Below are 72,089 nucleotides of genomic sequence, written 5' to 3' on the forward strand. Positions count from 1 at the left end.
CAATGACCAATGGGAAACACACGTTATGAAAAAACACAGAAATTGTCTTTACTGCAATATTTTTGTGGAAGAATAACAGACAGTAACAATATATATTCAGGTAATCAACTAGAGAGCAAAAACTGAGATTTAAGCGCAATATAGCTTTCAATCCTAGATTCAAGCTGCTCTCAGGGGATTCCAAACCGGAGAATGTCCCCAAGAGCAGAGGCACACTTAAATGGTTAATAAAGCACAGTATAACACTTTATATCAGATTTGTTGCCTTTACTCAGATTGGCTCTATGATTCCAGGCAGGAGGAGAGCAGAGGAATGACTCCCTTTATGTCAGGCCTCTCTCTTCTCTCCCCTGACACCACAGGCCCAACTTTAAACACTTATTCAAGTCAACAAGTAATGGCTTAACTTTCTAGATGAACTGCCATGGATATGTCTGTGTGGATCCGTATGGCACTATTAGCTTCAGTCCTTTTGAAGAAAAGATAAGGTTTGGTGTCTTCAGCTATCCACTTTTTCGTTGGTGCACTTAAACTCCTGGATAGTAGGCTCAAACAACACAACTGGCCCAGCTTAATCAATTGAAACCAGCAGGATCCTCCTCATTAGGGTGAGAGGACAATGATGTCTGTATACAGTGTCCCAGAAATGGATAGCCTTATCCCTTATCCCTGTGGTACTACAAGTGTCAGCAAGATGACTACCAGCAACGATGTCTGTATACAGTGTTCATATGCCTTCTATGGTGCAGTGTCTTTGTTTCCTGCAGATGGGCAAAATGCCCTCTCACCAAATGCTGTGGTCAAAGCCCAAATGAACATCCTGAAACAGCAGGCTTTCCTGGTAACCCGACTAGTCACCTCACGCTGGAATGCTTCACTGTCGGTGCAGGTGCACCTCGATATGCACCTGGAATCCCCCTCTCTTAGGTTGGATGTCCCGACTGGCAGAGGCCTTAATTGCGCAAGGAGATCATCTGAGAGACAGTATCTCTCCTTCAAGTCTGATCTCTTTCACTGCCTCATGGTCACTGAGAATCTCCCTCTCTCAGGCTGGAAAGCCTGTGTACATTGCAGTGGCTAGCTTGGGGGGGTCGCAAGAGAACCAAGACACCAGCTACATAAATAATAAATAACCTCAAGCTATTTTTGTTCTCATTTTAATTTGCTATATGAAGACGTTCTTGTATTCGTAATTTTGCAGAGCATTCTGGATTTTCCAAAGGAAGAGCACAGAAGTAACGTCTTGCTTTTTGCGTGTCTCTCTCCAATTGAAACTCCATACAGAGCAGGGAGGCAGGCTGATGTGTCACACCTCTGACTCCTGCAGCTGTCTGTAATTTGTGCTTCAGCTATTGAACTCTGTAAAAAAAAAGTAATTTCAACAAAGTGGTAAAGGGTTACACTGCTTTTTTTTTTTACAGCATATACTTACCTTGCTTTGAATCACTGCATTCGGCCATAGAACCTGAAGAAAGAACGTTCCAAACTGGCTTGCAGGAGTTCCCACAAGGCTGGAATAAAGTTCCAAACTGGCTTGCTGGAGTTCCCACAAGGCAGGAAAGAAAGTTCCAAACCAGCTTGCCGGAGTTTCCACAGCGCTATACCCTCCCTGGCTCTATGTAAAAGCACTGGGCTAATAATGAGGCACCAATCCAATCGCATATGTTCACCCATAATGATTCTGTACACAATACAGTGCAGAACATTCATCAAAACCAATAGTTTGTGCACACCTGACCATCACAGCTTGTTGGACATCCTATTACAAAATCATAGTTACATAGTTAGTCAGGTTGAAAAAAGACATCTTGTTCAACCCAAAAATAAAAAATAATAATAATAATACATTACGAAAAACCCCAGCTAAGCACGCTACAGCAGGGGAAAAAATTCCTTCTGATCCCCCGAGTGGCAATTGGATTTTCCCCGGATCAACTTTACCTATAAATGTCATTACCCAGTTATATTGTGTACATTTAGGAAAGAATCCAGGCCTTTTTTTAAAGCAATCTACTGAGCTTGCCAGAACCACCTCTGGAGGGAGTCTATTCCACATTTTCACAGCTCTTACTTTGAAGAAACTTTTCCATATTTGGAAATTAAATCTTTTTTCTTCTAGAGGTAAAGAGTGCCCCCTTGTCCTCTGTGATGACCTTAAAGGGAATAACACAACACCAAGTTCCCTATATGGACCACTTATGTTTTTGTACATGTTGATCATATCCCCCCTTAATCGCCTCTTCTCAAGAGCGAATAGATTCAGCTCCTCTAATCTTTCCTCATAGCTGAGCTCCTCCATGCCTCTTATCAGTTTGGTTGCCCTTCTCTGCACTTTCTCCAGATCCCCAATATCCTCTTTGAGAACTGGTGCCCCAAACTGAACTGCATATTCCAGATGAGGTCTTACTAATGATTTGTACAGGGACAAAATTACATCTCTCTCTCTGGAGTCCATACCTCTTAGTACAAGAAAGGACTTTGCTCGCTTTGGAAACTGCAGCTTGGCATTGCATGCTATTATTGAGCTTATGATCTACCAAAACCCCCAGATCCTTCTCCACCATTGATTCCCCCAGTTGTACTCCCCCTAGTATGTATGATGCATGCATGTTCTTAGCCTCCAAGTGCATAACTTTACATTTATCAACATTAAACCTCATTTGCCACTTAGTTGCCCAATTAGACAGAGCATTGAGGTCAGCTTATAAATTGAAGACATCCTGTAAGGACGAAAATCATGGACATTAATATGAAGTTGGTCTCCGTTGTGGCTACAACAGTTTCCGGTATTCTGGGAAGGCTTTCCACGAATATTTGGAGTGTGTCTGTCGAAATTTGTGCCCATTCAGCCAAAAGAGCATTTGTAACGTTAGATACTGATTTTGGATGAGAAGATGACTCACAATTTGGCATTCCAACTCATTCTAAATGTGTTCAATATGGTTGCGGTCCAGGCTCTTTGCAGGACACCTGAGTTCCTCCACACCAAACTCCCAAAACCATGAATATATAGTTGCTTTCAAAAGTTTTTTGCATTTGTGGGAATTTGTGTCCATTCAGCCAAAAGAACATGTATAAGGTCAGGTACTGAGGTTGGATAAGAAGATGACGCCCAATTTGACATTACAACTCATTCTAAATATTTTTTATATGGTTGTAGACCACTTGAGTTCCTCCACACCAAACTGCGCAAACTATGTCTTCATTGAGTCGGCTTTAAAAGGTTTTTGGAGTTTGTGGGAATTTGTGCCCATTCAGCCAAAAAAACATGTGTAAGGTACCGAGGTTGGATGAGAAGATCTGATTCCCAATTGGTCTTTCAATTCATCCCAAGGATGCTCAACAGAGCTGAGGTCCAGACTCTTCAGTTCCTCCACATCAAACTTCTCAGATCATATCTTTATGGAGTTGGCTTTGTGTGCAGGGTGATGGTCTGGTGTTCACAAACGCTTAGGCATATCTGGAACCGCCAGTATTACTGCAAACCTCCTCAAATCACTCCCTGTTCCCAAAGATATCAGTGATTTTATAGGTTTAAACACCCCACCCACCCATGGATGCAGGCTTGGTTCAACCAACTACTCACTAACGGGCTCCTTCAACAAAAGTCAATAGAACAATTGACTTTTTCTAAATGGAGCTGTGATGGCAAGGCCATACACTGCAAGCAGGAGTTGGCTGAAATTCAAGCCGCTATATTCCACCTATATCCCTACCTTGGGGTGTTTCAGTAGGTTTAATAGTACTTAGAAAAGTTTGCAACAGCGTAGGTGGTGAACGCTTGCAACTTATGGCACATAGCATCATAATAAATGTATGCAATTTTTCTCAGGTTCTCTTTAAGATTACACTTGATAGGGGCAATCTGATCACTCAATACATTGTAAATAACCTCTTGTAGGCAGTCACCTCATTTGCAACACAGTTATTTCAATGGTCTGCAAATGAGCCATTTGTCACCATGGAGTTAGTCTAAAGCTACTGAGTGATTGTAACTCCTTCCATCCATAGAATCCCTTCTTATAGGTCCCTTTTTATTTTTCTTTCTTTTTTTTTTTTTCCTTTTTTCTAGATCAGTCATGAAAGCAGATAGTAAGTAGCGGTGGTCTCTCTATTCCCTGGCACTAACATGCAGAGAATGAAAATGTCTGTCTAAACATCAATTTAATTGGAAAAGCCTTGTCCGTAACCCGGCATATTGACCCAGCGTGCACGGGAGAGATGGAGAAAAAAAAACGAGTGACGGGGATGGTCTAAAAGAGACAGAGAGTGTTAGACATCGTTTTGAGAAGGATTATGTAGCCAGTACCTGTTTACAAGCCCGTTCAAAGGAGGACTACGCGAAATCCACTTTAATGCGCATTCCTAATGGGGCGTCCAGATCAGAAATCCCCCCCTGGTGACGGTCTGGGGACATGATGGAAAGGTTGCTGCCATAATTTAAAAAAAATGAGTCAATCTTTAAAAAAAAAAAAATCTGATGCCAAGCTGAAAGCATTACTTGATTTAGGAACATAAAAGTGATGATGTTTAAAAAAAAAAAAAAAAAAAAAAATTATTAAATAAAGGAAAAAATAGTCGGACAAAATCTCACTGGGAGGGGTATAAGGTTTTGTCTCGGTGGTAACCAATAAATATTTTGAATGCATAATTTAAAGGGTGGAAGTATATAAAAAAAAAAAGGAATAGAGGGTGAGAGGTGCGAGTTTGTAAATAGGAAGGAGGGGGGGGGGGTGTAACTTGTACGTGAGAAAAACACAGAGGGATGTACAGAGACCAAGAGACAGACAGACAGTAGGAGAGTGTCTGATGGGAGGAGAGAAAAAGGGAGGGAGATAGAAGGTCAGATAGAGAGAGGATGAAAAAGACACAAGGAGAAGGAGAGCGAGAGGCATAGTTGAGGAAGGGGTTGGGGGGGGATTTGTAGACCCTGTGATAGAGAGAGCCACAGACCTGGCGAGAGAGGGATGCTCGAGAGAAGAAAAAAAAAAGCGAGGGAACAAGCAGAAGAGGGATGAGCCAATGAGAGCAGGAGAAGAGGAGAAAGGTGTGTGACGGGCAAAGGAAGAAGAGGAGCAGGTGGAGCACGGAGAGACGGCAGGGACAAGCGAGGCAGGGAGCAAGTGGAGAAGACCAGCTTAAGGATACACTGCCAAGAGAAAGAAGGCAACAAAAATAAATAAAGTGTAGAGTCAAGAGCGGCAAGAGTGATGATAAAGGGATAAAAAGAGGCTGAGACTGGAAATAGAGAAAGAGGAGGGGACCGGGGCCACCTATGTAGGGCGAGAAAGAACAGAGAAGTGCGAGAGACTGAAGAGGGGGGGAATTAGTGAGGTGGTCAGGCTGCGTGTGTATATCTAGCTGTGGTCTTCACAGCATACACATGGATGCTCAACGCAGGTGAGTGTACGCTACAAGACTCAGCCGCTGAGCAAAATGCAGCTGACACAATGCTGTTTTATATTCCTCGTCCAAGGCAGCATCTATCTGGTAAGTACTGGATCTGAAATATCTCTATTTACCCCCCCCCGTCTGTCTGTCTGTCTGTCTCTTTATATCAATGCCAATCTCGAGCCCCCCTCTTGATCTGACCCCCCCCCCCCCCCTCCTTATCTAACCCCCTCCCTTTGGCAGGCTGTCACACCTGCTGCTCTCCAACGTATGATATATTGCCTTGTGTATTATGTGTAAGCCTTCTCTTTGCACATCCTATAGAGTGTATACGGTCACATTGCAAGCCCAAGCTTTTCCGTAACAAGGGGGGATATAAATCCTTAGCTTACGTTAAACAATCCCCTACCTGTTGCTTGTTTCCAGCCAGCTAATGTAATAGTATATGTGCATTTAGCAATATATAGGGGGCGTGTGGGTAATGGGGATACCAGATGTCTTTTTTAAAGGTCTGACATTGCAAGGGTAAGTAAGGGGGGGTAAGCATAGTATAATAAGGAGCCAACCTGGAAGAGGTTATCTGTATTTTTGGTATTTTTTGTATGCAGCTCTTTGGAAATTTGCACTATAAAGGGTTGTGTGATCCAGAGGGAACTAAGATCAGTGGCATGATTCATAGGTTTACTAGTCAGTCACATGTATGAGCGGAGAGATCTACCGTCTGGGGGTTGTCTAATAGGTTAAACAAGCTATTTACAAGCAGAGAAAATAATAGAGAGGGGGTTGTTGGGGTTTAAGGGGTTAGTCCAAGAAGCACTAACAGTTCCAAAGGATCCTTCCAGTTAAAAAACTGGCATGAATAGGTTTGGAGCGGGTTAAGCAGATTGTTTCAGGTAGGATCTCAAGAAACCTGAACCTTCTATAGGTTCTACCTTGATACAGATCTGAGCAGATACTAAAAGTGCTAAATGATTCTGAAAATTGGAAGTCTGGTTTTAGAGAGAGATTCTGAGTTTGGATAGGTATTGGAAGAGTTAAGTAACCAGTTCTTGACATTCTAAGAGTGATCTGATGATGGTTGTGCATTTAACGGTATAGTGCCTCAACCCAAATCAAACCTCAAATTTTATACTGGAAATCTTCAAACTTAGAAGAGATAACTAGGAAAAATTCTCAAATAAATAGGGAAAAAAAGTATTTAATGGGTTAATCATTTTGCCTTGTTTTTTTCCAGAGATTAATGGGTGCATTTACGTGTAATGTAAGGAAGACAGTATGGAAATACCTGGAGAGATGTAATGACAGCCCTGTAATTATTGGGTTAATACGGCTTTGGAATTATATTCCAGAGGTCTTTAGACCTAGAAATATAAGAGTTTGTAGAATTAGGAGATCAGATGACAGGTGTATTTAAAGGATTATGTCATATTTAAAATGCATTCAAAGAGTTAAACAGACAGTCCTGCACATGAAGAAAGAACCAATAACATTTGTGAATTTATTTGTTTAATACCCACTATGTCATTTGATTGTAGAAATGTTCAGATCTAAAAAGTCACATAGACAGCCCTGAATATCTAATGATCTAATCATAGCCTTGTTAATCCACCATATCATTTTATTCCACAGATTTTTATCAAATGATCTGATCATAGCCCTTGTTAGACCACCATATCATTTGATTCCAGAGATTTTTATCAAATGATCTGATCATAGCCCTTTGTTAGACCACCCCACCATATCGTTTTATTCCTGAGATTTTTTTAGATCTGGATTTGTATGTTAGGAGTCAAGTGCAAGGAGCAAGGAGTCAATCCTGGGAATTATCATAGGGATTCTTGAACTTGGATAAGTATATGTATGAGCCCACACAGTGCTAAATGTTTTAATAAATTGGTAACACATGAATATTTAATAAATCAAGGTCTTCCATGTTCGTTTATTCCAGCGATCTCTAACCTTGGACGTGTATTTTAAGAGTTAAATAGTCCCAAAATGACAGTTATGCCTTTATCAATTACTTTTTTCCAAATACCTTCAGATCCTACATTCTGAAAGCTAAACAGGCACATCCAAATATTAAAAGAGGAAATAACTGATATTTGGGGATTTCATGAGTTAATACTGCCATGTAATTTAATTTCAGAGGTCTTTAGACACATGCAGCTGGAGACCATTACTAAGATATAAGAGAGATCCAATGATAGCTTATGGTTCAAGGTGTCTCTACAGTTGCATTCCAGAGATCCTAAAATATTGGAAGGGTTAAATGACCAATCATGACCATTGTAAGAAATGGCAGTTGTGAGAAAATAAGGTAATAAGGGTTAAATAGTCAGCCATGTCCATTGTAAGAACTGGCAGTTGTGAAAAGATAAGGTAATAAGGGTTAAATGGTCAGCCATGACCATTGTAAGAACTGGCAGTTGTGAGAAAATAAGGTAATAAGGGTTAAATGGTCAGCCATGACCACTGTAAGAACTGGCAGTTGTGAGAAAATAAGGTAATAAGGGTTAAATAATCAGCCATGACCACTGTAAGAAATGGCAGTTGTGTGAAAATAAGGAAATAAGGGTTAAATAGTCAGTTATGACCATTGTAAGGACTGGCAGTTGTGAGAAAATAAGGTAATAAGGGTTAAATAGTCAGCCATGACCATTGTAAGAACTGGCAGTTGTGTAAAAATAAGGTAATAACGGTTAAATAGTCAGCCATGCCCATTGTTAGAACTGGCAGCTGTGAGAAAATAAGATAATAAGGGTTAAATAGTCAGCCATGACCATTGTTAGAACCGGCACCTATGAGAAAATAAGGTAAGAAGGGTTAAATAGTCAGCCATGACCATTGTAAGAACTGGGAGTTGTAACAAAACAAGGTAAGCCCTCTATGTCAATTTCTTCCACAGATCTTAAGACCTGAGCCATGTATTTGAAGAGATAAATAGATGGTTCTGACTCTGAGAGATACCTGAGAAATATAATAACAGTTGTGCAGTTCTTCTATATCATTTAATCCAGCAATATTAAGAACTGATTGTGTATTTGAAGAGTTAAATAAATAAATGTGGCCTTGGTTCATCTGATGAAAGCTGTGTGCTGAATAGATTAACCATTCTATCTAGTGTAGCATCGGATGTCTACAGACGTGTACATGTTTTTGGAATCCCCACCTAAGATCAGAAAAGAGGAGTTAAAAGAACATATTTAAAGGGTCAGTCTACAGTACATGCATGGATTGACGGACTTGCCAGGAGCTTGACTTTTACAGGCAACCTTAGGTATGATCAGACAGAAGAGATGACAGCCAGTCAAAGAGTTTAAAGGTCTCTCTTGTATAGGTGCTAAGATCTACAGCTCTGTTAGTGGTTCGATTGGGGTAGATATTGAGCACCAAGTGAGATCAGAGAGAGAGATTATGCAGGGGTTTAATGTCCAATCTGCTATGAGACCCACCAACCTGAATATCTATGTGAAAAGATGAAGGGGAAACTACCTTAAGATTAAAGGCAGGTTAAAGGTTTAGCAGTGGATATATAGGGAGCTTGACATGTTTCGTCTAGTCAGATGGATTGCATGCTAGGCACGTTTGATGGGTTAAAGATCAGTCAAATATGAACTGAGATCTATGGGTAGGAGCCCATTTCATTAGCTAAACAAAGTGTGTCATACAGGAGCAAAAATAACCTAATTACAATAGAATGCTTAATGACTTAAAGGCATAGTCCCTTATTTGAAAGCTTGCAGCTTTGTGGAAAGCGAAGTCTATGGAAAAGATGAAATTAAATAGACTAAATCAGCCTAGCCCAGATAACATAATGTGTAAAATTATTGGTTGCTTGCTCTCTCTGAGGGACAAATGTCTACAAATTAGAGGAGACGAAATTGTATTACCCTAAGCAGCCAATCAGATTGTGGCAGTTATTTTTCTCTGCAGTTTGAGATGAAGGCTGAAGCTTGATTGGTTGACATTTTGCTTTCTTCAGCCTATAATAAATCTGTCTAGATCTAAAAACCGTGAGATGCTTGATACATGCTTGATACATGAAGCTCCTTGTACAGCCAGTGTAACATTGACCTGCCTTATCTATAACTGTCACAACTAACTGGGCACTTAGGCTCATCCTCTACATAGAGGAGTGTAGCCTTTGCTACTAGGTTGTGCAAACTGTCAGTCTCAGTGGATTGTCAAATGACCTATTGACATTGACATGTTCGATAGGTTAAAAGGCCTGTCCCACTAGGGAGCCTAGTGGTGTAATGAGAGACATATTTAAAGTTCAGACAATGCCAGCTAGTTATCTAATAAGGGTTGGCCATTGATTTCAGAGAGTTTCAAGATGATGCTGGGAAAGATTTGTAAGTACATTTACTTGAGATTATCAGGGCTTTATAGGCTTGTTATAGGAAGATATACTTAATAACAGTCTATTGATTGATGGTATTTAAGATGGGTTGAAGAGGTCATCTGTAATAGGCAATAGTTTATAAAGGGCTGAGTTGTTAAGTGACCTTATTTGTTCAGTTTCAAATGTAGGTTATTAGGTCAAGTAGTGTATTGCTGAACTAAAGGGGCATACCCTCTTATTTAGCATGTAGGCTAACTTCATCTTACCATCAGGTGACACCTTCTAAAGGATAGCATCAGACATATTTGCCAACTTGATCTACTTATACTTCCGTGATTAGTGCCCAATTTTAATGTATGGTAGACATCTAGATATAAAAACAGAGCTGCATGCAATCCGGTCTAAGAAATGAGGACACAGTTATCTTGTAGCTTCTTTTTGGATGCCTCCCCTTCCTCAGTTATGGTAGACAGGAGTAGTGCTTAGAGCAACCCAACCAAAAATCTCAAATTTGAGTGTAGACGGACATGGCTGAGCTTAGTCAGAGACCTAAATAAATTCTACATCTATTCCTAGAGAGTACTTTCTAATGTCCACTAGAGGGATCAGATCAAAGAGATGCTTATCACTCATCTTTTAACAGATTCTCCATAAAAACATTTAGAGTTGGTTACAGTAAGAGCTCAGCTGAAAAATCTGAGCTTGCCCTGCCAAGATGATAGTGGAGGAAAGTAGTTCTATGTTGATTTCCAGTCTGCAGTGAACTCTGCCCAACATCACTCAATTTTGGGTGTAGTCCAGCTTTTAGATGGAGTCCTATTTCCAGGTGAAAAGATGATAAAAGGGTCACAAAGATCCATTAAACGTGCTTAACTCAAAATTGTCAATTACACTTTGATGCATATACAAGGAGCTCAGGCTACTTTAGTACTTCAGCTTTGCTGTGGTGGACCATTTCAACTCAACTCCTTTTGTTATTCATTAGTCTGATGATCCTGGAAGACACCTGCTTGTGTTGTTGAAACACCTTTCAGGCTCCTTGCTGCCTCTCTGTCAGGGCTGGGTTCAGCCATTCCTTCCTCTGAACTGGCCGATCAGTTGTTGGCTAATTTCCAGCTCCTATCTCTCCACAGTGACTCACCTGTTGATATCCTGCTTGTCAGTCCTGCCTACTTAAGCCGTCCAACCCAGATGATCTCTGCCTTTGCCTTGGTCAACATTACAGAGACTATCTCCTGCGTTCCTATTAAACACATGCTTGGCTGACGTTCCTTCTGGCTCCAGATCCTGCTTGCTGTTCCCCTGCGCTGATCTCTGGCTTCCTGACTTTTTGGCTTGTCTGACTATCTGTTCCGGTTACCGAACGTTGGCTATGTTTTGACTACATTTGTTCAATTTACTTTTATTATTAAACAAGTGTGATTTAACGGCACCTCTGTTTCGGTCTGATTCATGGTTTCTGACAGTAGGCGAGGGCCATGAATTCAGAAGATGCAGTCAATTCACTTGTTGGTAATATTTTTTCCAGATTGGATGAGCAGGATCACCCCATGGATCAGTTTTCCATGGCGTTACAAACACTCCTGAGTCGCACCGCTCACCTTGAATCTCCCACTGTGGTTGCTCCAGTACAACCTATATTGCAGGGCATCCCTGCTGCTGCTCCAGTCTCTGTGCAGACACCCACATTGAGTATTACCTCTATAAGAGGTATGTCTGATTCTGCTTCACTTCCCCAGTGATTTGGGGGTGATCCAGTCCAATGCAGAGGGTTTCTCAACCAGGTTGAGATATACTTTGAGATGCTGCCCCTGGCGTTTCCCACAGACAGAAGCAACGTAGGTTTTGTGATATCTTTGCTTTCTGAAAGAGCCTTGGCCTGGGCAAACCCTCTATGGGAGACACAAAAATCTGTTGTCTTGAGTTACCCTGAGTTTGTGGCTTCTTTTTAACGGGTATTTGACATTCCCGCACGCTCTGTTTCTGCTGCCAAGTGCCTCATGTCCATCAAACTGAGTATGTGAACTGTTCCCGATTACGCCATTGAATTCCGTACTCTGGCAGCAGAGGTTGCTTGGAACAATGTGGACCTGGTGGCTGTTTTTTCTCATGGTCTCTCGGATACCATCAAGGATGAGATAGCAGCCCGAGATATACCCACTGAGCTGGAGAAGTTGATCACGTTTGCCATCCTCATTGACTCCAGACTCAGAGAAAGACTCCCTTTTAAGGAGTGCTTGTGGAAGCCTCCTGCACATTTGACTCTGAGCTTTGCAGTCGCACCCTCACCTCCATGCCTCCTGGTACAAAGTTGGTTAGTGAAGGTGAACCCATGCACTTGAGCTTCAGGCGTCTCTCTGCAGATGAAAGAACCCTTAAGAGGAGGGAGAGATTGTGCCTTTATTGTGGCCAGGCAGGTCACTTTTTGAAGTCGTGTCCTAACTTTGAGGGCATGTCACGGACAGACCTTAGGTGGCATTGTTTCATCCCCAGTTATCCAGAAGGATAAGTCCCTGGTTTTGATTACCCTTTCTTGAGCTGAGTCATCCGTCGAGATACAGGCTCTAATCAACTCTGAGTCTGCAGGCCTATTCATTGATGCTGCCTTTCTATCAAAGCACTTGATTCCGCTGCAGCTGCGTGACACTCCACTTGCCATTGAGGCTCTTGACAGGAGACCTCTACAGCCTGCCCATGTGACTCATGGGACTGTTCCTTTGTCCATGGCCGTAGGGGCTCTTCCCCATGAGATAATCCAATTCCAAGTTATTTCCTCACCTAAGTTTCCTCTGGATATCCTTGGTTACAGAAGCACAACCCATCTCTTGATTGGCTCCGTGCTGAGGTTCTCTCCTGGTCACCACAATGCAGTAAGACATGCTTCCAGAAGGTAGCCAAGGTCCTGTGCACCTCCTCACTCTCCTCCCTGCCAGAGGAGTACTGCGATTTTAGTGATGTCTTTGACAAAGGTCAAGCTGGTAGTTTTCCTCCACACCGGTCATATGATTGCACAATTGACCTTTAACCTGGTGCCATTCCCCCTCATGGCCAGGGTTAACCCTTTGTCGGTCTTGGAGGATAAGGCCATGGAGGAGTATGTTGCAAGCGCACGTTCTCGAGGTTTCATCCGCAAATCCTCATCTCCTTATAGTGATGGTTTCTTCTTTGTGAAAAGAAGAGTGGTGAACTGAGATTATAGGGGGTCTCAATCGTTTCACAATTAAGAATGCCTATCCAATTCTGTTGATTACGGAGTTATTTGACTGCCTCAAGGGAACAATGGTTTTCTCAAAGCTTGATTTGAGAGGGGCATAGAATTTCGTGAGGGTTAAAGAGGGCGATGAGTGGAAAACTGCATTTAATACCAGAACAGGCCATTATGAGTACCTCGTAATGCCTTTTTGGCCTTTGTAATGCCCTGGCAGTTTTCCAGGAATTTATTAACGGTGTCCTCCAAGATTTGTTGAAGTTATGTGTGGTGGTTTATCTCGACAATATCCTCATATTTTCCAAGTCCCTGGAGAGCCACCACACAGATGTCAGTGGTGTGCTTCAAAAACTAAGAGAGAACAATCTCTATTGTAAATTGAAGAAGTACGAATTCTATCGTGAACAGGTTAAATTCCTGGGTTATGTCATTTCCACTGCTGGTTTTTCGATGGACCCAGAGAGACTTTCCGCAGTCCTACAGTGGCCCCAACCCGTGGGTTTGCATCCTTTGCATCTTTTTCTTGGCTTTGCCAAATATTATTGGAAGTTTATTCATAACTTCTCGTGTTTGGTCAAGCCCCTGACTGATATGACCACAAAGGATGGGGTCCCACAGAGTTGGTCTCCGGAGTCCATTAAGGCCTTTAAGAGTCTCAAGACTGGCCTTGTTTCTGCTCCTGTGTTGGCACATCCTGATCCTACATTACCTTTTATCCTTGAGGTTGATGCTTCTGAGACTGGAGTTGGTGCCCTTCTGTCTCAACGTCCTACCTCTGAGAGCGCTATGCATCTTTGTGGCTACTTTTCCAAGAAATTGTCACCTGCGGAGTGCAATTATGAGATTGGTGACAGAGAGCTGTTAGCGATAATTTTAGCCCTGAAAGAATGGAGACATCTCCTCGAAGGTACCACTGTGCCGGTTCTCATTCTTACTGACCATAAGAATCTCACATTCTTGTCTGAGGCTAAACACCTCTCTCCCAGAAGGGTGCGATAGGCTCTTTTCTTGTCAAGTTTCAATTATATTGTCTCATTCTTACCCGATACTAAGAATGTAGGGCTGATATTTTCTCACAACAATTTTCCTCCACTTCCAAGATGGAGTCGGTTCCAGTTCCTATGATTCCTTCTGATCATATTCTGGCTACAGTTCGCACCAGCTTTACTTCAACTTTGGGTAACAAAATTCTTGCTGCTCAAGTTGATGCTCCTCTTGAGAAACCTTTGTCCCAGAGAGTGTCCATACTGCTGTGCTCAAGACTTACCATTTTCCCAGGGCTGCTGGCCACTCTGGGAAGAATCAACTCTTTTGGGCCATTTCCCAACAATTCTGGTGGCCTAGTCTATGTGCTGATGTAACCGCCTCCATAGCTGCCTATTCCGCGTGTGCTCAGAGTAAGACTCCACAACACCTTCCAGTGGGCCTCCTACAACCCATACCTAATGGAGAGAGGCCCTGGACCCACCTGTCTATGGATTTCATTTTGGAGTTACCCAACTCCCAGGGCAACACAGTTATCTTTATTGACCGGTTCGCAAAAATGTCTCATTGTATTCCACTTAAGAAGTTGCCCACTTCTAAGGAACTGGCTTCCATTTTTGCTCGGGAGAGCTTGCGCTTACATGGGCTACCCAAGGTGATTGTATCCCGGTTCTGGCGAGCCTTTTGTGCACAGGGGATTCAGCTTGTTTTCTCCTCTACGTATCACCTGCAGTCTAATGGGGCCACAGAACGAGCCAATCAGTCCTTGGAGCAATTCCTATGTTGCTATATTTCTGACCATTATAACAACTGGTCAGACCTCTTACCGTGGGCAGAGTTTGCTCACAATAGTACCTTGAATTCTGCTTCCCGATTGTCCCCATTTATGGCGAACTATGGTTTCCAATCTTCCATGTTGCCTGACTCATTTGTTCCACAGAGTATTCCCGCGTTAGAGGAGCATCTCCATGGTGTTCGTTCCACTTAGGCACAAGTCCAGGAGGTGTTGCAACATGCTAATAATAGGTACAGACTCCACGCTGACCGCAGACGTCTGCCTGCTCCTTTCTACCAGGTTGGGGACAGGGCCTGGCTGTCATCTCGCAACCTCTGACTTCGTGTTACCTCTCTAAAGTTCGCACCTCGGGTTATAGGGCCTTTCCGTATTCTTTGCAGGATTAACCCAGTGGCTTATGCATTAGATCTTCCTTCTAATGTGCGTATCTCTAATATATTTCATGTCTCCTTAATTAAACCTTTGGTCTGCAAATGCTTTACCACCTCAGTGCCACGTCCTCACCCTGTAAAGGTTGAGAACTATTAGGAGTATGAAGTGCAGTCCATTGTTAACTCCTGTAGGTCCTGTGGGCGCATACAGTACTCGGTGCATTGCAAAGGGTGCAGTCCGGAGGAACGCTCCTGGGTCTCATCCTCAGATGTACATGCCCCTGTCCTCCTCCGTGAGTTCCATAGACATTTTTCCTTCAAGCCTGGTGGTCCTCTGAGGGGGAGGGGTCGTTGAGGAGGGGGTACTGTCAAGGCTGGATTTAGCCCTTCTTTCCTCTGAGCTGGCCGCTCAGCTGTTGGCTAATTGCCAGCTCCTATTTCTCCACAGTGACTCACCAGTTGATGATATCTTGCTCGTCAGTACTGCCAACTTAAGCTGTCCAGCCAAGATCATCTCTGCCTTGGTCAACATCACAGAGACTATCTCCTGCGTTCATGTTAAAGACTTGCTTGGCTGACATTCCTTCTGGCTCTAGATCCTACTTGCTGTTTCACTACACTGATCTCTGGCTTCCTGACTTTCTGGCTTGTCTGACTATCCATCCCAGTTACCGAACTTTGGCTATGTTTTGACTGTTTGTTCTATTTACTTTTATTATTAAACAAGTGTGATTTAACTGTACTTCTGTTTCGGTCTGATTCATAGTTTCTGACACTCTCACACTACTAAGATGTTTCTGACAACTACCAATCAGAGTCAAACCTTCAGTTTTTCACCCGAGCTTTGCTGTGGTGGACCACTTCCTCACAACTCCTTTTGTTAGTCATTAGTCTGATGATCCTGGAAAATGCCTGCTTGTGTTGTTGAAGGCACCTTACTGCCTCTCACACTACTAAGATGTTTCTGACAGCCACCAATAAGATTCAAACCTTCAGTCTTTTACCTCAGAGTTGCTGTGGTGGACCAATTCACTTCAACTCCTTATGTTAGTCGTTAATCTGATGATCTTGGAAAATGCCTGCTTGTGTTGTTGAAACACCCTTCAGGCTCCTTGCTGCCTCTCACATTACCAAGATGTTTCTCATAGCCATCAATCAGATTCAAACCTTCCATTTTTGAGGTGAGCTTTGCTGTGGTGGACCACTTCCCTACAACTTCTTTTGTTAGTCATTAGTCTGATAATCCTGGAAAACAACTGCTTGTGTTGTTGAAACACCATTCAGGCTCCTTCTGCCTCTCACACTACTAAGATGTTTCTCCCAGCCACCAATCAGATTTAACCCTGCTTTGGAAGTCAAAATGTCATTGATGATCCCATAAGCAGAATGGAAGAGGAAGTTACATAGCACAAGCTGCAGGAAGTACACTCCCACCCTTTATGGACCAAAGTGTGCTTATGGGGTTTTATCAGATTGAGATGAATTGAGTGAACTTTCTGCCTTTTTTAGCACAGCTGCAGCATTTTTTGGATAGCATTAGTTCTTCACCAGTTGCATTTATGGATTGCCCAGAGTTGCTCTTCAATCAATAAGACACAGGGCATAGCACCAAAGCACTGGCGTGTCCCTAATGTGTTCAGCTTACACAGAACCCAAGGGGGGGGGGGCAGAGTGCACTCACTGAGCACATTTGATTCAAGGATTACTTCTAACCATGACCCATAGCATGAGCTGCAGCCAGTTCTATCACTTGTTTCTGCAGCTCAAAGGAGGTATGTATGCTCTAAAGAACTAAGGAATCACAGTCAAGGTGTTAATCTGCCCCCTGGATTCAGTTTATTTCCAGGGTAACCTAGAAAGCCAATAAGCTGGGGTGATGTGTTATACAAAATTCAACAAGACCGTGGGAATTCCAACTTCAGCCTTCCTTCTTCCTTCCCTGCATCCCCCTATTACTCTTTAAATGAGATGGGTGACATCATTAGCCAATACAGGACTGTGCTGTACCACATACAGGACCGGTGCTCTTCCTCATATAGGACTGGTGCTGTGCCCCATACAGGATAGGTGCTCTTCTTCATACAGGACTGGTGCTGTGCCCCATACAGGACCAGTGTTCTGCCTCATACAGGATTGGTACTGTGCCCCATACAGGACCAAGGCTCTGCCTCATACAGGACTGATGCCCTACATCATACAGGGCCAGTGCTGTAGCCCATACAGAACTGCTCTTCCCAATGCAGGACTGGTGCCCGGTCCCATATAGGACAGATGCCCTAACCCATACAGGACCAGTGCTCTGTCCCCTACAGGACTGATGCTGTTCCCCGTACAGGAGCTGTGCTCTGCCCCATACAGGATCAGTGGTCTGCCTCATACAGGATCAGTGGTCTGCCTGATACGGGGCCAGTGGTCTTCCCCATACTGGACCAGTGCTCTGTCCTATATAGGACCGGTGCTCTGCCCCATACCAGATTTACACCCTACCCCACATAGGACCAGTGCTCTGCCCCATACAGGATTGGTGTTCTTCCTCATAATGAACTGATTCCCTTCCCCATACAGGACTGGTGCTCTTCCCCATACAAGACCAGTGCTCTGCCCCATAGTGGATTGGCACCCTTCCCTATGCAGGATCAGTGCTCTGCCCCATACAATATTGGTGCCCTTCCCCGTACAGGAGCAGTGCTCTGACCCATACAGGATCAATGCAGTGCTCCACACAGCACCGGAATTCTGCCCCATAAAGAACAGGTGCTCTTTCCAATACGGACCAATGCAATACAGGACAGGTAATCTTCTTCATATAAGACCAATGCCCTGTACCATATAGGAGGGTACCCTAACCTATAGAGAACCGGTGCTCTTCCCCATACAGGACTGTTGCTTTTCCTCATATAGTATTGGTGCCCTATGCCAGATAGAAAGGGTGCCCTAACCCATACAGAACTATGGCCCCATACGGGACCAATGCTCTTTCGCAGACAAAACCGGTGCTGTGCTCCATACAGGACCAATGTTCTGTTCCATACAAGACCAGCGCTCTACCCTATACAAGGCCAGTGCTCTACCCTATGCAGGAATGGTGCTCTGCACTATACATGACTGGGTCTCTTCTCCATACCAAACCAGTGTCCTGCCTCATACAGGGCCAGATCACTACTTCTGACTGATCAAATCCATTTCATTATGTAGCTCTTGTATAAAATGTCAGCGTCTCTGTGGATTTGCGGGCTCATTTAACAGATGCTACCCTCTACTGAAACTGCCATTTTGTAACTGTGTGTTCTTTGAGCAGCCTTCCATCATGAAGCTGTATAATTTTTCCTGTTATCACTGTAGGCTACTACTGTACATCTTTTCTGCATGATGTACATTGTCATGCCTGCTTTTTTTCTGTATAAGGCACAAAAAAGAACTATTAAACAGCTATTGTCATGGGCTGTGCCTTTTAACAGGAGACTATATTGTTAGGCTTATTTAAAGCCAAAATTCCACCTTTTTTTTATTAAAATAGCCCCTTAGCATGTGTTAAAACTAAATGGCTCACAGTGTTAATTTTACATTTTTTGCTGCCCCCTGCAGTCCTTTTTTGCTCCACAAGATGTCCTCAGTTTTCTGGGCTGAGTGGCCCTTAATGTCACTCCACCTGGAAGATTGAGGAGATATTGTAAGTGCAGGGCATCCTAGTCAAAGCCCCTCAGGGGGCATTAGCATAGCAACCTTCATTGACATGGATGCAATCACATTAGCACAGCTCTCTACATCATTCAAGCCCATCCAGAAAAGCAAAAACATACAGTGGGATTGCACTGGGGGCCCAGAATTGGGCTTTAAAAAGGAAAATAGTTTAAGCAAGCTGGTCAGGTACTTTAAATAAGCTCTGATTAAACAGAGTAGAAAAATCTGATTGCTTTTGATGAAATTGCCATTGCTTTTAAATTATTACTAAACTTCAATTTCCATTCAATTCAATATTTAAAATCAGTATTTTAGGCTGTCAGTTTAATGCCTGGTTCGTACTTCACAATCGAGTGAACTTTAGTGGTCAATCAAGTTCACGAGTGATAGTTTGCTTGATTTCTGGTGACTCTTCAGTAAGGTATCTTAGTAGATCAAAAGTAGTTTAGATACACTCACAGTGACCCTGTGAGGTGCACTCTGAATCCTGACTACAATGGATTATAGAGAACTAAGCAGTACTATAAGGCTCCAGGAGACTTCAGTGGTCTGATTACATCATGAAGGGGGGGTGGCAACAAAAATAGTCAGTTGCAGTCTCAAAATTTAACAATGGGTCACTGGTCTGCACTCCCAACAGAAGCACCAACAGAAACACCAGTGAGGGATTTTTTGGAATTTTTGGGGTTTTTTTTTGCTTTTAATTGGTGAAAGGGTGAGGGATGGCAGGAGAGGAAGTTGACTTTAAATGTTTTTTTTTTTTTAATTTAGAACACTTGCAGTGTTTGTTGTATAGTGCTAGTATTGACTGGGTTCACTTGTTGCTTCACATTACTCATTTAGTTGTAAAGGGCAGTAATCAACTTCAACCAATCAGAATGACAGTTATCTACAGTGGGGAAAATAATTATTTGATCCCCTGCAGATAAAGAAATGAAGGGTCTGTAATTTTTATCATAGGTGTATTTTAAATGATAGAGACAGAATATCAACCAAAAGTCCAAAAAAAAAAACATATAATACAAATATTATAAATCGAGTTGCTGTTCAGTGAGTAAAATAAGTATTTGATCTATGATTGGGTGGGAGGCTAGCCTATCATCAAAAAAAATGGCATAATCCCCTACAATAAATGAAGTATATTGAAAGGGGATCCCCACAAATCCCTAAAAAGGGAGATTGTGGGAAGGAAAAGGGGGATTTTTAAATGCCAAATACAGTATCAGCTATTACGATATACATTTAAAAAGATTCATCTAAATTGTATTTTCTACAAAGCTGAAAAAACATATATGATATCATAAATGCACATTACATCAACAGGTAATAGTAGTTGATACTGTACCCATGAAATTGTCCTGCAAGACATTTAGGAACTGGCGAGCCTTATGCCACGTACACACGAGCGTACTTTTGAACATCCAAAGTCCGACGGAATGATTCCGTCAGACTATTCGATCGTGTGTGGGCTGCAACGGACTTTTGATTCGCAAAAGTCTGACGGACTTTAGAATATGGAACATGCTTCAAATTTTTCAGACGGAACTCCGCCGGACCCGGTCCCTCCGAAAAATTCGCTCGTGTGTATGCTATTCCGACGGACTAAAACCGACGCTAGGGCAGCTATTGGCTACTGGCTATGAACTTCCTTATTCGAGTCCAGTCGTACGTCATCACGTTCGAATCCATCGGAGTTTAGTGTGATTGTGTGTGGCCAAGTCCGCTCAGTCGAAAAGTCCGTCAGAACTCTGTCGGAACTCCGGCAGAACTCCGGCAGAACTCCTTCGGAAGTCTGTCGGACATAAGTTCTCTCGTGTGTACGGGGCTTTACACAAATGCACCGTTCCTTCCGCCCAGTCTATGTCTAGACAATTAAAATCCCCCATTATGATGACACCTCCCATGCTTGCCGCTAATCCAGTTTGTGATAGGAGGTCCGTCTCCCCCTCCTCCTTCGGGTTAGGGGGCCTATAGCATACTTCCAGTATTACGTTCCCCTTAGTTTTATCTCTTTGGAGCTGTATTGCATTCCCCTTAGTTTCATCCCTTTGGAGCTCTACCCATGGTTTGTTTGGTGACTGTGGTCCCAACTCCCTTGAGATCATCACAAGTTCCTCCTGTGTAGTTCTGGGCTGATCCCTCACTTTTATCATGATCATCCTTACCCCATGAGGTGAAATCTTGCATGGAGCTCCAGACCAAGAATGATTGATGGTTATTTTGTATTTCTTCCATTTGTGAATAATCGTTACAATAGTTGTCTCCTTCTCACCAAGCTTCTTGCTGATGGTCTGGTAGCCCATTCCAGCCTTGTGCAGATCTACAATCTTGTCCCTAATGTCCTTTGACGACTCTTTGATCTTGCCCATGATGGTGAGGTTGGTGATGGTGAGGTTTGAATGGAAGAAAGAGATTCTGTGGACAGGTGTCTTTTACACACATAATGAGTTGTCGTTAGGAGCACCTTCTTAAATTGACAGGACTAATCTGTGTACATCATGAGCACATATTGTCTGTGAGAGACAGAATTATTGTTGGTTGATAGGGGATCATATACTTATTTTACTCACGGAACTGCAACTCAATTTAAATTTGTATCATTGTTTTTTTCTGGATTTTTGGTTGATATTCTCTCAGTATACTGTCATATACAGTGCCTTGAAAAAGTATTCATACCCCTTGAAATTTTCCACATTTTGTCATGTTTTAACCAAAAACGTAAATGCATTTTATTGGGATTTTATGTGGTAGACCAACACAAAGTGCCACATAATTGTGATATGTAAGGAAAATGATAACAGGTTTTCAATTTTTTTTACAAATAAATATGTGAAAAGTGTGGTGTACATTTGTATCCAGCCCCCCTGAGTCAATACTTTGTAGAACCACCTTTCGCTTCAATTACAGCTGCAAGTCTTTTTGGGGATGTCTCTACCAGCTTTGCACATCTAGAGAGTGACATTTTTGCCCATTCTCCTTTGCAAAATAATTCAAGTTCTGTTAGATTGGATGGAGAGCGTCTGTGAACAGCCATTTTCAATTCTTGCCACAAATTTTCAATTGGATTTAGGTCTGGACTTTGACTGGGCCATTCTAACACATGAATATTGTTTGATCTAAACCATTCCATTGTAATTCTGGCTGTATGTTTTCCCTATTCATGCATCCAGCCCCTTTGAAAACGCCAGACCATAGGCTCTAATAGGCTTCAAAATAGGTGGTCTCGTGGCCCAGAGCATTGTGCTGGGAGCCCATCCAGGTGTGATAGAAAAGCAAATTAATATTCACTTTTCTAATACTGTCCGCCAATCAGGAAACTCTGATCAGGAAGGTCTGATACCCGTTTCCCGATTGGCTGAAAGTTCAAACAATCCTATTGGATGCTTAGGAGGAGGGGGATGTATGGCGGAAGCTGCTGTGATCCACACAACAGGAGAAGAAAGAAAGCTGCCGGACACTCTGCCCGCCCACTTCCTAGATGGGGTAAGTGTGGGGCTTTGATGATCTGGCTGTTTGCAGCCCCCCCCCCCCAAAGAAAAGAAGAAAAAAACAGCCGCCATTGATGGAAAGAGTATTGCACGACTGCAAACCTACCAAGACACGGCCATCCACCTAAACTGACAGACATAGCAAGGAGAGCGTTAATCAGAGAAGCAGCCAAGAGGCCCATGAATCTATCTATTAATCACATAGGGGGTGGCGTGGATAGAAGGGGCGGAGCCTTGCGCCCTTAATGGACAGGCCACCCCTGCTTTACATTTTTGGATGATGGATTGAACAGTGCTCCGTGAGATGTTCAAAGCTTGGAATATATTTTTATAACCTAACTCTGCTTTAAATTTCTCCACAACCTTATCCCCGACCTGTCTCGTGTGTTCCTTGGCCTTCATGATGTTGTTTGTTCACTAAGATTCTCTAACAAACCTTTGAGTGCTTCACAGAACAGCTGCATTTATACTGAGATTAAATTACACAGGTGAACTCTTATTTACTAATTAGGTGACTTCTGAAGGCAATTGGTTCCACTAGATTTTAGTTAGAGGTATCAGAGTAAAGGGAGCTGAATACAAATGCACACCACACTTTTCAGATATTTATTTGTAAAAAATCTTGAAAACCATTTATCATTTTCCTTCCACTTCACTATTATGTACCAATTTGTGTTGGTCTATCACATAAAATCCCAATAAAATACATTTACGTTTTTGGTTGTAGCATGACAAAATGTGGAAAATTGCAAGGGGTATGAATCAGTGGCGTAACTAGAACCTTCAGGGCCCCGATGCAAGAAACCATGAAGGGCCCCCCTGAACCCCAGCCAGGGCCCTTCCCTCTGAGTCCGCCTGTGGAACTCCAGGGCGTGGTCACAGGTATGACCTTTGTGAGCCCTGTAGTTCCACCACTGGCATCAGTAGTTTTTTTTATTATTTATTTTTTTCTCTGGCTGGGGAGAACAGACATCGGACTGAGCGGCAATGCATGGAGAAGGGTACTCTGAGTATCCGGGTAGTCACCCTCCACCTCCAGCCACCCGTGTGCATGGTGCACTGGTACCCCTAGCTGCCTATGCTGCTGCCAGCCATATGTAGAGGGGGCTGCATGGGCCCCCTGCAGCACAGGGCCCAGTTGCGGTTGCAACTGCTGCACCCCCTATAGTTACGCCCCTGGTATGAATACTTTTACAAGGAACTGTAAAATACACCTGAGATAACAATTATAGACCCTTCATTTTTTGCAAGTGGGCAAGCTTACAAAATCTGCAGGGGTTCAAATAATTATTTTTGCCACTATACAGCCCAGAGCTATAATATGCAGCCAAGAAAAAAATTATATATATATATATATATATAGATAGATAGATAGATAGATAGATAGATAGATAGATAGATAGATAGATAGATAGATAGATAGATAGATAGATAGATAAAAATGAATAGCTTGTCGAAAGGTAAAATAACAAAACTAGCTTTTGTTGCAAAATCCAAAAAGTTTCTTGTGTAGTGCCTTTTTTCTGCCACTAGATGTCTTCAGTTTGATGGCTAGCATCATTTTACCCACTTTTTCAGAGCCCAAACTTTACTGGACCCACCTCAGCCTGAGAATGGACCTTGCAAGGAGAAGTAGCTAGGTGATGAGCTCATCTCTCTATCACTCTGTTCTCTTCTTCTATCTGCATGTTTTCTTCTAAGCACATGAACTGATTGTCTCCATGTGCTGCTTCCTCATCTCACATTGCAGCTCTGCTGTACAAGGAATGCAAGAGGCTGATACCAGGTCAAATTCAGGTACCTATACTGCCTGCATCTTTTATATTTCCTGAGAATTCTGATCTCTAACAATCATCTTGTCTGTGAAGAGAACAGGAAAACCTCCCCCACACCAAAAGAAAAGTGATTTTTGTTGGCCTTTAAATTGCTTTTCATAGGTGCAATATTGACCCCCTCCACCTTTACTGGGGCTTCTATGACCAACTTAAGATTCTGCACCTGCTTGGTGCCTATGGGATATTGCACTTTACATTCATTACCACCCTCTGCGCTACCTAATTTTAATAAGCAGTCATGTAATGCTATTTATTTTATGATTTTATTATATTATTTATGGTAACGCCATTAAATAAGCAGCTTAGTCTTATTATTTGATATAGTGCATTTTACCGTTTTATTACATTTTATTTCTTCACCTGCTATTAAACAACTTAAAAGTAGCAGCCCAGAAAACAGAATATTTATTACACTTTAAATACGTACAATTAAATAGATGAGCACTTTTGTTACTTTACATTAATCTCCAGTCTTGGTTCCGAGTCAAATGTTATTTTAGGTTTTATGCTTTTTTTTTTTCCGCCATTTACTCACAGTACCGAGCTGCCATTTGATGCGCCAATTTATGGCGTTATTAGAATTTATAGGTTATGATCATGTGCTGTGTTGAGCTCATGCATGTATTTTCTATATTATAAATTCATATGCTAGGTTGTACATCTGTATTATATTGTGACTGTGCATTAATGTGAGCCGGGCTGCCTCCGTTGGCTCATCTGTCTGTCTTCATTCCAGAATGGCTATCATAGCTTATTACTATCTTGTATGTTGTTGTCAGTGGTGCTTTATCAGTCTGAACTGCTCTTCGGTGTAATGTGTTTTATATGCAGTGCATTGTTGATTGCCGAATTACCTTGTAGCATCGTTGTATAGCCATGTGTTGTTCTCACTCAACCCAAGTCCCAATGGGCCCAGATCATTCACCAGCTGCCCCCTTGTATCTGTCTCCATGGTTATTTCCCCCCCCCCTTCTTTGTTTAAAATTAACCCCTTTTAGCTCTCAGACCAATAATAGCCTGTCTTGCACATCCAAGCCCACAGAGCTTACGCTTTTTACATTCACAAGAGCACTAGGTACAAGCCAAAATGAGAAGCTTGACTATTTAGAACCATGCCTTTTGTTGTTAAAAAAAATGGATAAGTGGTTTTAGAATTGATGAGTCTGTTCTACACCTACTATACAGCACAGCAAAAAAAGGGAGCGATCATTAATCTTTTATAATGTAATTTTCTCATGTTGCTAGTTAGAATAAAGATATATGGATACAGGGAAACATGAAAATGAGGTGGCCCCCGAAAATCGTTTGTACTGTAAAACTGCTCACTGCTCTTCTTTAAACACCCATGGCTGTAAACATTTGGGATCCTGAACCTTAAAGTGTATCCAAAGCCAAAGTTTTATTTTAAATTTGGGTAGAAGGGCAAGGGGTTAGAACCCCAGCCGGGTTTGTATTGCAGTCTGTGTCCCTATTGGGAATTGTTCTCCTTCTGCCTATTTGTCCAATGAGACCATTATTACCAAGGCATAAAGTGAGGAGAACCCCAAATTTTTTAATCGCCACTGGAACAGAAAGGGGGGAAGTCTCCAATGGGAACACTTGTTCTGGTGACAACTATCTACCAGGATATTTTCCTCACTGCAGAGATTCCGTTTACTTCCTGTTGTGTCTACAGAACAGAAAGTGAAATATCTCCAATGGACACATATTGGGAAAAAGAAAAAAGAAAACGATAGGGGTATTACTCATTTCATACTGTGATATTGGGGGATTGTTAGCTCAGTAGAAACAATTTTAGTGAGTCCATGCCAGTCCAAGCTGTGGTTTGGGGCCTGTTGGTTCCCTTTTATTAAAAAGACTCAAAAAGAAAGACCGTTCAAATAAAAAGAGTTGCCCACACAAGGGATTCTCACTATCATAGCAATTAATGTAAAATACTGAGCCAACTCGTTCTCTCTTCAGCAGCACCGTTATTTATGCCTTAACCTTAACTTTTGGCTGGACCTTCTTACACAGTACCTCTGTGTTCAATCAATTTTCCCAGCTTTCCTGGCTCTCTCAGGCTTTTTCGGTTGCAACAAGGGCCCACTCCCTGCCCTCTCTCGATAAGGGTTCTCCTGACACCCCGGGCTCTCTTGCTCTTTTGAGGCCTCCAGATTATCTAAGTCCCCTGGGCTCATGGGCTCACCTAGTTATCTTGGCTCTCTCAGTCTTCCAGACCCACTTAACCATGTTGACTCTAGTCCTATGGACAAGGAATCTCTCCTCCAGCATGGAGTGCTATCTCTTGGGTGGAGTACATCTGTCTCCTGATGGGAGTTGCACTATGACCTGATCCTTTTTTATAAGGCCTGTGTGCACCTGCACTCTCGGCCTGTCAGTCTTCTATAAGACCCGGACACTTCCATCCTAAATCTCCTTGGAATCTTCAAACCCCAGAAGCCAATCTGGTGAATATCAAAACCCTGGAGAGAGTTGAAAATCACTTTTCAAATGTAACCTTGGTGGAGCCAGGTATATGCTAGGTAGTACTTAGTGCCAGAATGCCTAGCTAAAATGTACCTGGATACTTCATCCTCTTGCTTCCGGGTTGTGACCAAATGGGGACCGACCTCCACACATAGTGGACCTGTCCCAAAGTCAGGTGCTTTTGGACATGGGTCCATTCCTTAATACACTCCATGACCATGGTCAACATTACTAAATATGCTCAGATAGAGTTATTAAATGAGCCAGTGGAAAATATCCAGAGACACACTCAAACTCTGATATAACTTTATGTTTTTGGTAGCCAAAATCGCAATAGCTACTGCATGGAAAAGTCCAGTGTTAGACTTGGCCTAGATGAAGTGTAAATAGACCTGGAATAGGCTTAATGAGAGGACTGTGAGTGTCCTACGGAAAAAAAAATCATTATTTGACAAGATATGGAACCTCTGGCTTTCTTACTTACAGGTGACGGATAACTAGAGGTGATCTCTTGGTGAGATGGTGATGGATTCCTGGACGGGCACACCCCTGATTCCCCATTCCCCCTTGTCTTACTTTCTTCCCTTTCTCTCTCTTCCTTTTGTCATTCTTTTTTTACTCAAGTGCTTAAGAAATGGTTGTCGGGACATACACCCCGACTCTTTCTTGTTTGACTTTCATATGTGATACAATGCAGTATGGAAAATGTTTACGTTCAAGCACCATTGAGGTGACTGCACTGGAATTGGTGTCTAGGGATCAATCGCCAGTTTGTTATTTATCCTTAAGTCAGGATTGTCCCCCAATGCATCTGCAGACTATCCTTTGTTTACCTTGCTGCTATTATCCATGCTGGACTATGACGTTAGACTGTATTATTGTCCATTTGATCTTGATATTATTGTTGGTTTCCATTGCCTCCTGACAGCTCAGCATTTTACAAGCAAATTGTTTTGTGTTACTTTTTTCATTGAAAATTAATCAAAATGATTGAAACAGAAAAAACACCTTTCTCTGTTCAGAATCAATATTCCTGAGCCCTTGGCATACCTTTAAACCCTGTGTCACTTATATTACCATTTTCACAGTGGCAGGGCCTTACATTGTCACAATAGTCTTTTCAAAATATAGAGCGAAAGGGTAAAATAATGAGAAAAAAAGTTTTGCTAGGATGCCTTGAAGAGATGTTAGATACTGGGGAAATGGAAAAAAAAACAAAATAAAACTGAGATACTTTCTTTTTTTTTTTTTTCATGATACTTCTGGACTAAATTGCTTCTTTAGGAGCCAGAGAGGAGTGAAAGGAGGCTGAAAATTAAGCATTGAGCAGGAAGGCTTATCTTTCCATTCTGAGTAGATGTAAGAGAAATATTTTGAAATATTTTAAACTAAAATTATTGCTTTACTGCCTACTATACTACATAGTCCTTTGAAGAACATGTTGACTGTTCAAACAATTCCCTTTTTGAATGGAGCTTACACGCGTTCAAATCTCAGCTCCATATTAGTTCTCAAAATAATAGAAGTCTATGGGGTATGAAAAAGAAGAAAGTGCCACAACCATTGAATAAGTCCAGTACTGTAGAGGGCTTATTAAATACAATACAAAAGTGGGTATTCAACTTGTTTGGGGAGATCAGAACTCCCTGTTCTTTAGGACTTTATGTAGATATGGGTTGAAGTATGTACTGGACACCAAAGTGAAGTGACCAGGATATCATATGAATTAGGCACTAGGGATGAGCCCGATGTTCGAAAAGAACGTAAGTTCGACTCGAACATCAAGTGTTCGTCCGAACAACGAACAATATGCGGCGTTTGCAGGAAATTCAAAAGCCGTGAAACACCGTTAAAGTCTATGGGACACTAACATGAAAAACCAAAAGTTCTAATTTTAAAAGCTTATATGCAAGTTATTGCCATAAAAAGTTTTTGGGGGACCCGGTACTGCCCCAGGGGACATGTATCAATGCAAAAAAAGTTTTAAAAACTGATGTTTTTTTTCAGGAGCAGTGATTTTAATATTTTTTTAATAACACTTTTTATGGCAATAACTTGCATATAAGCCTTTAAAATTAGCACTTTTGATTTTTCATGTTTGTGTCCCATAGACTTTAACGGTGTTCAAAGTGTCCGTACAAATTTTTTGCCTGTTTGCAAGTACTGGTGCAAATTGAACCGGGGAGTGTTCTGCTCATCCCTATTAGGCACCAGTGGCTGCTGCAATGTCACCCAATCAGTATGATATCCCAGTCACTCCTCTTCTTTGTTTCCAATACATCCTTGAACCCATCTCTACATAAACCCAAAGAAAAGGGGGGTTTTGAGCCCCCAAAAAGTGTTGACTACCCATTTTTGTATCATGCCCAATAAACTCTTGTCTTTCATATACCCTAGAGACTTTTTCTGGGGATTTCATGCAATGAAAAACAGTCTCAAAAGGCTTTACCCCTTGCATCATTGTATCCTGGTCACTTTGGAATCCAGATCTCCTACAACAAAAATAATAGAAGGGTTGGCTTAGAATAGAATAGCTGTGGGCAAATAAGAGACCTTCTGGGTTTCTAAACCTTGGTCAGTGAAGTTAGATATTAGAATAGGAAGTTTACAATGGCCTTTACACATCTAATGCTTTGTCCCCAACATGTTATAATAAATAACTATAATAAATAATGAAGCAGCTCAAAATGTTAAAAGGTGTAGTTTGTCTTACTTTAAGGCATTTATCCACAGATGCTTCTACCAGTCTTCTAAGCCCTTGTACACACGGTCGGAGATTCTGACAACCAAATCCCTCGGAGTAATTCCGACGGATTAATTCCGGAAGAGGTCCGGAAGTGATGTTGCATACACACGGTCAGACTAAGTTGTCGGAAAATCCGATTGTACATAACATGATGACGTTATTTCGTTACGACGGGACTACATTCAGGCTAGTAGCCAATAGCTTTGGTCTAGGAATTTGATCTGAGCATGCGTGGCACTTTGTCCGTCAGAGTAGGCTACACATGATCGGAGTATGTCCGATAGGAGCATTTTGTCGGAAAATTTTACCTGCAAGTTGGAAAACTTGGTCCGTCAGATATTCCGACGGAATCAGTCCGATGCAGACCACACACAGTCGGAATATCCGACAAAACGGTCCGATAGGAAACATTCCGTCTGAATCTCCGACCGTGTGTACAAGGGCCTAGACAAATTCCCCCTGTGACCAGTGAGTAAGTGGGAGAGGGATGTATGCACCTTTTGAGGATGAACAGTGGGAGGAGGCCCTGCAGGCAGTCCAGATGTGCTCCCTGAATGTGTCTAAATGCCTGTCTCAGCTATACATTCTGCTGCGGGTACACTTCACACCAACTAGACTGTTCAGGATGGGGGTGAGATTGGACTCAAACTGCCCCAGATGTCTGAGGGACCATGGGGATCTTATTCATTTGTTATGGCGCTGTCCCAAGCTGCATTTATATTGGACAGGAGTTCTGACTACTGTCAATAAAGTTTTCCAGGTCACTGTACCGACAGAACCTAAACCATGTATGCAGGGTATTTTTGATGACCTACCAATTGATGATCATCCAGAGCAGGCTATTGCTAGAGCCTTGTTTTAGGCTTGCAAAGCTCATCCTTAGACAATGGACGATGGAATGGATAGCTCAGATAGGGGACACTCTACAGTTGGAGAAGTTTATCTTCCAACATAGAGGAGGCTCTGGCAAGTTTGATACACTGTGGTCACCCTAGTTAGATACCCCTGGCCTCTTTCCTGTAGACCTTGTCTTGGATAGACTATTAATATTATGATATTAGTATAGCAGCTTTGGGCGTTGGGAGTACCTGCCAGCTTGTGATTAAGCAATCCCTGATAGTATATGCACTGGCAGTATATAGGTTCTACTTAATTCTTGCCATATGATGTTTGCTTATAATGGATATGACACCGTATTCTCTGGAATCAGAATTTATGACAGATGTTGATGTTTTCTGTATGTTTTATTTTTCTTAAATAAACTTTTTGAGAAAAAAAAGTGTTGTTTACCCCTTCTGGGTTTGGAGAGACCTTAGTAAGCATCCCTGACTGTTGGGAGGATGACCATTGCTGAATGTTGCATCATCACAAGTTCAGTCTAGTGGCATTTCTTTTGTAGTGGACATCTGAACTCAGAAACTGCTGCTTCTGTCCCTTCAACTATATTCGCCCTGAATAACAATTAGCCTAAATTCTCCACTTAATGGTTATACAACCCCCTCAGGATACTTAGTCCTCGGTAATTATAAGCTTTAAACCTGAAGAAAAAAAAACCTGCCCTAGGGACTTCTACGGACCATAAATATCCGTGAATATCACAATTATGTACCAAAAAATAAGTAAGGCAAGAGCTTATTCCTTATAAGCTGGACTGAGGAGGAAGTCTGGGACAGCGCTTGAGCATTGATGGTAAGTGGAGATTGTTTTTTTTTTTTGTTTTTTTATATGAGGAGGTCTGTACATTTTAAAAAAAGACTTCCATTTTTACTTTAATTCTTACCTATTCGGTTGGCGGCCAGTAAAATCTTCAATCTCTTGAGGTGCTTCTGGTATGCAACACACTGCTCCTAAAAAGAGAGAGAAGATTTTACAACATGACCTTGTTCTTTGCTTGGAATTGTGGTTCCTCCTGTTGGCTGCTATACCACTAAAGAACACAGTAATGACATAGCAGATAATGGGAGAAACCACAGCCCCCACCAGAGACCAGGTATCTTCTACAGCATCTGTAGCCTTACAAGAGAACAAAGGTAAATATTAGATTTTCTTTTACAGGCCATTTGTGATTTAATGATGTCATTCAACAGGGTCATTTTTAAAGTTACATTGCACTCAACGGTAAAAAAAATCGAAATATAATATATAAATTAATTAATTCAGTTATGTATTCATTAAAAACATAGTTATTTTTTATTTTTTTTAAAACCTAGTTTATTTTTAAATGCAATTAGTGCAAGTAGCTGAAACTGATTTGATATCAGCTTGTTATTCCTTGAACATTAGAAATCAAACTGGTAGAAAGCCAATCAGTCCCTGCCTCTTGCACATGTGCTGACAAGGAATATGCAGACGGAAGAGGGACAGTTCATTCATGTGGTGCTCCTTGATTGTCCGATTACAGAATGACGGCAGGCAGGTGACAAAGCAGTATTGTCTAACTGCATTTAAGAAAATTTAGGCCACCAGTTTGGGTGCAACCTGTAACACACATATGCATTAGAAAATGAGGGTCAAGTCAGAACTCTTTATCTTCATTTATGCTCCAAGTAAGTACCGCATAAGGAGCTGAAGCCATTAGAACAGCACAACTTCAAATTAACTAGTATTTCAAGAAGAGAGGTCAGCCATGGCAGCCTCCACATGACATGTTAGATGGGTTGCCATTATTGACAATCTTGTGAAAATACTAGTAGCCTAGCTGTCATGTTGATTGGAATATGAATGTTGGTCTTGGTCGGCGTTGAATACGAATGCCGACCAAGAGTTCTGATTTCACTAACTGCATACTTATGAAATAGATATCCATTTGAGCTGTTTCTACATTTTCAACATCAGGAAAATGATATGACTTTTATATATGTGGAATGTAAAATTATTACTAATTATTTATTATTATGTGCTCTTATTCAAGCCACAAGTGCAGTATGTGACTGTTTCTAGTGACTGTCTCTCACTTTGATGTTCATTATCTCTGCCCTTTGCTGCCAAATGTGGTTTCTTTGACATTGGCCGTTAACTCACTATGGGCTACGTATTGTGTAGTGGTCTTTTTTTCGAAAACCTCTTTGACATTGTGATATCCAGGGGGGCGCAAATCAGGTGCCAGGACATTACTCAGCTCTCATTAAGCTGGTTAAACTGATTAGTACTCAGTACCACTAATTATCAGCGGCAGCATCTGTTACTGCTTGGGCTTTGCAGGTAAGGGGCCATCAATAAAGACAAAGTGAGGAGGGAGACTGGAATATGCTAGAGGAAATGGAAAACTGGAAAATGAAAAAGGATGCAAGGAAACTAAGGTAGAGGGGCTGACATGTAAACGTGGGGGTTGACCAGAACAATCAATGAGGTTTTCTACTTTTAGCTGCCAAAAAAAAAGGAAGTTGATTGGTTGTAATGAGCAATGTGTTTGATAAATCGGCCATATAATGTTCAAGAAGCTCTATTGTGAGATTCAAAGAAAACTCATAAGTTAAAGCTAGAGGATTGCCTTTTGTACTGGTGCTAGGATTTCTAGGTCCTTCAGCATAACCCAGTCCTCCAACATAAATCAGATCCTCTAACATGAACCAGTCCTCCAAGAGTAAACAGGTCCTCCGACATAACCCAATGTGCTTTTCTGATTACACACACCTGATAGTGATCAATAGTCAATGGTCTCTTGGGAAAGATTTGGTTAAATGTTTTGTGAGTGTTGTCAGAAAGGCAGACATATTCAGGAGCCAAATGTTGTATATTTGCTGGAGTCAGCTATAGTATACAGTAGGTATTGGGATTCAGCAAAGATTCTTTTTGCAACTTGATGTACTTTTCACTATTATATCTGGCTCAGAAAATGCACCATGTTTAAGGAATAGCTGTGGAAGAAGTAAGCCACCAGATGTACAGTCTGTTGGATAGGGATTTTCAACATAGGCTTCATACTTTGTTTCAATATTACAACTAATTGAATAAAGTAATAATAAATATTTCTTATAAATTGTATTTATGATTATTCTGATGGAAGACATTTACTATCTGTTTATCATTCCTAGGTGATCTGTGGGCCGGAAGACTCCCCTGGTGATCCTGATGATGAAGACCAATCAGAAGCTAAGCCTCAGCCGAGACCACGAATCCCTCGGAAAAAAGCTTCCTCCCCAACCCGGCCTCGTAGTTCCAACCCGTTAAACTCTACAGTTCTTCAACTTCTCTCTAACTCCCCAGAATTTTGGGATGTCCTGAACAGTCTTTCAGATATAGATCACAATCAAGAACCTCCAGTTCCAGCAAGGGTCCGACGCCAGTCTGTGCTCAGGTCAACCGGAAGAGCAAAGAAAGTCTTTGGTTGGGGTGACTTTTATTCCAATATCAAGACTGTAAAGCTTAATCTTCTCATCACTGGGAAAGTGGTGGACCATGGGAATGGCTCCTTCAGTGTCTTCTTCCTTCACAATTCAACTGGCCAGGGAAATGTATCTGTCAGTCTTGTTCCACCATCCAAAGTCCTCGACTTTGATCTGGAGCAGCAGATGTATGCAGAAGCAAAGGAATCAAAAATCTTCAACTGCCGTGTGGAGTTTGAAAAAGTGGATAAAGCAATTAAGACAGGTCTGTGTCCTCATGATCCGTCAAAGACCTGCCATCAGCAGCAAACTCGTAGCAAGGTCGCTTGGACATGTTCACATCCTTTCAAGATTGTTTGCGTGTATGTCTCCTTTTACACCACAGATTACAGACTAGTGCAAAAGGTCTGCCCTGACTATAACTATCACAGCAGTTCTCCATACTCACCATCAGGCTGAACTGAAATTCTAAGTGCTGGTAGCAAATTAAATAGCCTAGATTGGCTAACTTTGGGTCTACCTTTTATGGACTTCCTGTGCCTTGGTCTGGTCCATTGTGGTGTGTGTACTTGTGGAGAAAGTGGGAAAAAAGCTGTGTAAGTGATGTGCTGGACATCAACTTGAACCACTTCAATATACACACACTGTAACAAATATATTGTTATTCCCCTGTTGATATGAATTAATGTTTGATCTCCCAGAAAACGTAAATGGAGCTCCAAAATCTCATTCATGACAGTTTTTAAATTCAAATAATAACTGCTTTCATCTTTACTAGAACAGATACAGGTTCTCAGAATATAAAGAAATATGGGTGGGCATTATAATGATCCAAAACCCAGTTCTGTGAAAATATAAAAAGGTTGGCTAATTATCTAAACTCACATTTTGGTCTGTGTTAATAAAGGAAACTTTGGGGTGTTGTCCACAACAACCAGTCACATCACCCCCTTCACTCTCTAGAGCAGTGGTTTACAATCTTGCTATAGTTTGTCTATTAAATAACAAACCCCAGTCTGAAAAGGTTTTCATTTGTTGCCAGTGAATCCAAAATGTGTGCATATACTGACAGCTCATTCTTTAGAGTATAAATTAAAAATAATAGACCTTAATCAATATTTTATGCAAATGTAGTATTTCAAAAGATTTATATTTTTTGTAGAGTTAAGCTTGTGAGTCGTAATTCCCATTGGTCTTTCAATGAACCTCTACGACAAAGCTGGGTAAATCCCAATACATACCAGTATACCTAAAATATTACACTTGGCTTCTGATCTTTTAGAAGTTGTCACCTTATAAGGTATAGGAGGCCTACAATGTGGCCCCCGACATAACCAACAGGCCGAATATAATATTCAGTATATGCAACACTAAAGAAGGCCATTAAGAACAGCAGATATATTAAAGGAGATGGATAGAGACTGGGGACACACTACTGGTGTGGTTGGAGACAAGCTGCAGGGGACAGTCGGAGACAAGGGACATGCTACATATACGACCATTAGAGATAGACAGCCATTACAGTCCCTTTCTAACTCCCGTTACTTACCGCTGGGGTCTGAGGGTTGAAGGTTGAGCACCAGGGTTTTGGAGGCTCTTTTAGGCTTTTCAGAAATGCCTGTTGGCTTATAGAATGGACCACATGAAGTGTGGCTTTCTATATCCCTGTTCTGGAGGTACACTAACCACAGGTTAGAAAATCCTGCTCTAGCACAATAACTTAGGTGGCTTCTATAGGCAACATACCCTGTTTCCTTGTACTGCTAGACTCCAGATATGTTCTTATGTACTACATATGGACACCTAGTTAATCTGTCAGATTATATATATATAGCCCGTTTTCAGAAGTTGTGACGCTATTACGAAGCAGTCATTCTGAAATGCAATTTTCCAGTCTTCTTTCCATTTGTAACGTTTCTTTTCCAGCCAAATTAGAAGATAGTATAGGCATGTATGACTGTTTTAAAGAAAGCTACAACTCTCTCCATTCATCCAATCTCCCATAGGTTGTATAGTGACAACATTTGCCAACATTGTGAAGCATAACCCATGACGATATTACCTCAGCCTGTGCTAACGTAAGCTGTGTGGTCTCTGCTTGTTATAATAGACACATGTAACTATATAATACAGTCAGTCACATATTATAGCCCACCATGTCACCAATAACTCCTCATCTACAATAGTTAATGACATTCTGCTCTACTGGGATTTATTTATTGAATTAATAAACTGGTACAAAGGGCAATGATTAACAAACCAGAATCAACTTTACTATACAAGAAAAAACATGAAAGTCAATTGGTTGCTATGGGTGCAATTTATGCATAGTCTTTTTGTGCTATAATGCCTTTAAAGAAGCCTATTAAACACTTCTTTAATAAAACAGTGTAAAGTACAATGATAATGATGATAAACTATAGCTGCTGCCTCGTTACACAGTGCTCTTTGCCTGTAACACTTAAAAAAACAAAAACGTTATTTCTTACTAAATTATATCTTTGGCTCACCTGTCCACCACATAATAAGAAAACCCCTATTATTAGTGGAAATGAAACCTAACTTAAAACTACAAAGCTTTACTATCACATTTTAAAGATAATTCCTTGGAAATTAAATTACAGAAAATCCCTGATTTGGAGCCCTCCATGTGTTAACACGAGCAGATCCCAACACCCACAGAGTGGCAGCGCTACTGGTTCTCTTTGAGAATGATAAGGTTATATAGTCCATCTGCAGTACCAGTGTTCTCCAGCAGGAGGTGAAACCTTTAGCTGTAGTTTCTGTCTTATACGAGAGGTCTTCAAAAAGTTTACACAATTATATACATATAAATAATAGAGTTGAAAAAAGTGCAAAACTTTTTGAAGAACCCTTGTACAATGTAGTAGTTGAAAGACCTAAAGCATACAGTATAAAGACTTTTCCTATTCCAAAGTGAATACAATTGAATGGTGGCACCCTTTTAATGGATTGAGAGGAGTATGTTTGTAGGTCAAAACAACATGAAATTACATTAAGCCTTTTAAAGTGTATCCGTACCTAAAACTTTTGGATTGCTTGGGTAAAGGTTACAACCCCTGTCTGTTTTCACTGCGATCTGGGCTTGGATAACCCTCAGGTACTTTTCTTATTTTGATCCACAGGGTAAAAGTGCTTTTTGCAACCCTTTATATCCAATACTATTTAAAGCAAATCTAAACTCCAAAACAAAAATGTTATATATTGCAGCTTACTAGTCCTTATGTGTGGTAGCTACATTAGTTTCTCTTTATTTAAGCTTTTTTTTTTACATTATTTTCACATAATAATCCTCCAGGTAACAAACTTCCTGTACTAGGGTGGCTACGCTCACCCCTCCACTGTATCTATGGAAGGGTACATAGTTGTCACCCAGGCTGGGCTCCAGACATGCCTTAATTTCTTTATCTCCATTAGATGAGGGATGAGGAATTAAATAGTTCACATAGCATAACATTGTTTGTGCTTTCAGTTGATCTCAGAAAAAGTGACAAGAACATGGCATTTCTGGCAAGATCAGCAGGTCTTGTGGTACTTGCTGAAATTTTTATTTTCTGAAAAATTAAGACAATGCAGCCACCACATATGTATGATGACAGGTGCACTTTAATTTGCATATATTTGTTTCAAAAAGCGTAATCATATAACTTAAAAATATTTTAATTCCTCAAATGCCACCATCACACAGTGGCAGTATCCAAAGACTCAATGGAGGAGAAGGAACTTTGGTATTGAAAATTACAAACATTTCAATATTTTATTGATAAACCGGATAAAACAGCCAACCTAGTATTTATAATAACATGTTCTTTGGTATATTCAATATTAAATATATGATTTTGAACCGTGATGATATCTCAGATATACTACAGACAGAATTCAGTGTCTATGGACCCACATCTACAATTTCCGCAACGTAATTCCGCTTCTTTAGAACAGCGTTATATGGCAGATATCAGAGTTTTATTATTCAGTGTTCTAAACACTCATCCAGAATAAATATATATATAACAAATATATATAATTTTATAAATGCCCAATAGTAATAATAATAAAAAAATATATATATTAACATTGTTACATGTACATTTAAAGGCCAATTGTGGGGGGGGAAAAAAATGTCCCCATGCCCACACTGCACGGGTCAACTGCTCATTTTTGTCTAGGGCAGGGGTCTCCAAACCTTCTAAAAAAAGGACCAGTTTACTTAAGGGGGGGCGGTCTGTGGCCAGTGGGAGTAGAAATTTAGAAAATGTCCTGGCGTCAATAACAATGCCCTTTTATTGGTGTCCATGACAGTGGCAGCTGGTGCTCAAGAAAATTGATGGGGGGCGGCCTCCCCAGCCAGCCACCCCCCCCAGCCAGCCAACCATCCTCCCCCCATTCCCCCCCAGCGCTCACATGCCACTTCCCCCTCCCCGGTGGCATGATCATTACATTGCCCACCCGTCGCCTGCCAGGCCCCCCGCCAGCCCCTATACTTACCCCATCCGGGTCACGTCTTCCCCCCCAGCGTCTCCTCCCAAGCCCCAGCGGTCATGTCTCCTCCCAGCCAATCAGGACTTATTACCTGTGGCCAATCCGGGTCCTAGGACTCCTGGCCAATTGGGTCTCAGGACACGCTTCCTGATTGGCTAGGAGGAGAAACAGGAAGACATTAGCAAATATTATTCACTAATGTCACACAACTGGGTGGGCTCGGGGTGCAGTGTTCTGCGACCCGAGCCCACCCTTTTTGAAGCCAATTACAGCTTTTGGCTCTAATCATGTACTTCTAAAAAATAAAAAAATAAACATTGGAATCCAGGCATCCGGCGCCCTGCATCAAGATTAGGGACCGGACGCATGCCTTAGGGGGGAGGCGCCCCTGCGCCCTGCATGAGCAGCCGCCACTGGTCCATGAGCAGGAATAGTGTCCCATCACTGGTGTCAGTGGGAGGAATAGTATCCCATCACTGGTGTCAGTGGGAGGAATAGTATCCCATCATTGGTGTCAGTGGGAGGAATAGTGTCCCATCATTGGTGTCAGTGGGAGGAATAGTGTCCCATCATTGGTGTCAGTGGGAGGAATAGTGTCCCATCATTGGGGTCAGTGGGAGGAATCTTGTCCCATCATTGGTGTCAGTGGGAGGAATATTACCAAGCTGTTGGTGTCAGTGGCAGTTATTATGCACCACTGTTGGATGTCATTGGCTGGTATTTTCCCCAAGGGCCGAATAGAGGCAAGCAAAGGCCTGCGTCCAGCCCCTGGGCTGCGGTTTGGAGACCACTGGTCTAGGGGATTTGAGAACTTTGATCCTCCCCGCACAAAACCGGCTGCTCTGGCTTTTGATAACCCCCCTTTCCCATGCGCTCTAGCGGTCTTGTGTGGTGGACTGTTCCTGACATCATCACACTCATAGACCTGATCTGGACGTGAGGACGTCAGGAACAGTTCATCAATGGATAGTGGGGGAGTGCCATTTGCAAGTGGAGCGAAGGATCGGGTATAATCTTTTTCTAATCCCCTACACAAAAACAGTGTGGGCACAATCCCACTGCATGGGGAAAAAATGTTTTGCCCAGAGTTGGGCTTTAATATTTAGACTTATGGCGCATACACACGACCGGACTTTTCGACGGACTTTCGGTGGCGTTCCGATGGACTTTCCAAACGATTGGACTTGGCCACACACAAGCACACCAAAGTCCGACGGATTTGAACGTGATGACGTACGACTGGACTAGAATAAGGAAGTTCATAGCCAGTAGCCAATAGCTGCCCTAGCGTCGGTTTCCATCAGTCGGACTACATACAGACAAACTAATTTTTCGACCGGACTCGAGTCCGTTGGAAAGATTTGAAACATGTTTTATTTCTAGGTCAGTCGGACTTTTGGAAAAAAAAGTCTGCTGAAGCCCACACACGATCATAATATCCGACGGATGCGTCGAAAAGTCCGGTCGTGTTTACGCGGCATTAGATATACTCACAGGTTGCAATTCCATTATAATAAACTTACAGCCCTAATCCCCTTCACCCTCCCCCCAAAGGTGTCTTAATTCAGCAAAAAGAAGTAAAAAATAAGAACACCCAAGAAATAAACTGGAATCTGCAGGTAGAATTTTCCCCAAAAAATACTTTGGGGTGTATTTATAAAAAGGTTTGCATAGTAAAACCACCTTTCCATACATTATGTGCGAATAGGGAAAAAGCAAATGTTCTCCTTCAATTTCAATGGAGTGGTTTGGAAACATACCCCATTATGGTCATTACATGGAGCTTATTATCATAAGGCCGCGTACACACGGGCGGATTGTCTGCCCAACTAAGTTCGTCAGACAATCCGACAGACAGTCCGTTCAAAATTTGCATGAACGGACTTGACCACACACGATGAGCAGACAGTCCGCTGAAAGCGTGCGCGATGACGTGTACAGCACGTACGACGGGACTAGAAAGACGACGTCCTATACACTGCAATGCAACCTTCGGCCGTGTAAATCCTTTCTGAGCATGCGCCATACTTAGACCGTCCAACTTGCCTACACACGAGCGGACTGTCCGCTGAAACCAAGTTTGGACGGACAAAACCAAGTTTGAACGGACTGTCTTACGGAAATTCCGTAAGACTTTGTTCGTCAGATTGTCCGCTGAAAAAGTCAGCTGAAGCCCACACACAAGCGGATTGTCCGCTGAACCGTGTTTCAGCGGACTAAGTTGGACAGACAATCCGCCCGTGTGTACGTGGCCTAAGAATAAATATGATCCTCAGCTCCATCTTGTGGCCATAATGTGAATTTTCCCAAACCATTTTATTTTTAATGAAGGGAAACTAATCTAATTATAGAGGAAATAGAAGGAGACCATTTGATTTTGCCCCATTCACACAAAACAAATGCAACAGCAGTATTGCTAGATGAATGGTTATGCAACCATTTTTACTAATAATAAATATTTATTAATAATTGCACCCCCTCAAATTTGATGGTATGTAGCACATTAGTTCCCTGTATGCAATTCATCATTAACCAAGGCACACTAAACCCAAGCTGTATTAAGGGAAGGGTCAATTTGATCCTCAACAGTCCTGTTGTCATCCTGAGGACATACCCAATGGGAGAAACCCCATGTTATTTATTGCATTGTCTTTATCACCAAAGTGGACTTTATGGCAATACAACATTTAAATCTGCATTTATATATTAGAGAAAGAAAACATTAATCACATAAATGTATTCATTAATGAAGCTACATTAATATTGCAATCTCAAGCAAGGGTTGTGATAGGATACATTTGTTTATTACATGTATGTTGCGTGATATATAGCTACCATTTTTTTGGGGATAAAATATATATTCTAAGTGGCTAGAGGTCCAGATTTCCATTTTTAAAGTAAAAAAAATGAATTAAAAAAAGTTTTTAAAATACGGAGGTCGCCATTTGTGCGGGAGGGTAACATGACATGTCCACATTAAAGGGTCAGTCCATCTAAAGTTGCCGAGTCAGATAATCTACCGAGTACCTATATTGATCGGAGAGATCAAGAGTAGCCCAACTACTGAGAAGAGTTTCACTTTCTGTGATGGATTTTTCATTTACTATGGAGAATGAGGCAGGAAGAGTGAGACTCCATATAAAGTGGGAAAGGACTTACCACTAAAATCCCCCCCCCCACAAAAAATTTCAAAAATCAGCAGGAAATGTACCCAAATTTAGATTTCACTGCAGTCCACTAAATCAGCTTTAGATGGACGGATCCTTTAACCAATCAATTTCCCGGTCATCTCCCTCCCCACCCCTCCCGCGCCAGGACAGATTGCTAAAACGTGTCACTATCATTCCATCGCCAACCTGTTAACGCCTTCCTTGCCAGATCAACAGAAACCAGGCAGCTGTTTGCAAAGGATTCTGGGAGCGTCTCCAGTTTAAACATTGATGTTTACGAGTGTACCATATGTTGGGGGTGGGAAATGTTGGTTATATCATTATCGGGGTTCTGTGCAATATGGACATTATTTCTGTACCTTAAAAAAAAAATAATGTTGTCTGTGAAAAATAAACAAAACTGCCGACTCTACATTTTCTTTAGCCATTTTTTTTTTGAGTTGTTTGTGTACGAGGATTATTTTTACAGTGTTGACAGGTTTCTCTGTGCTGCAAAAGGGAATAATTATAAGCAGAGAGGGCTTAAGGTTAGAGAAGATGGGGAGGATTGGAGCATATGTGTCTATCTACAGATATATAAATAAATATATGTTATATAAAAAAAAAAAAAAATATATATATATATATATATATATATATATATATATATATATATTATCTCACAAAAGTGAGTACACCCCTCACATTTTTGTAAAAAAATAAATAAATATATATATATAATCTCACAAAAGTGAGTACACCCCTCACATTTTTGTAAATATTTTATTATATCTTTTCCTGTGACAACACTGAAGAAAGTAGTGAGTGTACATCTTTTATAACAGTGTAAATTTTCTGTCCCCTCAAAATAACTCAACACACAGCCATTAATGTCTAAACATAAGCCACTGGCAACAAAAGTGAGTACATCCCTAAGTGAAAATTTCCAAATTGGGCCTAATTAACCATTTTCCCTCCCGGAATCATGTGACTCGTTAGTGTAACCAGGTCTCAGGTGTGAATGGGGAGCAGGTGTGTTAAATTTGGTGTTATTGCTCTCACGCTCTCATACTGGTCACTGAAAGTTTAACATGGCACCTCATCGCAAAGAACTCTCTGAGGATCTGAAAAAAAAGAATTGTTGCTCTACATAAAGATGGCCTAGGCCAGTGAATGCAAACCTTTTGAGCCTGAGTGCCCAAACAGTGACACAAAACCAACTTATTTATTTCAAAGTGCCAACATGGAATTAAACCTACCAGCGGCTCTGTACAGAGGATGGGACTGATGATTCCTCTGAATGAGTCCTAAAGGACCAAAAACATACAATTCTGCCCAGAAAAAAACCTTTTGTGCTTTTTCAAAGGAGTGCGTTACGCTCAGAATGCAGGGCTCAGGAATGCTTTACGCTCAGAATACAGGGATCAGGAATGCGTTACGCTCAGAATACAGGGACCAGAGATGGATAGATTGTGCTCAGAATGCAGGGATCAGAGATGCATTGTGCTCAGTATACTGGGATCAGAGATGGATGCATTGTGCTCAGAATGCAGGGATCAGAGATGCATTGTGCTCAGAATACTGGGATCAGAGATGGATGCATTGTGCTCAGAATACTGGGATCAGAGATGGATGCATTGTGCTCAGAATACTGGGATCAGAGATGGATGCATTGTGCTCAGAATACTGGGATCAGGGATGCATTGTGCTCAGAATACTGGGTTTAGAGATGCATTGTGCTCATAATACAGGGATCAGAGATTAATGCATTGTGCTCAGAGTACTGGGACCAGAGATGGATGCATTGTGCTCAGAATACACATACATACCGACACACTGTAGGAGATAGAACCTGGCCAGCCTATACCTATTACCCTAAGGAAAGATCAGGTCTATAAATAATAGTATAATGGCCCTTGTATCAGTAATAGTATTAATGTCCCCGTTGCAGATCTGATGGTCTTCACCGGAACGTAGGAGCTCATTAATTGTAATCCAATGTGTTCAAATAGGTTCAGAAAAGTATTCTTAAGGTAGAGATATATGTGTAAAGTGTCCCAGTTTAACCGTGACAAAGGGTGGGTAAAGATTGGGCAATTGCTCTCTCACCAACGACCAGACCCATAGGAAGTCTTCTGGACTGTGTCTTGTGTAGCAACACTCGTGCAGCAGATCCGCCATCTCGATCTCCTGATGTAAAGCTTGGTACAAAGACTGGCAGGCGACCGAAGTGGTGCTGGATGGATGTCCGATAACAAACGGCAGAGCTAGGCCCACCTGGTATGGGTTGGAAGCTTTTATAGCTACTCCCAGCAATCTCCACGATGGCAGCAAAGATCCCTGGGATATGCAATCCAAGCCCATAATCATGCAAAGCAATTGTTAGTCTGAGGAACTACTCATCCCATAATCCCTGTTGTTTGGCTCACAAATAAGATGTCAATTGATAACACTGAGCACTAGAGGGACATGCAATGAATTGGAATACCAGAGGATCACTGTACTTTACAATGGTAGTCCATATTGGTACAGATGCATTGTGCTCGGAATACAGGGATCAGAGATGGATGCATTGTGCTCAGAATACAGGGATCAGAGATGGATGCATTGTGCTCAGAATACAGGGATCAGAGATAGATGCATTGTACTCAAAATACTGTGAAGGTCCTCCCAAAGCAGTGTCCTCTGCCCCTTCACAGCCCCCACATACAAAGCAGTGTCCTCTGCGCCCCCCCCCCTTTTCCCCCATAGCACTGTCCTAGCTGTGTATGTACAGCCAAAGTCCTCCTCATTGCCATGCTTTAGCTCCCGAGCCCCTGCACAGGAAACCGCTCTTCTATTGGCTCTCCAAGTCCAGGAAGGGAGGAGTCGTTCTTCTCTTCTTTGGTATCCAGAGGCAGAGGCTTACAGCAGACATTCCGTATCCTTTCCACTGGGCTGCCCTCAGTGCATGCAGGGAGGGCTTTACTCACATCTGCCGCCCCACTGCCCAAACACACTCATGATAGGAAGGGAGGCAGCTCCTCCGCACCTGAACCCCCAGCGCAAGTGACTGCCTTGCTGGGGGATTCCCTCCCCTATCCTGGCATGCTGCGTGCCCACAGAGAGGGCTTGGCATGCCAGCTGTGGCACACTTGCCATAGGTTCGCCATCACTGGCCTAGGCTATAAGAAGATTGGCAAGACCATGAAACTGAGCTGCAGCATGGTGGCCAAGACCTTACAGCGGTTTAACAGACAGGTTCCACTCAGAACAGGTCTCACCATGGTCGACCAAAGAAGTTGAGTGCACATGCTTAGCGTCATATCCAGAGGTTGTCTTTGGGAAATAGATGTATGAGTGCTGCCAGCATTGCTGCAGAGGTTGAAGGGGTGGGGGGACAGACTGTCAGTGCTCTGTGCATATGCTGCACACTGCATCAAATTGGTCTGCATGGCTGTTGTCCCAGAAGGAAGCCTCTTCTAAAGATGATGCACAAGTAAACCCACAAACAGTTTGCCAAAGACAAGCAGACTAAGGACATGGATTACTGGAACCATGCTCTGTGGTTTAATGAGACCAACATAAACTTATTTGGTTTAGATGGTGTCAAGCGTGTGTGGCGGCAACCAGGTGGGGAGTACAAAGACAAGTGTGTCTTGCCTACAGTCAAGCATGGTGGGGGGAGCATGAGTGCTGTCGGCACTGCGGAGCTTCAGTTCATTGAGGGAACCATGAATGCCAACATGTACTGTGACATACTGAAGCAGAGCATGAGCCCCTCCTTTTGGAGACTGGGCCGCAGGGCCCAAACATACCTCCAAGATGACCACTGCCTTGCTAAAGAAGCTGAGGGTAAAGGTTATGGACTGGCCAAGCTTGTCTCCAGACCCAGGGACAGGACAGGGATGGGCAGGAGGGGCAGCTGCCCTGGGCACTGTGGTATAATGTGAGGTGGCGGGGGCTCAACAAGGCGATTGGGGGAGGGAATTTGTGTTGAGAGGAGGAATTTGAGGGGGGTGGCAGGGGGTAAGGGTTGTTCTAGGGAAATCTTGGTAGGTGTACTAGGAGTAGTGATTGGGGGGGGGGGGGGATTTGTGTTGGGAGGGGAGATGGGTGAAGAGGATTTGTGCTAAGATCTGATTTTTTTTTTTGGAGGGTATTTGTGCTAGTAGGGTTGATTGGGGGATATTTGTGCTAGGAAGGGGGAATTAGAGTGGGGGAGGGTATTTTAAGGGTAGAAGGTTCGTGCAAGGAGGGAGTTTTTTTTTGGGGGGGGGGGTTTGTGCTTGGGGCATATAGGGTAAGATGATTTGAGCTGGGGGGGTTGGATGGGGAATAGTGATTTAAGCCAGGCGGGGGGATGTCAGCAGGGGGTGGATTTGTACTGTGAGGATGGGGGATTTATGCTTAAAGGACATGCATGCATATAAGTGCTCAATTTTATTTATTTTGGTGAGAGGGGGATTTTTGCTGACACATAATTATACATCTTGGGAGGGGTTGGCACAATTTGGAAAGTTTGCCCTGGGCTCCATATGACCTTGCCCCTGCCCTGTCCAGACCTAAACCCTATTGAGCATATGTGGGGCATCCTCAAATGGAAAGTGGAGGAGCACAAGGTCTCCAACATCCAGCAGCTCCGTGATGTCGTCATGGAGGAGTAGAAGAGGACTCCAGTGGCAACCTGTGAGGCTCTGGTGAACTCCATGCCCAAGAAGGTTAAGGCAGTGCTGGAAAATAATGGTGGCCACACAAAATATTGACACTTTGGGCCCAATTTGAACATTTTCACTTAGGGGTGTACTCACTTTTGTTGTCAGTGGTTTAGACATTAATGGCTGTGTGTTGAGCTATTTTGAGGGGACAGCAAATTTACACTGTTATACAAGCTGCATATGTGAGGGGTGTACTCACTTTTGTGAGATACTGTGTGTGTATATATATATATATATATATATATATATATATATATATATATATTTATTTATTTATTTATTTTTTACAGTATATATGTAATTATTCTTTAGTGCTGACAGGCTTCTCGGTGCTGCAAAAGAGAATAATTAAAAGCAGAGAGGGCTTAGGGTTGGAGAAGATGGGGAGGGTTGGAGCATATGTGTCTATCTACAGATATATATATATATATATATATATATATATATATAAATTTACAGTATATATGTATACGTACGCGCAAACACAGAGACACATAGACAGAACGGGTGCGTGTGATCCCAGTAGCAGCGCTTATTAATCACTAATTACCAGTCCACACGTCCCCGGCTCAGCATCTTTCTGTAGTGATCCCAACAGCAGCTGTTCTGGTACAGCACACCATCCATCTTCCCCCCTCTCCTCCCTCCTCTCCATCTCTCCCTCCTTTTTTAAGCTCCTGAACTCTCCTTACCTACATTTTCTGCTCGCCTCCGAGTCTACCTGTCACCTAAAAGCGGTTGCTGCAGCCATCATTCGGGCCTTACAAGCTATTCCCAGAAACACGCCGTATATAGTCAGTAGGGATTAGCGACATCAATGAGGTAATGCCAGGGCCAGCCGCTTTATCAGATGAATATGACAGGAACGCTTTTCAAATCATAATAGGACTGAGGTAGTCCTTTTTGACCTACGTGCACTAAGCTGTTGTCGATTCTCCAGAGGCCTAGTCATATCACCGAGGCATTTCGGAAGTTGTCGTTTTGTCAAATGGACACAACAATAAAGGCCGAGTCGCAAGGGTATAATGATATTGCTGAGGTAGTCATTTCACCTAGAGAATCTGAAATAAAAAATGTCCCACCTCTAGGGGTTAGTTGTATCATTGGGGCATCACTGGAGGAGCCATTTTGTCAGGTGAGAAGGCCTAGGACGGCTTAGTCTCTAGAGGAAAGGGAAATGTGTGGACTTTCTCTGAGCTAGTGATGTTGTCCAGTAGAAGCAAAAATAGGTATTAATGTTTTCTCTGGAAGTTATTGACGTGAAAAGAGTTGGTTTCTGTCAAATCAAAATAGGAATGAAGCAAGTCTTTTAACTAGGTGCCAATAACTCAACTGACTGGCTTTTTGTCATGAGAACTTCCGAATGCAATGGAGGAATGTGCTGGGTACACACAGCCTAAAAATGCAGCCTGTGGGATACTAAGCAGCTATGAAAGCCTGGTTGCCCACCTGGTCCACAGTCAACTTGATATGTTTAGAGGAAGAAAGGGGGCAGCACTTCCGGAAGTCCCACCACCCTTCTTCCACTTCACAACTTCAGAATGCGGCCTATACTATAAACTCATCCATGGAGAACTGAATCACTAGGCACTGAATCCTTAGAAAGCCATTATGGCGACAAAACTTTGCGCTGATGACCAAGATTTCTTTAAAGCAGGGGTCTGCAAATAACAGTCCGTGGGCAGCTAGGATCAGTGGTATATGTAAACAGAATGGGACTTCAGGTCAGAAAAGGCTGTATACCCCCCCCCCCCCCAAAATAAGCCAAACATCCCCTTCTGCAGTCTCCAGCAGAAGTTCCCCCCTTGTCATCATCCACGTCATTGGTCGTTGGACTGCCAGCGTCCTATAAACGAATGGCGTGTTTGCCCCAGCATTCCTTCGTGGCCCTTGCCCTGCTGCTATAGTAAACCTTCCAGTGGTATGGGGGGCTCTGACGGGGACATTGAGGTAAGGAAGGGCTTTGGTGGGGACCCTAATGTAAGAGAAGACTTTGATGTAAGGGGTGACTCTGATGGGAACTCTGATGGGAACCGTGATGGAAGGAAGGACTCTGATGGGAAAACTGATGGAAGGAAGGACTCGGATGGGGAAACTGATGGAAGGAAGGACTCTGATGGGAAACCTGATGGAAGGAAGGACTCTGATGGGAGCGCTGATGTAATAGGATACTCTGATGAATACCTTGATGTAAGGGAGGAGGCTGACTGGGACATTGAGGTAAGGAGGGATCCTGATGGGGAGCCTGATGTAAGGGAAAACTCTGATGAAGACCCTGATGTAAGGGAGGGGGTTGATGGCGACCCTGATGTAAAGGAGGACTCTGATTCAGACCTTGACGTAAGCATAGACTCTGATGGGGACCTTTATGTAAGGGAATGGTCTGATGGGCACCCAGATGTAAGGGGGAACTGTGATGAGGACCCTTATGTAAGGAAGGACTCTGATGTAAAGGGAACTCTGATGTGGACCCTGATATAATAGCGGACAATGATGGGGGACCTGATGTAATGGGAGACTCTGATGGGGATCCTAAAGTAAAGGGAGGTGTCTGATAAAGCTAAAATCATTTCTGTAACTTTGACGTGGCTGTTTTGTCAGGTGGACATTGTTGGTCTTGCATGACTAAGTAACTCATTGAGGAAGTCATTTTATAAATAGAAAAACAGTGTCTATCCCTTGTACTGTATATAGGCTAATAATATCACTGTGCATGACTCATCCATTCATAGGGATCTGTGAATGGAAACACTACCACCACAGCTGAACATGCCAACAGCATTGTGGTGATGTAATTACACTTGTAGTCCATTGTTTACTTCCCCCCAGCCCCATAATAGAAGGTCCATAACCTCCATCTAGAGCTGGGGGTTAGCAATACAGGAGCCTCTCTGCATTGCTCTTGCAAGGCACTGATCGTAGTGGCAATTCTGTGGAGGCATGAATGCAAAAAATTTAATAAATGCACAAATTAGATTTTATTTATTTTTTCTATACCATGTTCATAGACATTCAATCATCTGCTGATTCAACCAAGATTGAGGCTATCATCTCAGGTCTATGGAGACTACTATGGCCATACACACACGTATACTCTTTCTATGACTTTGAAAACACGAAGACAGTTGTTGAATTTTAAACACTGCACAGCCAACAACTTACTCAGAATTTATTTTCATTGTGCAGTAAAGGAAATATTCCTCGTCATTCTGCAGTCTTATCACATCATCTACATTTCGATAACAAAATCCTTAGCTGACTACAGGTCTAGCTTGCTTTTGGTACGATAAAGCTGACCATACACATATAGATTTTTTTGTTATTTAGTCCAATAAAAACACACTACAAAGTGTGGATGTACAAACCTCCCGCTGCAACTGTCGGCCGCCAGCTGTCAAAATACCCCGACAGTATTACCCCCACAAAATACCCCCACCGTTCAGATGTCAATTTTCCACTTTTTTTCAATCAAGGGATGGCAAGAGGTGGACAACAAGGCCACTCACTGAATGACTTTTGGCCAGTTCATTAGGAACCAACTGGAATCTCCTCTGTATGGCCAGCTTAAAAACAATTCATTAAATGAGAAAAGAAAAAATGATATGCTTATCAAAAACCAAGTATTCCTATTAGTATTGATTGATGTAGACCTGTCAAATTATGTTCGCTGTACAAAGTAACAGATACACTATACTGTAAAAAGTATTGTGACACCTGCCCTTACCCGCACATGAACTTTAATGGCTTCTTAGTCCATAGGGTTCAATATTGTGTTGGCCCACCCTTTGCAGCTATAACAGCTTCAACTCTTCTGGGAAGGCTCTCCTCAAGGTTTAGGAGTGTCTATGGGAATGTTTGACCATTCTTCAAGAAGAATATGCAAGGTCAGGCCCTGATGTGGACAACAAGGCCTGGCTTGCAGTCTCCACTCTAATTCATCCCAAAGGTGTTGAGGTCAGGACTCTGTGTGGGCCAGTCAAGTTCCTCCACCCCAAAGGCTCACATCAATGTCTTTATGGTCCTCGCTTTGAGCACTAGTCCAAATCATTTGGTGGAGGGGGATTTTGGTGTGGGGTTGTTTTTCAGAGGTTGGGCTTGGCTCCTTAGTTCCAGTGAAGGGACCTCTTAAGGTGTCAGCATAATACCAAGACATTTTGGACAATTTCATGTTCCCAATGTTGTGAGATGGCCCCATTCTGTTCCAACATGACTTTGCACCAGTGCACAAAGCATGGTCCATAAAGACATGGATGAGTGAGTTTGTGGTGGAGGAACATGACTGGCCTGCACAGAGTTCTGATCTCAACCCAATAGAACACCTTCTTGTCCAACATCAGTGCTTGACCTCACAAATTCTTCTGAAAGAATGGTCAAATATTCCCATAGACACACTCCTAAAGCTTTTTCCCCCCAAAAAGTTGAAGCTGTTATAGCTGCAACGGGTGGGTGAACTCAATGTTGAACCCTACAGACTAAGACTGGGATGCTGTTAAAGTTCATGTGTGTGTGAAGACAGGCGTTCCAATAAATTTGGTAATAGAGTGTATATTAAGGGTGACTATTAAATACTGAATATTTCCAGTTGTATGGCAAAAACATACAAAGAAACAACAATATACAATAGGAAAGATATCATTGCCTACAGTATATGAGTGACAGTTTGTGTGCCTTGTCAGTTAGTTGAAGAGGAAGTAGTGCTGGATCAGTAACTAAAGATAAGAGCTGGAGCGGCAACTAAAGAGAAGACCACATGGAGAACGGAGTTTGCATTTGACAGTATCTGGAAATTATCCAGTGAATGTTAAGAAGTGCAACACCGTAGAAGGCATTATAGGGTATGGTTGAACCATGAATGTTTAAAAAAAAAAAGAGCTCCAACTGCAATATTCATCATCTCTCCAGAATTGTCCCCTGTAGTAATTCCTTTTCACCACAAGATATCCTCTATCTACACCCAGTGTCTTTCAACCCAGGAGACTGAGGACATACTGTGAGTGTAGGTCCTCATAAACCCACCCCTGAGGGATCACCACATCAGCATCATTAGGGACCTCCCACTGCTGGAGAAGAGGTGAAGAAGATAACCCTATGTGTCACATGACTGTCCTGGGGATACCCGGTGAAGAAACAATTGTAAACATGTAAAAAACAAAAAAAACTTCCCGGGGGGACGGGGGGGTTAATTGGGGGAAGGGGAGAAAAGCCTAGCGTTAGGCTTATATGCATAAAAGGTTTTTGTTTTATTAAAAGCATGCTATTGTTCACAAGAGATTTTCTTGTTATCACGTTATACATAAGCACAGTGGTCTCTACACTGATCCACTTCTGGGAGGTCATATAAACAAAAGGTAATACCACAGCATTTTGTTTTATTTCAAATGGAAGCATAGCAAACATAATGTATTTTAAACTTTCAAAAAGAGTCACTTGGGGTAAGTCTAAAAATCTAAATAAATGGCTGTTTATTTTCCAGCGATAGATAGATAATCTGCATAGAGTTGGCAGCATTTAGAATCAAGGGAGATTTTAAAGCCGTATCCCTTAGCTGGTTAATGAAGGTACTATCCCAGAGGACTGTAGTACAAATACTATTCTATGTTAAGACTTGTTATTGTGTTTTAAAGCGATAGTGACTTTGTCAATTTTTATTCTGTTTATGGTTAGAAAATAAAAAAACAATAATATTCATCATAAATTTACTATAGATAAATATGAAATATAGATAAATATGAAATAAAGCATATTGAGATTATTTGCAGCCCATTGTTCACAGAACTCAGTAGCTCAATCTCAGAAGTCAGAAGGATGACTACTACTTTTATTGGACGGTTTAGTCTGAAGTTTTGATCAGACAGCTTGGACTATGAAGTAGGCAGTGTGTGCTTTGTTGTTTCTTTAAATAACATAGAGGGGTATTTATAGTGAAGCACTGATACACATAAAGGGGTGTTTATACCAAACAATAGATACCGCTATCCTCTCTCTGCTATACACCACACAGTTCCTCTACACCGCAGCCTATATTTTACAGTCTAGTCATAAAATGCATGTCATGGTATGGAGCCTTTGGTTTGTCATTGAGTTTTCTCAGTTTAACTCCACAGAGAGAACTCCATGATTGAAGATATGTCCAGTCACATGACTCACAGGTCAAGTATCCAGGTCCTTCTCTCAGCATCTATTGTTGTGGTTGAGTTCCTCCTCAACCTCCTCAGAGATGTCTCATTCCAACTCCATACTAGGAGGATGTCATCAACGTATCTGCCCCAACAGACCAAGTTGGAGTTCGATATACCATATATGACATACACCTTTCACTTCCACCTAAAAAAGTCAAGCATGGCACCCATGATCTTTGCACCGTAAAAAAAAAAAAAATATTGATTGATTGAACCAGAAATAATTGTGGAGCAACCTGAAAATGTAAAAAAATGTTTTTTGTTTCTCCGGTAATTTTTTTTTTTTTTTAAGTTCATTTTTCATATGTGTTTTTAGACATCAATAAATGTTAGACGTTTATTTAACCTTCAAACTTCAAACCTAAGTTAAAAGTCTTTTTTTTTTCCTTACCAAGTTCTACAGTGCACAAATAAAATAGTAAGGAAGAAAGAAAGACTTTGGACTTTTTGAAGCTTGCCCTGCAATGCAGGTTAAATAAATTTGAAATATTTGTTTGATGTTCAAAAATACATAAGGATTAACCTATAAAAAAATATATATTTTTGAGCACTATTGTCAAAAATAATAAAACCATAGGAAGTGGTGCTGATATAGTGCATAGGGACAATTCAGTGTAGGCCTCATGGGTCTCCAAGTCCCCATGCACACAGGGCATTAGAAAAAAACGCGCTGCAAAGCCACTACCATTGCCAAGAAAAAGCAGCTTTTTGTATTGGTGTTAATGCACGTTTAGCCGCATTAGATTTTAGCAGCGAATGCAATGGTGATCTAGAAAGAAACATAACCATATGGTATAATATTGTAACTGAATAATAGGAATAAATAATGTGTAAGGGACAGGATGGACATCCCTATAAATACTGTAAATGTGCACATTTACCCTGGTGAATCTACAGTGCTCCCTGCTTGTCCACTTGTCTCTACCTCAGCTCCCATGCCAGACATTTTTAACGGCTCTTATCCTTTGTTCACATCTATGCAGTTGACCTCAGTATTTATAGGGATGTCCATCCTGTCCCTACACATTATTTATTCCTATTATTCAGTTACAATATTATACCATATGGATATGTTTCTTTATAGATCACCATTGCATTCGCCCCTGAAGAGTTGGTATACCCCAACAAAACGCGTTGGGCTTACATAGATGCATGATGTCCATACAGATGATTTTATGTCTCTTATTTTGTATTACGCTAGACTTTCCAACATCATTCAGCCCTTCCAATGGCCCATGTTGTGCAGGACTTGTTTTTACTTTATGATATGCCAAGTACCATGGCGTCAATATTTATATGCAGTTTTCAGCATGCCCTGTGTGTATGCGATTATACATGATCTCATACGGTATAATAAAATGTTCCTGCTTTTTGGTATACATCTCTCATTCAAAAACTCCCCTTTTTTGTTGAAACCCACAAAAGCAACACTGTGTTTTATATCCCACATGCTTACTTTATATAGTGATTGGCCTCATTTAAAGTCCCGCAGACCACTTTCAATTTTCTTGGTCTGGGTTTTGGGGGGGACCTCACACAGTGTTTTTTTTGGGGGGCGTGGGATTTCCCCACAAAATCCATACCAGACAGAAGTGTCTAGTATGGTCCTGGAGGGGACACCACGCCGTTTGTTTGTTTTTTTTTCATTTTGGCGTGGTGTTCCCTTTGAAGATCCTCAGAGCACAAGTCGCACCACAAGACAGATCATGATGATCCGACTTGGATGCGACTTCCATTCAAATCAATGGGCTGAAAGTTGGATCAGTTAAAGTGGTTGTATAGTCAATTTTGGTACTTTGGTACTACAGGAAAGCCTATAATAAGGCTTACCTGTAGGTAAAAAAATATCTCCTAAACCGTATTTGCCTCACAATGCGCCGCTGACTGCAGCGGCGCATGCGCACAGGGGATTCTCGGCTGAAAGTCCAGCAGACGCTGGACCTTGTCGGGAAGAAATATCGCGGCTCCGGCCACTCACAGCGCCAGAGCCGCGATGCCCGGAAAGATCAGCTCCCTCGGCGTGGATTGGGCCAGATGTTGGGGCCTCGTTCTAAGGTAAGTATTTCATAATGAGCTAGTATGAGGTGCATACTAGCTCATTATGCCTTTTCCTTTGCAGGTGAGTTAAAAAAAAAAAATTCAGCGGGTATACAACCGCTTTAAGACGACTCTCTTAGGGAACTATTGATTTTGACAAGTCAAAAAAAATGCTTGACACCTTTAGCAGCGTCAGACGGTTTTACAGCTGTATGTCTTCAGAACATGCTGGCCCTGGGGTTTTTCTTGCAGCTTGATGACGACTATGCCACTTACAGCTCCTAAAAGCCTGTGTGTGTGCATGAGGCCCTAGAAAAACATGGAGGCATTTTTAAGCTGCAAAAAAAAAAAGTCTGACGCCAGTAAAAGCAGCTGTAAAAATGCCCTGTGTGCATGGGGACTAAATGTCCTTTAGGTAGCCAAATTATGTGTATCTTGGTAAATTTGGTGGGTTGAGGAGGGAAGGATTTTTACACCCTAATGCTGTGTACACACGTCTGGACTTTTCTACAGCAAAAGTCCGACAGAACAAATCCGTTTGACATTTCCACCGTGTGTGGGCTTCATCTGATTTTTGCTGTTGAAAAATTAGACAGACTTTAGATTTAGAACATCTTTCCGACGGACTCGAGTCTGGTCGAAAAATCCATTCGTCTGTATGCTAGTCCAACGGACGAAAACCGACGCTAGGGCAGCTATTGGCTACTGGCTATGAACTTCCTTATTCTAGTCCGGTCGTACTTCATCACGCTCAAATCCGTCAGACTTTGGTGTGATTGTGTGTGGCCAAGTCCATTCGTTCGGAAAGTCCGTCAGAAATCCACCTAAAGTCCTTCGGGAAGACTGTCAGACCTAGTCTGCCGGAAAGTCTGGTCGTGTCAACACGGCATAATGCTGTTGATGTGAGCCTTTACAGCTTCTCCATGTGCACTGTCTACAGGGCAGGACTTAGGGTGGTGGGGGCCCCTGGGCTTGAGTCACTTTCGGGCCCTACCTTCTATACATTATCATATTTATCGGTGTATAACACGCGCTGGCGTATAACACGCACCCCAAGTTTAGGAGGGAAGTTTAAGGAAAAAAAACTTACATTTAAATGCCCATCAATACAGCCTTATCAAGTGTCTATCTGCAGCCTTGCCCATCCATCTGCAGCCTTGTCCAGTGTCATTGCAGCCTTGTCAGTGTAGCCTTGTCATTTGCAGCCTTGCCCCAGTGTCATTTGCAGCCTTGTCATTTGCAGCCTTCCCTTAGTGTCATTTGCAGCCTTGTCATTTGCAGTCTTAAACTTGAAAAATGGTACCGCCGAGATACAGAGTCCTGCGGCTCTGGGGTCCTCTCGGTGGCTAAGGGTCCTCTCGCAGTCCCGAGAGTAGCCGAGTGTACTCGGCTCGGCTCAAATCACACCCAGACCCTGTGTTATGTCCATCATAGGGCGGGACTGGGTGTGACTGTGAGCGGAGTCGAGTACACTCGGCTATGTATCTCGGCGGGGCACCCTATTGAGTAGGGCCTATGGGCTTGAGCCCAGTCAAGCCCAATGGTAAGTCCAGCCCTGACTGTCTATAGTCATAATAGGCTAAATGTGTGTTTTTAAAGGGGCATATTTCCTATTTTTTGCTTGCTGCGATTTATTTTTTTCACAGCCCTTCCCTGAGGCCACATGCACTTCGATGATAACTTGCTGAATGTGTATTTTCAAAGGGCATATTTTCTAATCGTCGCTGCCTGCAATTTTTTAGTAAAAACATTCTAATATTCCTGGGCAATGTGCATCAGCATAGAAGCTTATTTATTCCTTTGGAAAGGCATGTGACATGGTGATTTGTAGACAAGAGATATTTGGAGACCAGAGCATGGCCATCCCATAACAAGGACCTTTATATCAGCCACACCAGGTGTTAAAGCTCATATGGTATTTAGTGGTTGGGTTTGCATTTATGTGAAACAAGTATGATTGGAATCTTAAGCCTCGTACACACGATCGGATTTTCCAACGGGAATTGTGTGATGACAGGCTGTTTGTGGAAAATCCAACTGTTTGTACGCTCCATCGGACAACTGTTGTCGCATTTTCCACGGACAAATGTTGGATGACAGACTTTAAATTTTTACGAGGACAAATGTCTGTTGTCGGATTTTCCAAGTGTGTGTACACAAGTCCTTCGGACAAAAGTCCAAAGTACAAACACGCATGCTCGGAAGCAAGGACGAGCCAGAATCGGTGTGTCTTGTAAGCTAGCGTTCATAATGGAGAAATAACATTTATGACGTGGAAAATTATGAAATCTCGAAATGCAGCGCACAATTCTCTTCTTCAATGGGATAATAATGAAGCTGCTTTGCTGGTGATACTGATAGAGTTATTGCAAACAAATGTTTAAAGGCTAAAAAACAAAAAGAATCCTGCGAGCCACCACTAGCCAGATGCCGAGTAAATATATAGAGAAAGAAAAGCTGCCGGTGTTAAACACATCTCACAAATTGGGGTAAAAACATAAATGAGTAAATACTACGCTGCGCTATAAATATGATCTCATCAAAATAAATAAATAAATATAAAGGTATTGGATCAATATAAAAGACAGCAGCTAAAATAATTAAATTGGAAAGTGCTGTGCTAGATATTATGCACTATACACCCAATAATTGGATACCAAATGCATACATAATATAAAAACAAACAAATATTGACCAATGGTGATGTGCCAGTAAATAATAAATAAAAAAATAAAAAATAATACAAAATAAAATAAGGGAGTGGAAAACTCAAATGCACAGTAAGTATATAGTGCTCATGTGAAAAAAATATAAATAAATTCAGAAGATTCATAAAGTTCATAAAAGTCCATATAGTGTATGTGAAAAAAATATATAACAAATATTAACGTGCTCGTGTGCAGACAAAGTGTCCTGTTGTGCTTCTAATCAATATGCTGAGTAGTCCATGCAATCACAAAACTTGGTAGGTGTTCAAATATACCAAGGTGTCCTCCCTTCAGTGATCCCCTAGGTAGTGAACGCTCACCTTCGAGCGTGCGACTTAGCGATTAAGCTAAGCCTAAACACGCATTTGAACCTCCCCTGGGCTCAGAAGGGAAAAACTGCATCCGAGGCTCCTCAGTGAAATACCTCAGTTTTATGCAAAAATAAAAGCGCTTGATAGTGCAGTAGGTTTAAACAATTTAATGAACACAAGTAAACAAACCCAAACACAGGGTATTCACATTTATGAAGTGTGTCTAGTGCAACACTCTATTGCCAAAAATAACCAAAAAGATCAGATACCGGAAAGGTATGGGGGGGTCTCCTCCTATGGCAGGTAAACTGCTCCTCTTGTCATCCTGCTCCCTCCTCTTTTTTAAAGGCTTTTTTTTTTCTAGAGATATCAAGAATAATATTATTATGCTTGTTATTTTCTTTTTGTGCTTGTTATTTTTCTTTTTTTTTGCTGCAAGTTACCACAACACCATTTCTAAGATCAAAGATACAACTATATTGGCGTCCCTTGTCAATTTTACATTGTATTTTTTAAAGTGTAACTGCTACTCCCAAACTGTCATTTGAAGTAAAACACACTGCCAAGTATTGTTCGCCACAATTTTTTTAGTGTGCATTTAAAAAAGAAAACAAAAACAATTATACATGCTATCTGCCAATAGAACTTAACCCAAAAGTGCATTCTATGCTTTCAAAAATATAGAAAATATACCAAATCAAATCATTACTTATCCAAAAATAAAATAAAAGCCAAATGCATGTGTCCTGCTTCTTATTATAGGTGGTGAACAATGCCAAGAGTTGGTAAAAGCAAGGGTCCGTCATCCAGAGATAATTCTGAAAATCATCCGGATTATTCTCCTGGAGCTCCCGCAGCAAAGGCATATGACATAATTGGTCACGATTAATAAAGCAACGGATTTTTGGTCCAAGAAATCCTCCTCCTCCTGTTCCTGGACTGGACTTGGGTCAAAGCAATAACTCCAAGGCCAATAATAAATAACACGTTATTTCCTCTGATTCCGCAACATGGCTGGTTGATGAACGGCCTTTCAGAAACGAACTGAAAAATGCGCGAACTCAAAAGCGTCAAATAAAAAGCGCAAAATGAAAAGTGCGAAATGCAAGCACGAACCAACACTCACCAAACTTCTGCTAACACAAAATTAGCAGGAGGTGGAGCTAAAGAGCTGAAAAAACACGTAGTACGTCACTACGTTCGTGTTTGTTAGCCGACAATTCCTTGCCATTTGTATGCAAGACAAGTTCCTGGCCAATGCCCTTCAGACAAAAGTCTGCGCTTTGTCTGCGAAAAATCCCATCGTGTGTAGGAGGCTTTAGAATCGCAGTGCTGTAGTCCCTGCTATTGTGCACAGAACCTGTACAATCAAAATCTTTTTAAAGGGCCAATACCTGTCTGCCATAAAATAAAAGTTAGCCATAAACCAGTTAGGCCTATTACCCCTGAATAATACTGTCCTACTGCTGGTGACTTTTACACTGCTGTATCCTCTGAAATATATTCATTCTTTTTCTTTTAACTTATTACGCAATTACTAATAGGTAAATTAAAATAGTTAGTATGACGGAACAAGATCTATTCATAACCTTTTACAAAACAGTATGTTATTTAGTAGCTGCCTAAAGACACTAGGGCCCCTTTCACATGGTTAGACAGGTACGGCACCTTTCGTTTCAAATTGAAATTCAGACACACTTTATTCAGAAATACGGATGTACCAGAATTTCCGAATTACAATAGTAACAAATTTAAACAAATCCGAAATAAAGAAAAAATATTTTGGACGAAATTCAAAATCGTTTTCAAATAGTGTTCAAATTCGAATTTCCAAAGAGAATCAAATAGAATAGATAATAAAGTTAACCACTAGGGGACAGTGTAGGGGCTAAGTGTGTGTGTGTGTTTTTTTTAAGTGTAGGGGGCGTGGCTTGGTGTATGACGTCACTGATCGTCTTTCCCTATAACAGGGAACAGACGATCAGTCACAGGCTCAGTAGGAAGCACGAGGAGAGGTTTGTTTACACTTACCTCTCCTCGTTCTTCAGCTCTGTGATGTGGGGATCGGGTCCGCAGGTCCCGCGGTCACGGAGCTCAGGACCGGGTGGGCACTTAAATGGCAACGTACCTGTACGTGCTTGTGCCCAGCCGTGCCATTCTACCGAAGTACATCGGGGTGAGGCGGTCCTTAACCACTTGCAGACCGGACCATTTTGCTGGTCAAAGACCAGACCACTTTTTGCGATTCAGCACTGCGTCGCTTTAACTGACAATTGCGCGGTCGTACAACGTGGCTCCCAAACAAAATTGACGTCCTTTTTTTCCCACAAATAGAGCTTTCTTTTGGTGGTATTTGATCGCCCCTGCGGTTTTTATTTTTTGCGCTATAAACAAAAATAGAGCGACAATTTTGAAAAAAACGCATTATTTTTTACTTTTTGTTATAATAAATATCCCCCAAAAATATATAAAAAAAAAAAATTGTTTGCCTCAGTTTAGGCCAATACGTATTCTTCTACATATTTTTGGTAAAAAAAATCGCAATAAGCGATTATTGATTGGTTTGCGCAAAAGTTATAGCATTTACAAAATAGGGATAGTTTTATAGCATTTTTATTAATAATTTTTTATTATTTTATTTTTTACTAGTAATGGCGGCGATCAGCGATTTTTATTGTGACTGCGACATTGTGGGGGACCCATCGGACATTTTTGACTCATTTTTGGGACCATTGTCATTTATACACTATCTATATAAATGCAGTGATTCCTGTGTAAATGACACTGGCAGTGAAGGGGTTAACCAGTGGGTGGCAGTGTAGGGGTTAAGTGTTCCTAGGGGTGTGTTACTAACTGTGGGGGGGTTGGGCTTTCATTTAGTGAACACTGATCTCTGCTCCAATCACATGGAGCAGAGATCAGCGTCACTAGTTGCTAGGCAGAATGGAGAAATGCTGTTTACACGGCATTTCCTCCATTCGGCCGCTCCGTGAGACGATCGCGGGGATGCCCGCGGCGATCGAGTCCGCGGGTCCCGCGACCGGACTCACGGGGGTCCCGACCAGCGCGGGAGCGCGCCGGCGGCGGCGCACTCCCGATGGCAGGGCAGCATTGAATATTGGACGTACCTGTACGCCAATATGCCTGCCCGTGCCATTCTGTCGACGTACATCGTTGTGCGCTGGTCGGGAAGTGGTTAAGCGGTTAAGAGGGCGCTAATGTTTAAGGCCGCGTACACACGCGGGGACTGTTCGCTCAACTTTGTTCGTCAAACAGTTTCAGCGGACAGTCCGCTCAAAATTAGCATGGACGGACTTGCCCACACACGACGAACGAACAGTCCGCTGAAACCGTGCGCGATGACGTGAACGGCACGTACGACGGGACTAGAAAACGACGTCCTATACACTGCAATGCAACCTTCGGCGTGTAAATTCTTTCTGAGCATGCGCGAGACTTAGTTTGACGAACAAGCCTACACACGGGCGGACTGTCCGCTCAAACCAAGTTTCAGCGGACAGTTTTACGGAAATTTCCGAAAAACTTTGTTCGTCAGACTGTCCTCTGAAACTGTCCGCTGAAAGCCCACACACGAGCGGACTGTCCGCCGAAACACTGTTCAGCGGACAAAGTTGAGCGAACAGTCCCCGCGTGTGTACGCGGCCTAAGTTTCTTATCATCTCAGACTCCATGTATTGTTTCTCCAGGAAACCTACTTGGCGGGCAATAAGCTTCTGGCACTACGTAGACCGTGGGTTCAACAATATTTCCATGCTACCTACTAGGGCTATGCTAGGGGTGTGGCTATCCTACTGAACAAATCTCTAGCATACAAAGTTTTACATGTCATCACTGATCCCTGAGGTATATGATTTTATTATTAGAAATTAATGAGCTGGTTATTGCTTTTATGAATGTGTATATCCCCACTCCCTTTAACCAACAGGCCCTGTACACGATATATGCTAAATTGGCCCCCTTATATTTTTCTCTGTTATACTTCTCTGGGGATTTCAATTTTATTATGAATCCCCAGCTGGACGCCTCTAATACCTTGAGAGCGCATTCCCTGCATTTACTGCAATGAGCCAAATCTCTGGAATAAACAGAGCTCTGGCACTGTAAACACTCGGGGTTCAGGCATATTCCTGTATCTCGCTACACACAAATCGGGATCTCGTATTGATCTTGCGTTAGGTAATACACGTGCCATGGCAGCACTCACTGATATCTCCTATTTACCCTCCGGCCTTTCCCCTAGCTCGTAAAACACCAAGCCTGGATGATATCCCATGGGAGTGGTACAGGATGTATGTAGCTACCCTAGCCCTCAGGCACCATAGTCTAGTCACTGAATGTATAGAAAACGACATTACCCCCGTCTATGTATCAAGCCCATGTAGTCTTAATTCCCAAGCCAGGTAAAGACAGGTCCTACTGTGCCTCATATAGGCCAATCTCCCTATTAAACTATGATCTCAAAATTCTAACAAAAATTCTGGCCACTAGACTAATGAAAGTCTCCCTAATCTGTTGAGCATTGCCCAAACCAGCTTTATGCCTGGGAAGTCAACCGATATTAATATAGGCAGGGTATTTACCCATCTGCAATTGCCCTCGGTTGACTTCACCTCAAGGATCATGGCTGAACCCGACATTGAGAAGGCCTTTGATTCTGTGATATGGTCATATATGAATAAGGTACTAGAGCTTATGGCCTTCAGGCCAGAGTTTCGCAAATGGGTTACACTACTATATTCTTCCCCTACTGTGAGCTCTCAATGCCTTTCCGGGTCAGGAGGGGCACACGCCAGGGATGCCCGTTCTCTCAAGCATTATTTGCTATAGTTATTGAGCCAGTAGTAATAGCTCTAAAGAAGGCTCCTGCAGTGGTTAGAATCCAGGTAGGAACGCTAGTGGAAAAAATAGCCATGTATGCGGACAATCTTATATTGTTTCTTAATGACCTCAGATTGTCCCTGAAAGTGGCCTTACATACCCTCTCAAATCTCTCTAGTTATTCCAGCCTAAAGATTAACTGGGAAAAATCGCAAATTCTACCTATTGACCCTGTTGCACGGCTTCTGGCTGATCCCAATCTACCACTCCTGTGGACTGACAGGATTAGGTACCTAGGCAATGAAATAACCCTGGACTACTGTGCATTGACAATACTACCATTAATACAAAACATGAAGTCCAGATTGAAAGCATGGGCCAACCTCTCCCTGTCTCTGGTAGGACATATCAACCTATTCAAGATTAAATTGCGTCTGGGTTTTCTCTACGTGCTATGCCACTACTCGGACTGGATCCCTAAAAAAATATTTTAAGATGATCCACTCAAGTCTTGTTTCTGTTGTGAGGTTCGCAGCAGCCAAGATTCAAATTGGCGGTGCTTCAGAGGACTTGGCTGCAAGGGGGAATGGCATGCTGCGACCTCTATAGATATTTTTTGGCTGCCATGCCAAGACACACATAACTGGCTATTAGAGGACAGCTCTAACGTTAACTTCCATCCTTGAAACGATACTCAGGGATCATACACTGACTAAGTCTCTATCTAATTCATACAAGTCTATGCTTCCCTCTGTACATAAATGCCTCGAGTTGATTAGATCAAAGTGGACATCAGACTTTCCAGAGATGGACGATGGGGACTTGGAGGAGGTGTGGGAATGCCCCTTCTTACAATTAGTATCCGCTAAAGATAGACTCATACAATTCAAAATACTACATAGAATTTATTTGACCCCTGCACGTTTACATAAAATGTACCCCTCTATCCCTGCTGTGTGCTGAAGCTACACGGTGGATCAAGCAGATTTCATACATATCTTCTGGTAATGCCCCCACATCTGCAATTTTCGGACAGAGGTCATATTATTTATTCACACAGTAACTACTATTCAGATACAGCACTCAGTAAAGGTCGGTCTCTTGGGCCTGATTGACTCCCTAGCCAACTGCAGACCCCCCAGAACTCTGATTGGGCTGCTATTGTTTTATGCAAGAAAAATCATTGTACTTCACTGGAAGGCTCCAGTTGCCCCTACCCTGGCTGCATGGAAAAAACAGGTCAACTCTAATCTGTCCTTATATAAGGCTACTTATCTGTCGAGGAGATGCCCACAAAAGTTCCACAAAGTGTGGGACATTTGGACTGAAGCCTCCTCCACTTATGCAGACACTGATCTTTCCCATTAAGCAATCCACCCCCTGCTTTAAAGTCACAAGGCCTGAAGATCGACACTGACTGGTTTAAATACAAGTACTTTGCAGGTGTCCTGTAGATTTAGGAGCGCACTTATAGTTTAAGTCCCAGTTGGGGCACTGGTTTATTTGGCTGTTCTAAGCCATGTTATAGTCTCCATTTTACATAGTCAGTAAGGTTGAATAAAGACACCAGTCCATCCTGAGTGAGTGTCTACAATTGTCTCAATCCATGTACATTGCACCCTACCCTCAGGTAGCCCACAATCCAAGGTCCCCATTCATATACTAGGGCCAATTTCGGACAGATGCTAATTAACCTACCTGCAAGACTTTGGAGTGTGGGAGGAGGCCGAGGGAGGCCCATGCAGGCACAGGGAGAGCATGCAAGCTCCAGGCAGGTGGTGTTGTGGTTGGGATTTGAGCCAGCAACCCATCTTACTGTTAGGTGAGAGTGCTAACCACTACACCACAGTGCCACCCATGCCTCCCAAATTTTTGAGATGGGAACGAGGGACGCCTATTATCAAAAGTATGTAAACATAGGACACCCCCCTGCCACGCCCCTTTAAAGGAGACATATACTTAAAAAAAGATTTCTTTACCACTACTACGCCTTTATATTGGCTTTTGAAATTTACTAATGCAGCAAATTAGAAATTTGATGAAAGGCTTAGCACTGGCAAACACTTTTTTGAAGGTTAAAAAGTGCATTTTATATACAACTATATAGATCAGACCAAAATGAGGGACAAATGAGGATGAAAGAGGGACAGAGGGACTTTGTTCCGAATCAGGGACAGTCCCTCGAAATCAGGGACAGTTGGGAGCTATGATGTTATGTTGTATAAATGTTTCGAGCCTGAGTATGCCCAGCAGGCCCTGTTTTGTATTTTATGCTTTTTTTTAAATCTCAATAAAAAGATTTTTTTTAAAAAGTTCAGGTGCGTTTAAAGGCAGGTGTCGCACTTTTTTTGACAATTTAATGGATATATATACATATGGGAAACAGTACATACATGAACCTATACGTGTTATCACTAACGAGTTCATTAATAATTGTTAGAAATATACAGAATTGTCTTCCTAGTGATAAGCAATTATATACTGTTTCTAATTAGAAAATTATGCACCATTGGATTTTTAACCATAGCAACCGATGACATTGAAAATGATAAAGATAAAATCTGCCATATTAAAATACTGCAAAGTAGATAACATTTAAAATTATGGTAAAATCAATAGAACTTCGGTACTGATGTTTGCTTAAACAGGGAATGAAAAGCCTTATGAGTAAAAAAAAAAACTATAAATAATAAATGTAAGCGATTAAAAAATGTGTAAAACAGAAAATAGTAGTGGCTGGTAGGAAAAAGCCTCGGAATCAACCAGCGTTTGGTTCCCAGATCAGGTCTCTGCCCTTTTATCTTGTTTTAAAAGATTGTTGACCTTCCACTCCTTATAATAAGAACTTTTTGGTCTGTGTCACAGGTCAGAAGTAAGGAAAATCTGCTACTTTTGGCTCTATTCTGCCGCATACACACGGTCGGAGAATCCGTTGGAATGCGTCTTATCGGACCGTGTCGTCAGATAATCCGACTGTGTGTGGTATGCATCGGATTGATGATTCCGTCCGAATCTCCTTCGGACCCAATTTTCCAACATGTTGGAAATATTTCCCGACCAACTGGGCCGGTCGGACCTAATCCGATCATGTGTAGAGAATTTTGATCGGACCAAGTGCCACGCATGCTCAGTTCAAATTCCTACATCAAAGCTATTGGCTACTAGCCTGAAAGTAGTCCCATCATAACGAAATTACGTCATCACGTTCTGAAAGATCGGATTTTTCGACAACTTAGTCCGACCGTGTGTATGCAACAGTTTCGGACACAATCCGTCAGATTAAATCTGACGGACAAAATCCGACGGATTTGGTTGTGGAAATCTCTGACCGTGTGTACAGAGGCTTATGCCCCGTACACACGTTCCGATTATCGTAAGACCGATCGTTCACATTTTGTTGTATACAACTAAGATTGAATACAACAGTGCAAAATGTGTGTAAGACTTTTGTCGTACGATTCTGGAAAAATCTTCCGTCGTGCGTAGCTACGTATTTTAAATGATGTCAAAAACGTGTGACCTGTGTGTCCTTCTGGTTTATTTTCATGTTTCCGATCATGCGTGGTGTTTGTCTAATGACTTTTATCGGACGCATACTGTACTGACTACACGACTGTCGTACGATGGGCTGTCATCCGACCAAAGTTTTCCTGTTTGTTCCTTCGGATTTAGTTGGACGGACTGTCGTGATCGGCTGTCGAAAGCTGCGTACTAACGATCAGATTATCGAACGATCTGTCCGAAAGCGACTTTTGTGGTCCGATAATCGGAACGTGTGTACGGGGCATTAGTGTCTTTGCAACAGCATGTTTTGTTCCAGGACTGGACGTAACACACCTGTTTACAATATTTCCCGTTGACTATGTACCATACTTTGGTTCCATTCCTGGTCAACTGACATGTGCACAGGTATGTCTGAGGGTCACAACCTGGTACACCAGTGTTTCTCAACTCCAGCCCTCAAGGTGCCCCAACAAGTCATGTTTTCAGGATTTCCCTCAGATGAAACGGCTGTGGTAATTAATAAGGCGGTGAAACTGATAAAATCACCTGTGCAAAATAATGGAAATCCTGAAAACATCACTTGTTGGGGCGCCTTGAGGACTGGAGTTGAGAAACCCTGTGGTACACCCACCAGGAAAGTTCATCATTCCTCGATGGGCCTTCTGGTGAAGGTCTTGTGTATAAGGGCTCCCACCCTCTCGAATTGCAGATAGCACGGAGGGTCCGCTATCCATTTTTTCTGCGAGAATGGTTCTCTGGGTCTAGGGTTGCCACCTTTTCTTCATGTCAAACCCGAACACTTTAGCGGCACACAGCAATCTTTTTTGTGGTATAAACTATACATATATTTTGCAATTAAATAACATTTCTAATCATATGAAGATAATCACAAGAGTCCCCCTTAACATCAGAGTTCCCCTTTTACATCTGAATCCACAGAGTTCCCCTTTTACATCTGAATCCACAGAGTTCCCCTTTTACATCCGAATCCGCAGAGTTCCCCTTTTACATCCGAATCCGCAGAGTTCCCCTTTTACATCTGAATCCACAGAGTTCCCCTTTTACATCCGAATCCGCAGAGTTCCCCTTTTACATCCGAATCCACAGAGTTCCCCTTTTACATCTGAATCCACAGAGTTCCCCTTTTACATCCGAATCCGCAGAGTTCCCCTTTTACATCCGAATCCACAGAGTTCCCCTTTTACATCCGAATCCTCAGAGTTCCCCTTTTATATCTGAATCCACAGAGTTCCCCTTTTACATCCCAATCTGCAGAGTTCCCCTTTTACATCCGAATCCACAGAGTTCCCCTTTTACATCCGAATCCACAGAGTTCCCCTTTTACATGTGAATCCACAGAGTTCCCCTTTTACATCCGAATCCACAGAGTTCCCCTTTTACATCCGAATCCACAGAGTTCCCCTTTTACATCTGAATCCACAGAGTTCCCCTCTTACATCTGAATCCACAGAGTTCCCCTTTTACATCCCAATCCGCAGAGTTCCCCTTTTACATCCAAATCCACAGAGTTCCCCTTTTACATCCGAATCCACAGAGTTCCCCTTTTACATCCGAATCCACAGAGTTCCCCTTTTACATCCGAATCCACAGAGTTCCCCTTTTACATCCGAATCCACGGAGTTCCCCTTTTACATCCCAATCCGCAGAGTTCCCCTTTTACATCCGAATCCACAGAGTTCCCCTTTTACATCCGAATCCACAGAGTTCCCCTTTTACATCCGAATCCACAGAGTTCCCCTTTTACATCCGAATCCACAGAGTTCCCCTTTTACATGTATATCCACAGAGTTCCCCTTTTACATCCCAATCCGCAGAGTTCCCCTTTTACATCCGAATCCACAGAGTTCCCCTTTTACATCCGAATCCACAGAGTTCCCCTTTTACATCTGAATCCACAGAGTTCCCCTCTTACATCTGAATCCACAGAGTTCCCCCTTTACATGTGAATCCACAGTGTTCCCCTTTACATCTGAATTCACAGAGTTCCCTTACACTGTAAGGGGGGACTCTGCAGACCAGTAGTGTATTTAGGTTTTGTGCTTCCCTAGGCCTGACTAAACTCGTGCACCCCCTAATTTAAATATGACCCACCCCTTCCTGTCAAGGCCATGCCCCTTGCATGCCCGCCCTGCCATTTTCAAGTGGGGACACTATTTCTGAGGACCTGTTGGGGGGGGGGGGGGGGTGGGCAATGGATTCCCTTAATTTGTATATATTTCCTCTCTCTTCCTGTTTGGCTATGGGGCAGGAAGTGAAGGGAAATCTCTGCAATGGGACAGGGATGGTAAAAAATAAACCGACTGGGGTTATAAACCTCCCTTGCTCTATCCAAAATTTAAAAAAAAAGTTTTGCCTATAGTTCTACATTAAGCACAAATTTCTGATAATTTAATGGAGAGGACCAAGAAGATATAACCATACCAATGGTGCAGCAGAAAACATATAACACAGTAAGGAAGGTTTGTGGTCCAGGATGAGAGGACATTCAAAATTAGAAGCCCCCCCCCCCTCCCCACACACAGTTGCCGAATGCCAGCCACCAGCATACCAAAAGCTATGGGGGCGCTAGACTAATTTGCCTCTCAGCCCAGTCCGCCCCATAAGACTGGTCCTACACTAACAGTGTAGCGCAAGCCGGCGGGGACTCTTTCCGTGCTGCCCCCGTGCAAAGTGCTGTCCTAGGCCTGGGCCTTGTCAGCCTAGGCCAGGACACAGCGTTGCTGCAGACTCTGATGTAAAGGCGACCACTGGGGACTCCAAGGCATGCTCTGGGAACCCTGATTTAAGGGGGAACACTGAGAAATAAGATTTACCTCAGTGTACTCACTCAGAGACAGGAGATGGATGGTGAGCTCACTCACCCCTTGGCAATCAGCACCTCTCATCCACATGTATCTGAGGCTGCTAGACTTCAAATTGCAACCCTGCTGGGAAGCCATAGTCCAGTCTGAATAATGTGTCTGGGTTTCAGACAGTTTGAAACCCGAACACATGATTCCAAACCCCAACCCAAACCCCAACCCAAGGGTGGCACAGTGGTGTAGTGGGCAGCACCCTTGCCCAGCAGCAAAAAGGGTCACTGGTTCAAATCCTAACCACAACACCACCCACCCAGAGCCCCACACCCCAAAGACACACAGGCAGGCCAATTGGCCCCTGTCCAAATAATTGGCCCTGGAATATCAATCCAGGGCTGGGGACCCTGGATCACAGGCCCCCCAAGGGAAGGGATCAATGTGAGTGCATAATGTACATGTGGAGCACTGTATAAATTGATGGCACTATTTGGGAACCCTAAATGAATAATGATATAATAAATAATAATAGGGACAATTGTAGACACTCACTCAGGTTGGACTGGTGTCTTTATTCAACCTTACTAACTATGTAACTGTCCGGGTGAATGCCAGACAGGTGGCAACCCCATCTGGGTCAGTGGTCCTCAAGTACCCTCAACAGGCCATGTTTTCCTTTATCTTGCACATATGCTTTAAATCAGAGTCAATGGCTTGGTATTTTGGACAGCTACTTTATATAAGAGAAATTCCCAAAACATGGCCTGTTGTCTAGGTGAACCCATTATGGGCATTCCTCTGTCTAATCCCACCTACAAGGTAGTATTCCTTGTAGCCATCACCTCTCCCAACCCAGAGTCAATTTTTATTTTTTTATATTTTTTTGGGGCTACAAGATTTTATTTATTTATTATTTATTTATTTTTGGGGTATATTATTTATTTTGTGTTGATAGAACCTTTCTTTCATTGTATCTTTTTTTCTTTCAGTAGAAAGGCTTAACTAAAAAAAAAAAAAAAAAAAAAAAAATAGTCATCTTTTTCTTTCAGGGGTGTTTTTTTAGGGATTTTCATTTCTTTTGTTGTTTTTATTTTTTTTATTTTTTGTTAACTATTTTATGTTGAAAGTGCTTTGTTTTAAAGTTTTGCTCAGCATTCTTGTTAATGATGACCATCTGTTCTTGGAGCTGCCTTTTGTTTGCAGCACGCCGCTGCATCGTTTAATGAGAGTGTATGAGCTGGTGGTCTTTAAGTCGCATAGATTGGAACGGGGGCCATTGAAATCAATGGGCTGTGACTTGTCGTGCGACTTTATGTGTCCATGACAAGTCGCAACCAGTGGAAACAGAGCCTTGGTTTTCCTTTAACGCCTAGAACTTTGTTCTTGCTTAGAAGAGTATCCAATATGCACGCTGCCCTGCTGTGTTTGCATCTCCATTACGGCGACGGCCTTACAAGCAATTTTTTTTTTTTTAATTACAATTCAAAAAAATGTATATCTCTGCATACTGTTTAAAAAAAATACGACTTTAGGCATGTCCTTTTTTTGCTATAATACATATCTATTTCAGAAGAAAATAAAATAGAATAGAAAATAAATGAATATAATAGAAAATAACAGGATAGAATAGAAAAAAATATAATAGAAAATAGAAGTACAGAGTAAAACAGAATAGAAAAAAAGGAAGAGACTAAAATAGAAAAAAATATATAATAAAATAGAAAGAAATTTCAAATAGAATAAATTTGAATTCAAATTGAATAGAAATGAATAGACTAGAAAAAAAGAATAGATTAGAATAGAATAGAAAAGAATACAATAGAAAAAAAAACAATAGAATAGAATGGAATAAAATAGAATATAACCTTCTTCCGAAATTTGAATTTTGAATAGAATAAATTTGAATAGAAATTCAAAATCAAATAGAATAAATTTAAATTCGAATAGAATAGAATAGAAAAGAATAGAATAGAAAATTAAATCATAGAATTCTAAAAAATGTATATCTCTGCATACTGTTTAAAAATAAGACATTAGGCCTGCCTGTCCTTTGTTTTTGCTATGATACATATCTATTTCAGAAGAGAATAAAATAGAATAGAAAAAAAAGAATAGAAAAGAATAGAATAGAAAATAAAGGAATAAAACAAAACAGAATAGAAAATAACGGGATAGAATAGAAAAGAATAGAATAGAAAAGAATATAATAAAATAGAAAAGAATAGAGTAAAACAGAACAAAATAGAATAGAAAATAAGAGTACACAATAAAATAGAATAGAAAAAAAGGAAGAGAATAGAATAGAAAAAAGAATAGAATAAAATAGAAGGAAATTCCAATTTCAAATAGAATACATTTTAATTCAAATAGAATAGAAATGAATAGACTAGAACAAAGAATAGATTAGAATAGACTAGAAAAGAATACAATAGAAAAAAAACAATAGAAAAGAATGGAATAAAATAGAATATAACCTTCTTCCGAAATTTGAATTTCGAATAGAATAAATTTGAATAGAATAGAAAAGAATAGCATAGCATCGAAAAAAAAAAACAAGAGAATAAAATAGAAAGAATATAACCATCTTCCGTAATTCGAATTTTGAATAGAATAAATTCAAAATTGAATAGAATAAATTCAAATTTGAATAGAAAAGAAAAGAAAAGATGCACGTAGTTCAAACGTAATCATTGGAGTTTGTTATAGACCAGCCAGTGTTAATGAGGAGGTGGAGACTCAGCTCCTTGCACAGATAGAAAGGGTTGCCAGGGCTGGGACAGTGATAATAATGGGTGATTTTAACTACCCAGAAATTGACTGGGGTAATGGCACTGCTGGGACAGTTAAAGGGCAAAAATGTATAAACCTATTAAAGGACAATTTTATGGTCCAGTTTATTGAGGCCCCAACTAGGAATGATGCTCTGTTGGAACTGGTAATCTCAAACCATGCAGAACGTATTACTAATGTTCAGATAAAGGAACACCTGGGTAGCAGTGACCATAACATGATTTCATTTGATGTTAGCTGTAAGCAAAAATCACATACGGGAAAGATAAAAACTTTCAAGAGAGCAAATTTTCCAAGGATGAGGGCTGCTCTCCAGGACTTAGATTGGGAGAGAAAATTGGCATCAATGGGCACAGAACAGAAATGGGAATTCTTCAAAAAGACTGTTTGTGAGCTCACGGCAAAGTATATTCCCATGGGCAATAAGTTTAAAAGGCTAAAAATAAAACCGATGTGGCTCACGGCCAAAGTTAAAAAAGCTATAAACTATAAAAAAGAGCTTTTAAAAAATATAAAAATGAAGGAACGCTAGTGTCATTTAAATGTTACAAGGAATATAACAGAATATGTAAAAAGGAAATCAAGGATGCAAAAATTCAAAATGAAAGACAGATTGCAAAAGATAGTAAGACAAACCCCAAAAAAATCTTCAAATATATTAATAGTAAAAAGGTCAAATCTGAGCATGTAGGCCCTTTGCAAAATAATCTGGAGTGGGTGACTGGGGACAAAGAGAAGGCTAACTTATTAAAAACTTTCTTCAGCTCAGTGTATACAAAGGAGCATGGGGGAGCGCATGTCCATAATGGGGGTGGTAGTGACGCAGCCCCAAATCCACAATGGCTCAAAAGTGATATGGTCCAGAAATATTTGGACAGAATAAAGGTGGATAAAGCACCTGGACCTGATGGCATCCACCC

The 72,089-nt window shown here is 41.9% G+C and overlaps 1 protein-coding gene across 2 annotated transcripts; it reads left to right on the top strand.

The window, feature by feature from the left end:
- The first annotated feature begins 4,703 nt into the window (after window positions 1–4,703).
- On the top strand, window positions 4,704–41,721 carry NXPH3 (neurexophilin 3). Of its 2 annotated transcripts, XR_013263582.1 has the most exons (3): window positions 4,704–5,490; window positions 33,349–39,936; window positions 40,398–41,721. XR_013263582.1 is itself a non-coding variant. In XM_077459989.1 (2 exons), exons 1-2 carry the CDS (start codon window positions 5,437–5,439, stop codon window positions 34,096–34,098), a joined length of 804 nt encoding a protein of 267 aa, XP_077316115.1. In that variant the 5' UTR covers window positions 4,704–5,436; the 3' UTR covers window positions 34,099–41,721. The 2 variants fall into 2 exon arrangements, 1 of the variants encoding a protein (XP_077316115.1); XM_077459989.1 differs by having other exon boundaries at window positions 33,349–41,721.
- The last annotated feature ends 30,368 nt before the right edge of the window (window positions 41,722–72,089 follow it).

The sequence above is a fragment of the Lithobates pipiens genome, unplaced genomic scaffold (assembly GCF_037356315.1).
Source record: "Lithobates pipiens isolate NorthernLeopardFrog02 unplaced genomic scaffold, aLitPip1_a1.2 Scaffold_28, whole genome shotgun sequence".
NCBI lineage: Eukaryota > Metazoa > Chordata > Amphibia > Anura > Ranidae > Lithobates > Lithobates pipiens.

Bases quoted from the DNA above. Each gene is read 5' to 3' on its own strand.
- NXPH3 (XM_077459989.1), top strand. From the start codon at position 5,437: ATGCAGCTGACACAATGCTGTTTTATATTCCTCGTCCAAGGCAGCATC. The intron at 5,491-33,348 runs GTAAGTACTGGA...TATCATTCCTAG, and splicing joins TCCAAGGCAGCATCTATCTG to GTGATCTGTGGGCCGGAAGA.